At 47.5% G+C, this 68,610-nt stretch overlaps 4 protein-coding genes and 3 long non-coding RNA genes across 15 annotated transcripts in view; 4 read left to right on the forward strand and 3 right to left on the reverse strand.

Annotated features, from left to right (window-relative positions):
* Positions 1 to 3,005: 3,005 nt before the first annotated feature.
* Positions 3,006 to 27,348, forward strand: LOC132460184 (FH1/FH2 domain-containing protein 3-like). Of its 3 annotated transcripts, XM_060055244.1 has the most exons (22): positions 3,006 to 5,087; positions 5,879 to 5,990; positions 6,606 to 6,700; positions 7,172 to 7,315; positions 7,964 to 8,226; positions 9,439 to 9,570; positions 10,888 to 10,926; positions 11,487 to 11,606; positions 11,939 to 12,073; positions 12,840 to 12,890; positions 14,460 to 14,932; positions 15,229 to 15,999; positions 16,408 to 17,285; positions 17,739 to 17,897; positions 18,635 to 18,817; positions 19,160 to 19,279; positions 19,528 to 19,689; positions 20,070 to 20,260; positions 20,714 to 20,906; positions 22,252 to 22,432; positions 23,043 to 23,204; positions 23,703 to 27,348. In XM_060055244.1, exons 1-22 carry the CDS (start codon positions 5,007 to 5,009, stop codon positions 23,783 to 23,785), a joined length of 4,728 nt encoding a protein of 1,575 aa, XP_059911227.1. In that variant the 5' UTR covers positions 3,006 to 5,006; the 3' UTR covers positions 23,786 to 27,348. The 3 variants fall into 3 exon arrangements, with proteins under 3 accessions (XP_059911227.1, XP_059911229.1, XP_059911230.1); XM_060055246.1 differs by lacking the exon at positions 10,888 to 10,926; XM_060055247.1 differs by lacking the exons at positions 9,439 to 9,570; positions 10,888 to 10,926 and having other exon boundaries at positions 3,007 to 5,087.
* LOC132460188 (retinoic acid receptor RXR-beta-A-like) lies at positions 26,238 to 37,840 on the reverse strand. 7 transcript variants are annotated; one of them, XM_060055254.1, is made up of 13 exons: positions 37,567 to 37,787; positions 35,509 to 35,662; positions 34,537 to 34,736; positions 33,646 to 33,793; positions 32,671 to 32,850; positions 32,246 to 32,293; positions 31,483 to 31,643; positions 31,254 to 31,383; positions 30,857 to 30,986; positions 30,024 to 30,065; positions 29,824 to 29,915; positions 28,333 to 28,438; positions 26,238 to 28,038 (listed from the first exon to the last, which is right to left on the reverse strand). In XM_060055254.1, the coding sequence occupies exons 3-13, from the start codon at positions 34,675 to 34,677 to the stop codon at positions 27,891 to 27,893; spliced, it is 1,326 nt and encodes a 441-aa protein (XP_059911237.1). In that variant the 5' UTR covers positions 34,678 to 34,736; positions 35,509 to 35,662; positions 37,567 to 37,787; the 3' UTR covers positions 26,238 to 27,890. The 7 variants fall into 7 exon arrangements, with proteins under 7 accessions (XP_059911237.1, XP_059911238.1, XP_059911240.1 ...); XM_060055255.1 differs by having other exon boundaries at positions 35,504 to 35,662; XM_060055257.1 differs by lacking the exon at positions 35,509 to 35,662 and having other exon boundaries at positions 32,270 to 32,293; positions 37,567 to 37,840.
* On the reverse strand, positions 28,576 to 29,806 carry LOC132460194 (uncharacterized). The gene is made up of 3 exons (XR_009526362.1): positions 29,714 to 29,806; positions 29,263 to 29,602; positions 28,576 to 28,723 (listed from the first exon to the last, which is right to left on the reverse strand). It is a non-coding gene; the product is annotated as an uncharacterized LOC132460194 (long non-coding RNA).
* LOC132460196 (uncharacterized) lies at positions 31,665 to 32,289 on the forward strand. The gene is made up of 3 exons (XR_009526364.1): positions 31,665 to 31,745; positions 31,809 to 31,997; positions 32,061 to 32,289. It is a non-coding gene; the product is annotated as an uncharacterized LOC132460196 (long non-coding RNA).
* A 3,879-nt stretch (positions 37,841 to 41,719) lies between the features above and the next one.
* Positions 41,720 to 46,566, forward strand: LOC132460198 (uncharacterized). The gene is made up of 5 exons (XM_060055266.1): positions 41,720 to 42,065; positions 42,231 to 42,590; positions 42,684 to 43,016; positions 43,152 to 44,393; positions 44,692 to 46,566. The coding sequence occupies exons 1-5, from the start codon at positions 42,026 to 42,028 to the stop codon at positions 45,063 to 45,065; spliced, it is 2,349 nt and encodes a 782-aa protein (XP_059911249.1). The 5' UTR covers positions 41,720 to 42,025; the 3' UTR covers positions 45,066 to 46,566.
* Positions 46,567 to 49,964: 3,398 nt separating this feature from the next.
* c4b (complement 4B (Chido blood group)) overlaps positions 49,965 to 68,610 on the forward strand; it is a 21,168-nt gene continuing 2,522 nt past the window's right edge. The window contains exons 1-38 of the mRNA XM_060055267.1: positions 49,965 to 50,082; positions 50,246 to 50,417; positions 50,941 to 51,106; positions 51,226 to 51,296; positions 51,403 to 51,497; positions 51,595 to 51,677; positions 51,767 to 51,854; positions 51,944 to 52,064; positions 52,305 to 52,443; positions 52,541 to 52,653; positions 55,233 to 55,388; positions 55,478 to 55,648; positions 55,801 to 55,995; positions 56,088 to 56,231; positions 57,240 to 57,363; positions 57,603 to 57,689; positions 58,366 to 58,566; positions 58,663 to 58,777; positions 58,859 to 58,929; positions 59,018 to 59,157; positions 59,483 to 59,698; positions 59,899 to 59,950; positions 60,030 to 60,113; positions 60,203 to 60,409; positions 61,158 to 61,233; positions 61,331 to 61,529; positions 62,259 to 62,363; positions 63,353 to 63,515; positions 63,608 to 63,795; positions 64,315 to 64,473; positions 64,560 to 64,619; positions 64,709 to 64,799; positions 64,889 to 65,030; positions 67,043 to 67,127; positions 67,459 to 67,533; positions 67,627 to 67,729; positions 67,834 to 67,923; positions 68,015 to 68,107. Of these exons, the coding sequence (XP_059911250.1) occupies positions 50,015 to 50,082; positions 50,246 to 50,417; positions 50,941 to 51,106; positions 51,226 to 51,296; positions 51,403 to 51,497; positions 51,595 to 51,677; positions 51,767 to 51,854; positions 51,944 to 52,064; positions 52,305 to 52,443; positions 52,541 to 52,653; positions 55,233 to 55,388; positions 55,478 to 55,648; positions 55,801 to 55,995; positions 56,088 to 56,231; positions 57,240 to 57,363; positions 57,603 to 57,689; positions 58,366 to 58,566; positions 58,663 to 58,777; positions 58,859 to 58,929; positions 59,018 to 59,157; positions 59,483 to 59,698; positions 59,899 to 59,950; positions 60,030 to 60,113; positions 60,203 to 60,409; positions 61,158 to 61,233; positions 61,331 to 61,529; positions 62,259 to 62,363; positions 63,353 to 63,515; positions 63,608 to 63,795; positions 64,315 to 64,473; positions 64,560 to 64,619; positions 64,709 to 64,799; positions 64,889 to 65,030; positions 67,043 to 67,127; positions 67,459 to 67,533; positions 67,627 to 67,729; positions 67,834 to 67,923; positions 68,015 to 68,107 (4,708 nt within the window). The 5' untranslated portion in view covers positions 49,965 to 50,014. The remainder of the gene's footprint in view (positions 50,083 to 50,245; positions 50,418 to 50,940; positions 51,107 to 51,225; positions 51,297 to 51,402; positions 51,498 to 51,594; positions 51,678 to 51,766; positions 51,855 to 51,943; positions 52,065 to 52,304; positions 52,444 to 52,540; positions 52,654 to 55,232; positions 55,389 to 55,477; positions 55,649 to 55,800; positions 55,996 to 56,087; positions 56,232 to 57,239; positions 57,364 to 57,602; positions 57,690 to 58,365; positions 58,567 to 58,662; positions 58,778 to 58,858; positions 58,930 to 59,017; positions 59,158 to 59,482; positions 59,699 to 59,898; positions 59,951 to 60,029; positions 60,114 to 60,202; positions 60,410 to 61,157; positions 61,234 to 61,330; positions 61,530 to 62,258; positions 62,364 to 63,352; positions 63,516 to 63,607; positions 63,796 to 64,314; positions 64,474 to 64,559; positions 64,620 to 64,708; positions 64,800 to 64,888; positions 65,031 to 67,042; positions 67,128 to 67,458; positions 67,534 to 67,626; positions 67,730 to 67,833; positions 67,924 to 68,014; positions 68,108 to 68,610) is intronic.
* On the reverse strand, positions 58,789 to 59,502 carry LOC132460201 (uncharacterized). Its single transcript, XR_009526366.1, has 2 exons — positions 59,350 to 59,502; positions 58,789 to 59,274 (listed from the first exon to the last, which is right to left on the reverse strand). It is a non-coding gene; the product is annotated as an uncharacterized LOC132460201 (long non-coding RNA).

Raw genomic sequence — 68,610 nt, forward strand, 5'->3', positions numbered from 1 at the left:
CCCGTCTGAAGCGGACCCCGAGGAACCGGAGCATCTGGTTCCCCTCAGCCCGGCCGCTACCGCCGCGTCAAGGGCCACACGCGCACACAGGGAGGACCGCACGGAGAACCACCTAGAGGACCGCACGGAGAACCACACAGAGAGGACCGCACGGAGAACCACACAGAGAGGACCGCACGGAGAACCACACACAGAACAGAACCACACAGAGAACAGAACCGCACAGAGAACAGAACCACACAGAGAACAGAACCACACAGAGAACAGAACCACACAGAGTACAGAACCGCACAGAGTACAGAACCACACAGAGAACAGAACCACACAGAGAACAGAACCGCACAGAGTACAGAACCACACAGAGAACAGAACCACACAGAGAACAGAACCACACAGAGAACCACACAGAGAGAATCGCACACATAGAACCACACAGAACAGTAGAGAGAGCCGCGCAGAGCCACACAGAACCACACACATAGAACCACACAGAGAGAACCGCACACAGAACAGAACCCCACACAGAACCGCACACATAGAACCACACAGAGAGAACCGCACACAGAACAGAACCCCACACAGAACCGCAGAGAGAACCACACAGAAAACCACACACATAGATCCACACACCAGAACAGAACCACAAAGAGAACCACCCAGAGAACTAAACAGAGCCACACACACAGAACCACATAGAGAACCGTCATAGAACCAGGGAAGGGTCCAGTGAAGGGTCCAGTGTATCACCTGAGGCAGACACTGAGTCTGCGTGGAGCCGGTTCTCCAGAGGTCCACTCAGCTGTTAACCGCTCGGTGGAGCCGGTTCTCCAGAGGTCCGCTCTGCTGTTAACCGCTCGGTGGAGCCGGTTCTCCAGAGGTCCGCTCTGCTGTTAACCGCTCGGTGGAGCCGGTTCTCCAGAGGTCCGCTCTGCTGTTATCCGCTCGGTGGAGCCGGTTCTCCAGAGGTCCGCTCTGCTGTTAACCGCTCGCTGTCTGCGTGACGCGTCTGCTAGATGAGCACATGTTGTGTCAGTGGCTCAGCGGCCTGCGATGGGTCCGTACCGTCAGGGGGTCAGGACGGGTCCACTCCGTCAGGGAGTCAGGACGGGTCCGTACCGTCAGGGAGTCAGGACGGGTCCACTCCGTCAGGGAGTCAGGACGGGTCCGTACCGTCAGGGAGTCAGGACGGGTCCACTCCGTCAGGGAGTCAGGACGGGTCCGTACCGTCAGGGGGTCAGGACGGGTCCACTCCGTCAGGGAGTCAGGACGGGGGGAGTCATGACGGGGGGAGTCAGGACGGGGGGAGTCAGGCCGGGGGGAGTCAGGACGGGGGGAGTCAGGCCGGGGGGAGTCAGGCCGGGGGGAGTCAGGACGGGGGGAGTCAGGACGGGGGGAGTCAGGACGGGGGGAGTCAGCCCCCTGGCCTCCAGGCCTGAGCCTGGCGGAGAGGAGCCCAGAGCTCGGCGCTGGCAGGCCGCCCTGGAAACACTGCGTCTTGTGTTGTCTGGCTGTCTGTAGGAGGGGGGGGGGGGGGGGGGGGGGGCCTTAGTGCGGCCCGTCGTCTGGAGAAACATTTACATTGTGCCGGGGCCAGCTCCACCTGCGCTGGGAGGGGGGAGGGTCGGGTTCGATGCTGTTATCGCCGTCTGAATCGTCCGCGGAGCACAACAAGAGCCCGCTGATTGGTTCGGTTCGTTTGTGTGTCTTTAGATCCTGATTGGTTCGGTTCGTTTGTGTGTCTTTAGATCCTGATTGGTTCGGTTCGTTTGTGTGTCTTTAGATCCTGATTGGTTCGGTTAGTTTGTGTGTCTTTAGATCCTGTTCACAGAGCAAACATTGGGATTCAAAGCTCACCCAGACTCAGATTAAAGCCCTCGGCGAACAGACGGCCTGCTGCAGAGGCTGGGAGGTTACACAACAGACTATCTACAAACTATCTACAGCCTCCTATCTACAGCCTCCTATCTACAGCCTCCTGTCTACAGCCTCCTATCTACAGCCTCCTATCTACAGCCTCCTATCTACAGCCTCCTATCTACAGCCTCCTATCTGCAGCCTCCTATCTACAGCCTCCTATCTACAGCCTCCTATCTACAGCCTCCTATCTGCAGCCTCCTATCTACAGCCTCCTATCTCCAGCCTCCTATCTACAGCCTCCTATCTGCAGCCTCCTATCTACAGACTCCTATCTACAGCCTCCTATCTGCAGCCTCCTATCTGCAGCCTCCTATCTACAGCCTCCTATCTACAGCCTCCTATCTACAGCCTCCTATCTACAGCCTCCTATCTACAGCCTCCTATCTACAGCCTCCTATCTACAGCCTCCTATCTACAGCCTCCTATCTACAGCCTCCTATCTGCAGCCCCCTATCTGCAGCCTCCTATCTCCAGCCTCCTATCTGCAGCCTCCTATCTACAGCCTCCTATCTACAGACTCCTTCTTGTCGCTCTGACTTCTCCAGCTCTCTGTATGTTCATCTCTCTCTTCATCTGTCTATCAATTCATTCATAACACCGTTCAGTCCAAAGTCAGGGCTCATGTATCATTCTGATATTTACAACACAGGCAAACCTTTCACCCAAACTGGGATTAGGCCCTCATTGCATAATCTTCCTGATAAACTCAGTTTGATGATTATTTTTGGGATATAAATGTGATGCATAAAGCCATCCTCAATTAATTTTAAACCTACTGCCAAAAACCAAACATACCATGAATGTAGAACAAAATACCAGAACAACCCGAGCAGGAAAGGAACATAGAGTAGAACCGAATGAAAAGCAGTGGAACCAACATCCACGCGGTGGGGTCGGTCCTTTCTTTGTCTCGTTTCCTCAGACCCTCCCCCTCCTACGGACCCAATCACAGCCTCCCCCCGTACCCCCGTACCCCTCCTCCCCCCCCCCCCCCCCCTGCGCTAAACCTCCGCCAACCTCTGGAAGGACGTTGGGGTTCACTCCAGTTATGAGCTGCAGATGCTATGGGTCTATGTTCAGAACATCAGAGGATCTACTTACCCAGCAATAACAATATCATAATGATAATCATAGTCATTAGTATTTAACTCACTTTGTCAAGCTGCAATCGCATTTCCTCAGATCCTTCTGTCTCAGTTGAAAAACGATGTGATGGTATTTAACGGTATTGGTTAATGTTGCGGTATTGTACTTTACAAACATAGTTATGTAAATAACCAGCATACAGTAGGGTTTTACTGCTCTTGGTACCACTTCCTGCGTGGTGGTTAGCCCTCTGTTCATGGTGATTAGCCCTCTATTCATGGTGGTTAGCCCTCTGTTCATGGTGATTAGCCCTCTATTCATGGTGGTTAGCATTCTGTTCATGGTGATTAGCCCTCTGTTCATGGTGGTTAGCATTCTGTTCATGGTAGTTAGCCCTCTGTTCATGGTAGTTAGCCCTCTGTTCATGGCAGTTAGCCCTCTATTCATGGTGATTAGCATTCTGTTCATGGTAGTTAGCCCTCTGTTCATGGTAGTTAGCGCTCTGTTTATGGTAGTTAGCTCTCTGTTCATGGTAGTTAGCAGTCTGTTCATGGTAGTTAGCCCTCTGTTCATGGTAGTTAGCCCTCTGTTCATGGTAGTTAGCTCTCTGTTCATGGTAGTTAGCCCTCTGTTCCTGGTGGTTAGCCTCTGTTCATGGTAGTTAACCCTCTGTTCATGGTGGTTAGCCCTCTGTTCATGGTAGTTAGCCCTCTGTTCATGGTAGTTAGCGCTCTGTTTATGGTAGTTAGCTCTCTGTTCATGGTAGTTAGCAGTCTGTTCATGGTAGTTAGCCCTCTGTTCATGGTGGTTATTCCTCTGTTCATGATGTTCGGACCTCCATTCTCATAATCATCTTCTTTACTTTGGTTTAAGGGGTTGGGTAGAAGGTTTTAGGTATTGGGGTTTGGATAATAGGTCTAGGAAAGGGGTTAGGTAAGGGGTTAGGGTTAGGGTTAAGGGTTAACGGATCCACATCTTATCTTGAAGTTGTTTGGCTGGGACTCTATCTGTGGTTCTCTGCCATAAATGGCGCATTTTAATCTGAAGCGGGGTAATTGTTTGGCAGCAATCTCTTTATTAAATATGCAAGCAATGATACCAAGGGAGGTTTCCTTTGGAGTTTGCTTGGTTTGGGTTTACAGCTGTGTTTGAAGTTGTGGGTACCCTGTTTATAATCACACTAATCTAACAAACCTTTCTTCCCAGAAACTACTCGGCTATTTGTCAGCGAACAGTAACAAAAACACACAGACACACACAGACACACACACACACACACACACACACACACACACACACACACACACACACACACACACACACACACACACACACACACACACACACACACACACACACACACACACACACACACACACACACACACACACACACACACACACACACACACACACACACAATGCCCAGGTCAGTGTAAGGGTTAGTCAGATGTTCAATAACCGCCCGTGCAAACCGAGCCATGATTTAATGATTATGATCACTAATTCTGACCCTTTCATGTTCCAGTTTCATGGCTCATTTATTTCCCGGCAGTGTGGAAATAAGTTGCAGCTATTTTAAACAAAAGGTTTAAATAAAGGAAGTGATTCAATAGTTTAACATTTAAAGGACTCCCTCTATTTTAAACATTGAATCACTTACAATGTTGTTGGCACTTGTCTGATGCATCACCTAACCCCAGTATATGATGCATCAACAATCTCTCTCTCTCTCTCTCTCTCTCTCTCTCTCTCTCTCGCTCTCTCGCTCTCTCGCTCTCTCGCTCTCTCTCTCTCTCTCTCTCTCTCTCTCTCTCTCTCTCTCTCTCTCTCTCTCTCTCTCTCTCTCTCTCTCTCTCTCTCTCTCTCTCTCTCTCTCTCTCTCTCTCTCTCTCTCTCTCTCTCTCTCTCTCTCTCTCTCTCTCTCTCTCTCTCTCTCTCTCTCTCTCTCTCTCTCTCTCTCCCCCTCCCTCCCTCCCTCCCTCCCCAGCTCTGGGTCAGATCATGCTGTATGTGGATGGGATGAACGGTCTCATCACTCACAACGAGACGGTCCAGTGGCTCTACACCCTCAGCGGGTCAAAGGTAACCGTTACTCACGGAGGAGACATCCTATAGTAGTTTCAGCCGCTCCGTGCTCACGGCTCCCTCGCCCTCTGGTGGCCAGAGGAAGGATGTGCAGGAGGACCGCAAGGACATGAGCGCATGCTCCTCAGGTCAAACCCTCCTCCCTTCAGAACGCTGCAGAGACGGGTTGATTAGTCTGTTGAATCCCAGGTAATACAAGGCTGGCTCTGAAGCTGTCTCCTCTTAGCTCCATGGGGAGTCGGTCTAGAACTGTATCCGAACGAGACATGTTCTATTATTTTTAGTTGAACTTTCCTTCATATTTCTCCTTTTATTCAGGACTCTTATGTCCAGAGTAGTCCAGACAGGAACTCCTTCATAGGACAGGATCAAGTATAATTTGATGTCCCAGTGTATCAAGATGCTACCTCTTACCCACTTTGATATAATACATCATCTAACCCTAACTATCATATACTGTACATCACCTAACCAGTATATGTTAAACCTCCTAACCCAAACTCAGTATGATATTATGCATAACCTAACCCCTACTCAGTATATGATAAATCACCTAACCCAATATATAATAAATCACCCAGTATATGATACATCACCTTACCCTAACCCAGTATATGATAAATCACCTAACCTAACTCAGTATTTTATACATCACCTAACCCTAACTCGGTATGGTACTAATCCCTCCCCTTAATAGTTGTGTCGAATTGATCCCCTCCACGGTGGAGGATTAGCTGCTTGTTGTGTCTGGGTCGCAGTACGCTCACGCTCACCGTCCTCTGCCTCAGTTCCGCCTGGTGGTGAAGACGGCCCTGAAGCTGCTGCTGGTGTTCGTGGAGTACACGGAGACCAACGCCGCGCTGCTCATCAAGGCCGTGGCCGCCGTCGACTCCAAGAGAGGTAGGAGGCGGGACGCTGTCGGTACTAACGAGGTGATAACGGTTCATCAAACTCAAGACTACAATCCAACGCACAACAGAGTTTGGGACCCTCCCCCTAAAAGCCAAAGTGGGTGTTGAGTGTGAGGGGTCAGGGGTCACAGCTCCAATGCCTGCAGAAAGTCACACATGATGCCCAGACTCCCTAACCCCTACCTGCTATTGAGGGGTAACCCTCTGTACCCCTACACCCTGCCCTACCCTGGCATGCGATTTAAATAAACCAGTCAATCACACTCAGTCGCTTATGGAAAAATGAATTGACCAAACGGCTCAAAGGTAAATAAATGGTCCTTCCATTCGTATTGTTGATATCGGAGGGGGTGGAGGGAGTTCTGAGCGGTACGCCCGGGCCTCAGCCCCGTCCTGGGAGGCAGAGCAGTGTGTGTGAGCGAGCCAGTGGCTGTATCTCATCTATAATGCATCAGTGTCCACTCTGAAATGCGGATAGCTGCATCAGGTTCTATGAGGCAGCTCGCCTAGCGCAGGCCACCCAGCGCAGCTCACCTAGCGCAGCTCCCCTAGCGCGGCTCCCCTAGCGTAGCTCCCCTAGCCTACTGACGGTGTGCGTCCGCAGGCACCAAGCTGTGGAGGAACGCCACGGAGGTCCTCGAGGAGAAGGACGGCGTGGACACAGAGCTGCTGGTCTACACCATGACTCTCCTGAACAAGGTCCGCCCCCACACACGCCTCACCACTCGGCTTTTCATTCCCTTCCTTCCATTCTGGCCTTTTCCTTCATTCAAAGTACTTCATTCTACTGTCTATTCTGTGTTTTTGGACTCTTCAACTTTAACAGTGAATCTAAACTAGAACCAAGACGCTTCTATTAATCTAAGGATCTTCTTTCTTAACGCTGCCTCTGTGTGTGTGCGTGTGTGTGCGTTTCTGCCTGTGTGTGTGTGTGTTTGTTTCTGCCTGTGTGTGTGTGTTTCTGCGTGTGTGTGCGTGTGTTTCTGCCTGTGTGTGTGTGTTTTTGCCTGTGTGTGCGTGACTGCTTCGTTGCCTGTGTGTGCGTGACTGCTTCGTTGCCTGTGTGTGCGTGTCTGCCTGTGTGGGTGTGTGTGTGTGTGTGTGTTTCTGCCTGTGTGTGTGCTTCTGCCTGTGTGTGCGTGTGTGCCGTGGTCCCTGTGTGTGTCTCAGACTCTGGCCGGGCTGCCGGACCAGGACTCGTACTACGACATGGTGGACAGCCTGGAGGAGCAGGGCATGGAGGGCGTGGCCCAGAGACACCTGAGCAGGAGGGGCACCGACCTGGACCTCGTGGAGCAGTTCAACATCTACGAGGTCAGTGGTACATCACATGTTAACTAACCGGGACAGAACTTAACATGTAAACCAACCTGGACAGAACATAACCTGTTAACTAACCTGTACCGAACATAACATGTAAACCAACCTGGACAGAACATACCCTGTTAACTAACCTGTACAGAACATAACATGTATCAACCTGTACAGAACATAAGATGTGTACTAACCTGTACAGAACATAACATGTATCAACTCATACAGAACATAAGATGTATCAACTCGTACAGAACATAACATGTATCAACCCGTACAGAACATAACATGTATCAACTCGTACAGAACATAACATGTATCAACCTGTACTCAGAACATAACATGTATCAACCTCTACTTAGAACATAACATGTATCAACCTGTACAGAACATAAGATGTGTACCAACCCGTACAGAACATAACATGTATCAACTCGTACAGAACATAACATGTATCAACTCGTACAGAACATAACATGTATCAACTCGTACAGAACATAACATGTATCAACCCGTACAGAACATAACATGTATCAACCCGTACAGAACATAACATGTATCAACCCGTACAGAACATAACATGTATCAACCCGTACAGAACGTAACATGTATCGACCCGTTCACAACGTAACATGTATCACCCTGCAGACGACGCTGCGTGGCGAGGACGGTGATGAAGGCGGCCCAGCGGGGGGCAGCGGCCGTAAGCAGCGCCGCAGGGCCAGTGTGGGCGGAGCCGGCATGGGCATGGCCAGTGTGGGCGTGGCCAGCGACCCGCAGGGGGCGGAGCGGAGGCGCAGCCGGAGACACTCCCTGCAGAGTGGGCGGGGCCATTCCTCGGCCCCCGCCTCGCCCTGCAGCAGCGCCAGCTTCCTGTCCTTCGGGGGGCGTGTCCCGGACGTCTCTGAGAGGTGAGGGCGGAGCTTCCGTCAGCTTTGACCTTTGACCTCCATGGTTTTTATTGGTTACTTTTTGGGGGCTTCACATTAATGGGGTCAGCACTGAGCTGTTTCTGGTTTGATTTAGTTTTTCTCCACCAGCCTGTGCCAGGTATAATATATAATAATTTATTAGTATGATACATAATAATACTATAGCTGAGCACCTCGTTTAAAGTATAATGAGAATATAATGAGATCTGCCCCATTAGCTTTTATTGCTACCTTTTCTGTTTTGGCGTAGCGGTTTAACGAGCAGGTGCTTAACGAGCTCCGTATTGGAAACCCGTTGTGTTTCAATCCATTAAAGACCGAATACCCCTCTGCTAACCCTCCACCCTATTTCAAACCTCACTGAGGAGTCGAGCTGGAGTCGAACTGAGCCCTAATCCAGAACCCTCTGATCCTGCAGCTTAAGACCGGTGAACTGTGTTCTGTTGTCAGGGTTTGTTGTAGAAAACATTATCTTTATCCGATGAAGTGACCCCTAAAGCTGCCTCTGGTAGCGCCCGATCCTTGGCTCTTAATGACTGGAGAAAGATATTTTTGTCAGGGGGTAGGCCCAACAGACCTGCTCATTCCTGCAGGTGGAGTTGAACACATGCCAGGAGGGTATTGGATACCCCACCGTCGCTGGTTTGAGGGCCCTACTCTGTTCCATATGCTGCTAATGAGATCCAGACAGATCCTACTGGTTAACTGGCTCACACTAGACTTTCTTTGCCAGGGCCCTCCATCGCCCTCCACAACATAGTGGGTACACAGGGGGAAGGCCAGGGGCCTGTAGCTTAAGGTTAGGTTTGGGTTAGGTAATATAGATCACGGGTTAGGGATAGGTCAATAGGTCAGGGGTATGGGTAAGGTCAAATCGGTCAGGGTTATGTTTAAGGTAATGCATACAGGTTAGGGTTATTTCATAAAGGTCAGGGTCGGGTTTAGGGTTATGTCATATCGGTCACATAGGTCAGAGTGAGGGTTAGGTCACACAGGAATCAGGAGACACTTTCCGTAGTTCCTTCCGTAGTGTCTCATTCCATCCTCATTACGTGATGAGGAATCTCTGTGTTTTGTCATTTCCGGGTCATTTTCTCTCGTCTTTTCACACTGTTGTCCCTGTTGAACTTCTCTTGTCCTCCCTCCTCCTTCCCCTCCATCCATCCTCCACCACTCCTTTTTCCATCCCAGAGATGAGGAAGAGGAGGAGGAAGACGAAGAGGATGAGGAGGAAGAGGGGGAGGAGGAGGAGGATGATGATGATGAGGCAGACTGGGAGAGTTTCCCAGTCGCTGAACCCAGTAGACAGGGAGGAACACGCAGGTACTCTAGGTCGGAAGGTTCACTCCTCACCCGTCAGTATGTTCCCCCTTCCTCACTCGGTAGTCGTACCCCTGCCCTTGTCTTGTGTCCTCCTGGTGGAGCCCCTGATGTAGAGGTCACCTCGGTGGGGCTTTACTCTTGGATGCATGGTCCTCATCTCCCCCCCCGACACAACTCCCCTGTACGGGGTCAGGGAGGGTGCTTACCTCGGATCCAGAAGTTAGACCAGCCATAGCCAGACCTCCGGGGGCGGGACTGCACAGCGTCTGGGCCGGAAATAAGGAGGTCTGAGGGGAGGAGTAACATAGTGTTTCCTGTCTCGTTACCGATATATTCTTCATGAGATAAAATGAGGTTTAGTGCACCAGTGCTGACTGAGTCCGCGATCCCTATTGGCCTAGGCTTGATGGAGACAATGGGAAGATGTGGAACGTTCTTGTAATCTGTCCTCTTCTGGATCCGAGGTCAATAATCAGCCATATAGTGTCTGTTGTGGTTCCACTGGTCAGGTTTTTTCCAGTAGAGACCCATTCCATGTGACACACATCGACACAACACGTCTGAGAATGCACAGCACACTGATGTCTTGTGGCACTACGAGCATATTGACTGCTGCTAGTCTCAGGTTATCAGGATAGGCCTCAGCATAAGTCTCAGGGTATCAGGGTAGGCGTCAGGGTATCGGGGTCGGCGTCATAAGTTTAAGGGAATCAGGGAAGGCCTCGGGTATCAGCAAAAGTCTCAGGGTATCAGGGTAGGTCCCCTCATAGGTCTCAGGGTGGACCTGGGGATAGGTCTCATGATAGGCTTCAGGGTAGAGCTCAGGGTTTCAGGCTAGTCCTCAGAATGAACATCTAAGTGTTAGCCTCATTCCTAGAAGCTTGTTCAGAAGATCCACTCCTACTTGACGGTCAGATGTTGGGTTGGGTCTCAACTAGACGTCTCAGTTAATGTTCTACCTACTGAAAGGCAGGAATTTATACCTGCACAAGACAATGCATGTCTGACATACACTGCTTGTTGTTTTTTTTCAATTCAAACACATGAGAAGTCATGTGTTACTCCCCTAGAACGATTAGAACCTGGACGACAGTTCTTTGAAGTCTTTTCCTCTGTTTCCTCTCAGCTAATTTGTTCGTAGTTTCCGCCTTGCACCAATTAGGTTCAGTTGTCCTGCTACTATGCTGCCCTCCTCCTTTCCTTTCCTTAAACTCAACATGCTTTCCTTTCCTTATCCTTGTATCTGTGCTTAATGTTCCTTCAGCTCCTCAGACTATCCTCTGTCTTCTCTCTTTCCCCCATCATTATGCTCTGCAGTAAGACAAACAGACTGCACACGTCTTACACAGCTATAAGGTAAATACACCTCTCGGCATTCCTTGGGTGCAGGAGTATCTGAGACCTCCAGGTCTCATGTACCTCCTGGGGGCTCTGTTGGTCCGATGCTCTCGGTACCGTTAAGCTTGTGCTTGTGCATTTGGTTGGACTGACTAAAGCTGCAGGACTGCTGAGAAATCTTTTTTGCTACCTAGCGAGCAGTTTTAACCCCTGCTTGGCTTGAGTGATGTCGTTTCCTCACCGCCACACGCAAAAGCTTGAATGAGCATGCCAGTGTCAGACACCCTTCACCGAGGAACAACAGTATCCCCGCACAGGGTTTCACATTACGGATCTGTTGGAACAAAGTATGAATTCTAATGAACGCCATGTCAAGGTGATCCGCCAGGCTTAAAGAAACGCTTTGTTTTCAAGCCAGACCGCTCACTAAGATCCACACAGTATCTCCAAACACACAGTGGACACACCCCCTTACGCCGTGGCTGCAGTGTCCAGAGCGCAGGCAGAACCGGGCACCTGTCCGGGTATTCAGAGACCAGAAGGAATGCTTTAGTTTAATTATTGATCTTCCTTTCCAGGATAACCGGGAACGGTACGCCGTACCCGGGACGGCACCAGTGCCTGGCCAGCGCTCCGACCACGCCCCCCCGCCGCTTCAACGCCAGCGCCCCGCCCACGCCTGAGGCCACGCCCGACAGGTCTGATGTCTTTAACGTTCTACCGTTGTGGAGCAGTTCTTCCCTAATGTGGAGAAGAGCAGATCTGATAGATCGTATGTTACGTATAGCCCCAAGGATCAGGCTCTTTTACTGGATCGGGTATGAAGGTTCTCGGTTCAAGTCCCACTGAATCTGTGGACAGGCCCTTGATTCAAAAACAGCAAACCTATTCTTTAAGCACCGTCAGCCACTTCTGCCAAGTCTCTGACGTAATGAATTAATAAATACAGCAAAATGTGGAGTCAGATTAGCGGGTCTTGGTTTTAAGGTGTGACCACTGAAGTGGGACCTGTGTTGGTTGGGTGTTCCAGACCTTCTTTAGGAGATCTGCTCTCCTCCTCGTACCGCCAGCATCAGGAGACCCTGACCGCAGAGAGAGAGAAGAGGCGTCACGACCGAGAGGAACGCCTGCAGCGGATCGCGTGGGAAGAAAGGAACCGCCTGAAGTGAGTCCAGAGCCCATATTCACCCAGACACTAAAGACTGAGATCCACATCTGACATCGTAGACATCTCACACAGGAACTGATCAAGGGGTTCCACCGCAGTGCTCTTGTTTGATTGAGTTCTGCGTTGCATCTGTCAACTATTATCTTATTTCCCTGGGTCTGATCAGAGTCACGTTTCTGTCTTGGTTGTCAAACACATGCTGGATCCCAGCAGGAGTGTAGGAGTTAGGGTTCAGCTCTGAGAGCCGGGGAGTCAAACAGCTGCAGGTGATGGGTCTGTTGTCCCCAGGCTCATCCAGGGTTGCTGCACAGTGACTGGCCGGGCTGATTTAACTACTGGGATATAGCTTTACAAGTGGCTTTGACTCACAATGAGCAATATGATATGTAGAGGGAGTAGGGTTAGGGTTAGATATGAAGGGGTGAGGGGTTGATATGAAGGGTTAGGGTTAGATATGAATGGTTAGGGTTAGATATGAAGGGGTGAGGGTTAGATATGAAGGGTTAGGGTAAGATGAAGGGTGAGGGGTAGATAACAGGATGAGGGTTAGATATGAAGGGGTTAGGGTTTGATATCTAGGGTTACATGAAGGGGTGAGGGTTAAATGTGGAGGGTTAGATATGAAGGGGTGAGGTTGAGGGTAAGCTATGCAGTGTAGCCGAGGTTCAACGTACAGGAACACAGAATAAATCATGATCTTGAAATGCGTGAGAGGGATATCTCAAAATATATCTCAGATTTACTCTTTATCTGTTTCTCTCAGTCAAGACTTTATGGAGAAGAGGGGAGAGAGCCGTCCGACCGGGGACGAGAGGTGAGTCCCACGTCCTCGCAGCTCTGTGGTAGCAGAGGAATCCACCACGACACCTCTGCTGCTCCATGAATGCTTTGAAGTCGATGGTTCCTCATTGGAAACAGATGTAAACTAACTTCCACCCCCGGGCCCCGACGCAGGTAGAAGTATAGGTGTCAGGACCGCTCTGGGCCTGTTTGGCATCAACCCATTGAGACAACCTCAAAGCCAAAAGTTTGGCTTTCACACATTAAGAAGTTTAATAGCCAACAGTTCAGCTTTGAGACATTAAGACGTCTCAAATCTAACAGGACAAGGTGTGAGATTGCATTCTGGCGTAAATGTGTTCCATGTGTGTTTGTGTGTATGTGTGGCTGCATGTGTGTGTGTGTGTATGGATAGATATGAGTGTGTCTATGTGTGTCTAAATGTGCTTCTGTATGTCTGTGTGTGTGTGTGTGTGTGTGTGCTTGTGAGTGTGTGAGCGGTGACCATCGACGCGAGCCATGCTTATACCAAACCGGACATTGTATCTAGAACAAAACAAGCGCTGTAATGTAATACGTGGTGCTTCGTTACGGGGTTGCCGTGGGTACTGGCGCGTGAAACAGTCCTATCCGAGGCACTGTGGGTGCTGAGTCACTAGGGGGCGCTGTAGCGCTGTGTCACTAGGGGGCGCTGTGGGTGCTGAGTCACTAGGGGGCGCTGTAGCGCTGTGTCACTAGGGGGCGCTGTGGGTGCTGAGTCACTAGGGGGCGCTGTAGCGCTGTGTCACTAGGGGGCGCTGTGGGTGCTGAGTCACTAGGGGGCGCTGTAGCGCTGTGTCACTAGGGGGCGCTGTGGGTGCTGAGTCACTAGGGGGCGCTGTAGCGTTGTGTCACTAGGGGGCGCTGTGGGTGCTGAGTCACTAGGGGGCGCTGTAGCGCTGTGTCACTAGGGGGCGCTGTGGGTGCTGAGTCACTAGGGGGCGCTGTGGGTGCTGAGTCACTAGGGGGCGCTGTAGCGCTGTGTCACTAGGGGGCGCTGTGGGTGCTGAGTCACTAGGGGGCGCTGTAGCGCTGTGTCACTAGGGGGCGCTGTGGGTGCTGAGTCACTAGGGGGCGCTGTAGCGCTGTGTCACTAGGGGGCACTGTGGGTGCTGAGTCACTAGGGGGCGCTGTAGCGCTGTGTCACTAGGGGGCGCTGTGGGTGCTGAGTCACTAGGGGGCGCTGTAGCGCTGTGTCACTAGGGGGCGCTGTGGGTGCTGAGTCACTAGGGGGCGCTGTAGCGCTGTGTCACTAGGGGGCGCTGTGGGTGCTGAGTCACTAGGGGGCGCTGTAGCGCTGTGTCACTAGGGGGCGCTGTGGGTGCTGAGTCACTAGGGGGCGCTGTAGCGCTGTGTCACAGGATTAAAAAGTTGAGGTGAGGTTAGCTCTCCTGAAATGTGTGTGTGTGCAACATTCTTGATACATCCTGATATTCAGTAAATGCTTTGTGCCGTTTTCCCTTCATCTTTATTCATATTTCGAATGTGTTGGTGTCCGTGCGTGTGCCTGTGTGTGTGTGCATGCGTGTATGTGTGTGTGTGCTTGTGTGTGTCCGTCCTCCAGGGTCAAGGCAGCGGAGCGGGTGGAGGGTCTTCCCAGACCACCAATCAGAGGGCGGACAGAGATCACGCTGTGTCTGAGCTCCAACCCCAGCAGTCGCTGTGTGTCTCGATGCACGACACCGTCCCCTGTCGCCTCCCCTTCACGTGTCTCATCCTCACCCGTCTCCCCCTCACCTGTCGTCTCCCCCTCACATGTCTCACCCACACCTGTCGTCTCCCCCTCACGTGTCGCCCGCCCATCAACTGTCGTCTCCCCCTCACATGCCTCCCCTTCCTCTGTCGCCTCCCCCTCACGTGTCGCCCGCCCATCACCTGTCGTCTCCCCCTCACCTGTCTCCCCTTCCCCTGTCGCCTCCCCCTCACCTTTTTCCCCCTCACCCGTCTCCCCCTCACCTGTCGTCTTCTCTTCACGGGTCTTCCCCTCACCCGTGGTCTCAGCGGTATCCAGAGTCACCAGCTCCTGCTGCCCATCAGGTACGGTGTGGGTTCAGTGACCTCAGAACCCCCCCCCCCCCCCCCAGCTATCCAGGCCCCTGATTGGTCCATGGGTTAGCTGACGTCACGAGTCAACGAAACAAGAAGCTTTTTTATTTGGAATAGGTTGAATTCTTGGGACTTGTTCAAAGGCATTTTATTCGGCTATGAATAGGTTTCGTCTTGGGATGACTAGGTCTCATAAACTGGTGATTAGTCACTGAGAGAAGTTTGTTCTTTAAATCTTCTGTCTGAGAAGTAACTGATGAAGCTTGATGTGTCTCTTTTGCTTCTAGCTCTGGTAGCGGAGTGTGTCTCTCAAGTGGCCCTGGAGTCTTCTCCAATAGGTCCGCAAGCACCAGCACCAGCCTCAGAACCTCCTCCTCCTTCAGAACCAGCAGACGGGCAGCAGACGGACCCCCGGGCGCCGCCTGCTGAGGCTGAGGACGGGACGGAGGTCCAGACGGACGTCCAGACGGAGGTCCAGACGGACGTCCAGACGGAGGTCCAGACGGAGGAGAGCGGAGCTGCACTCCCAGGGCCTGACGATGAGCTGTCAGGACCTCTGGAGGAGGACGAGGAGGAGGAGGAGGAGGCACTAGAGGAGCAGCAACCAAATGTGAAAGAGGCAGTGGTAGCAAAGGAGGAGGTCCAGGACAACGAGGTTCTGGGAGAAGCGAAGGAGGAGGTTGGCGGCTCGGATCCAATGGGAGCACAGCAGCAGCAGCATGAGGAGGAGGAGGAGGTTGGGTTAGAGGAGGAGCAGGAGAAGGTGGAGGAGGAGAAGGAGAAGGTGGAGGAGGAGAAGGAGAAGGTGGAGGAGGAGAAGGAGAAGAAGGAGGAAGAAGAGGAGAAGGAAGAGAAGGAGGAGAAGGTGGAGCAGGAGAAGGAGAAGGAGCATGCGGTGGAAAGGGACGTAGAGGAGAGCATTCTGCTGAGCGAGAAGGAGCGACAGAACGAGGAGGTGAACGAGAAGGACAACTGCTCCGCCTCCAGCATCTCGTCGGCCAGCAGCACCCTGGAGCGGGAGGAGCGGGAGGAGCGGGTCACCAGGGACATCGAAGCAGGTACGACTGCCCCATCAGAAGACCCCTGACCCTGACACCAGTACGGCCCGGTAGGGGATAGGTTTGGGCTAGCTAACCCTAACTGATGAAGGTCACATGTTCAGGAATCCCCGGTCTCACAGTCTACACTCGTTATCCTAGCTATCTCTGTTGTATAGGGGAATGGGTTAGCCAAGTGATCGTCAGTGCTTGCCACTTGGTTCTATGAACGTCCTTACTGCACCGACGGCGACATATTGTTGTTTCTCCTTCGGCTGACAAATGTACTTAATGCAAGTCGCTTTGGATAAAAGCGTCTGCTAAACGCCCTAAATGTAAACCGTCGTTAGTTTTTCTCTGGTGCTAACAGGCTAACACGTGCCACGCCCTCTTCCTCCTCTTCCTCCTCCCCCCTCCGTCCGACCCCAGGCCCCTGGTCGGCATGTCTGACGGACTCCAACGTCAACGAGCAGAGCAGCGGGATCCTGAACAAGAAGCGCTTCATGCTGGACATGCTGTTCTCCCAGAGCGCCGGCACCGGCGGCGAGGGCGGAGCCGCCGTAGGCCCCGCCCAGACAGAGGAGGGGCGGGGCGACCAGGCCCCGCCCTCCACCAGCCTGGCCTCCCGGATCTCCACCCTGGAGGCGCATCGGCAGGCCCGGGAGGAGGGCCTGAGGAGGGTGGAGGTCGGGCCCCTGGAGAACCAGGGCAGCGTGCGGGCGACTGCCGAGCGCTTCGGGGACCTGGTGAAGGGCCTGATGTCCCCCCCGGAGGCCGACGCCCCCTCCAGGGAGCAGGCCCCGCCCCCCGCGGCCGGGGCCCCGCCCCCACCCCCTAAGAAGGAGTCGGACTACATCTGGGACCAGCTGATGGCGGTCCCCCGGGAGCTGCGCATCAAGGAGATGGACTTCACCGACCTGGGGGAGGAAGACGACCAGGACATCCTGGACCTGGACGGCGTGATGGGGTCCGGCAGCCTCTCGGCCCCGCCCCCTCCGCCACCGCCACCCCAATACCCCTGTAACTCCGCCCCTCCCGCCCCGCCGCTGCCGCACGCCTGCCCCCCTCCACCCCCTCTCCAGACCCCGGCGTCCGGGCCGGGCCGGGCGGGGGAGGCCCCGCTGTTCCAGAAGAAGAAGAAGACCATCCGGCTGTTCTGGAACGAGGTGCGGCCGGCCGACCGGCAGTTCCAGAGCCACTCCTGCTGCCGGGAGTCGCTGTGGTCCAAGCTGGACCCGGTGAAGCTGGACACCTCCAAGCTGGAGCAGCTGTTTGAGTCCAAGTCCAAGGACCTCCCCGTCACCAAGGTCCACACTCACACCGCGCATGGGTCTTTGTTTATCGCGCTGATGGTTGATCGATGTTCATGAAGACGTTAGACTGTTAGTCAGTTTGTTATCCCTCTTGTCTCCTGTTATGTTTCCTGTCAGGGTTGACCATCTGTACCATGTTCACTAGAGGTGTTAGAGCATCAAGACTGGACTGATTGATGAGATCTCAGTCTCTGTCGAGCTGCTCTCTGAGCTCCCCACATCACAGACCTCCCTAGAACACCCAGACTGTCCCAAGACTGTCCAAGACCTCTCAGACCTCCCCAGACCGCCCCAGACCCATGCCCTCCCATGCAGTATTGTAGCTAGACAGGGTCTTGACCCTTGAAGACCCAGAACATGCTGTATTGGTTGAGATTACGAGAGCGATGTGTGTGTGTTTGTGATGTAATTAACATTTCACCTCATGTTATGTACTGACATTTGTAGAAAGCTGCCGTTGACGGCAAACGACAAGAAATCATCGTTCTGGACTCCAAGCGAAGCAACGCCATCAACATTGGCCTGACCGTGCTGCCGCCACCCCGCACCATCAAGACCGCCATCCTCAACTTCGACGAGTACGCCCTAAACAAGGAGGGCATCGAGGTGAGGGAGCGGGCGGTTTGGGATGTGGAGTCCAGGGATCCTGAACGTACCTCACATAGCGCCGTGCGGTTTGCGTCACTAAATGATGCTCCACGAAGTCCAAACCAATCTCACTTAACTCATTTAGATTTCCTTCTACTCCTTCACGCTGATTAATTGGGATGACGATGGATCAGGTTAAAGCCTGAGGAAGGAATCATGAGAGAGAGAGAGAGCGAGCAGAAAACGGGGTAGAGCCCTGATTGGTCAGAAATACTCCAGCAGCCGTCTGGAAATCGAAATGACCTCATGGAGAGGCATCTAGTCAACTAGCAGCAGATATTCAAACAGAGCATTTCACTCAATCACAGCCGTTGGTTGGCTCAGCCGTTTCCAGCAAAACCAACTGAAATGATGGCTCCTAAATCATACCTACAGCACCTTTAATCCTCCACAGTAAGTGGAGGCTGCATCCCTTTTTGCCATTTCTTAGTTCTATCGTTTTTCCCAGACTAAATGATAAATGGAAGACAATTTTACAATATTGCCTAACAATCACTCGCACAATCACACCGACGGCGGTTTCAACCATGCATGCAACAGCCAGATCATCAGGAGCAGTTAGGGTGAGGTGCCTTGGTCAGGGCCACCTCGACACTCCGTGGATCAAACTAGCAACCTTCCGGTTACCAGCCAACCCGCTCTACCTCCTGAGCTGAAGTCTCCTTAACGCCTCCTGTGCTCCTCCTTTCCCCCAGAAAATCCTGACCATGACCCCCAGCGAGGAGGAGAAGCAGCGAATCCAGGAGGCCCAGCTGGGGAACCCCGAGGTGCCCCTGGGCAGCGCAGAGCAGTTCCTCCTCACGCTGTCCTCCATCACCGAGCTGTCGGCCCGCCTGCAGCTCTGGGCCTTCAAGATGGACTACGAGGTCATCGAGAAGGTCCGACGCCTTACCTGACACGTACATTAGGATTCCCCTAGGATAACCCTCACCCTAAACCTCGTCATAACTCTCACCCTCACCCTAAACCTCACCCACATCCTCACCCTCATCCTAAACCTCACCCTCACCCTGATCCTAACTCTCACACTCACCCTAGGCAGGCTGCAGGGAGGATGTATCAGGTTAGAGGTGACTCCTGTGTCTCCTGATGAACACTCAAGTCGCTTTAGTCATGGTTCCTGACTCCAGGAGCAGACCGGACCTGCAGCCAGCTCTGCAGACGGAAGCAGGTGACATGTTGTTCACCTCGGTAACGGTTGGCTCTTCCTGCTCTTACAGGAAGTGGCCGAGCCTCTTCAGGACCTGAAGGAAGGGATGGACCAATTAGAGAAGAACAAGACGCTGCGCTGCATTCTGGGAACGCTGCTGTCCATCGGCAACTTCCTGAACGGCACCAATGTGAGGAAACGCCCTTCCTTCCTCTCTCTCTCTCGCTCTCTCTCTCTCAAAATATAATATCAATATAATGTCATGTAAGCATAGTATAATATAGTTAACATCAGCTAGCTACAAATGCTACTTAGTATTTATTTTGAGTATGTACGTACGTACTGTACGTACGTATGAATGTATTGTGTGTAAGTATGTATTGTGTATATGAATTGTGCGTGTGTATTGTGAGTAAGTTCTCTGTGGTCCCTCTGCAGGCAAAGGGCTTCGAGCTGAGCTACCTGGAGAAGGTTCCGGAGGTGAAGGACACGGTCCACAAGCAGTCGCTCCTCCACCACGTCTGCTCCATCGTGGTCGACAAGTTTCCAGAGAGTTCCGACCTGTATTCTGAGATTGGCGCCATAACTCGCTCGGCAAAGGTCAGCCAACAAAAAAGCGTTTTGTTTGTTTAACTTTTACTAAACATCGATCTGTCCGTAATATATGCATCTTACCCTAAACCCTAAACCTACACAGAGATATTTACATTCAGTTTTGGGCATTAAGACGATGCTTTCATCCAAAGCGACTTGCAATAACTTGCAATACATTTGTCAGAAGAAGAGATACAATAATGTATCTCTGTCGGTACAGTAAGGATGTTCAAGAAACCAAGTGCCAAGCACTAACCATCACTAGGTTAACCCATTCCCTGTATACTACCGACAGCTAGGAGAAGACGCTACACAATGCTAAGTACTATTTCTAAGTACCAGGACGTACAACGTACAATAATTATTATTTGCATGGCTCCTCCCAGGTGGATTTTGACCAGCTCCAGGATAATCTGGCCCAGATGGAGCGACGGTGCAAAGCATCCTGGGACCACCTGAAGGTCATCGCCAAACACGAGATGAAGCCAGCGCTGAAGCAGAAGATGTCGGACTTCCTGAAAGACTGCGCCGAGAGAATAATCATCCTGATGATCGTACATCGGAGAATAGTCAATAGGTGAGTGAATACGTACATACACCCACCCTAGGGCTGAACGATAAATTGTTGCGTGTCGAAATTCTGATACACGCAAGTGCGATATTCATATCGATGGACGTGTAAATACCACATTGTCATATTTGATGACGGAAAAATCTAATATCATGAGCAGCCCTAACACACACGCACAATACTTGCACCCGTCAACATTGTACACATCCCAGAATAGTCAGTAGGTCCATTTGTACTTTGAAGTCGCATTTGATTTACTGCAATTTGTTCTGCATATGCAAATTGAAAAAACCTATTTTGTATGCGTCACCAACTCAAACCTCGTCCATGTCTGTGTTTCCAGTGGATCTCCACCAGAGGATATTACATCAGTTTATAAGTATATCAGTTTATAAGTATATTAGTATGTTATATACGTTATATATGGAGTGGTGGTGCTCACGGTGTGCCCGCCCGCAGGTTCCACGCCTTCCTGCTGTTCCTGGGCCACCCCACCTACGCCATCCGCAAGGTCAGCATCCACCGCTTCAGCAAGATCCTGAGCGAGTTCGCCCTGGAGTACCGCACCACGCGGGAGAGGGTGCTACAGCAGAGGCAGAAGAGGGCCAACCACCGCGAGAGGAACAAGACCCGCGGGAAGATGATCACCGACGTAAGTCGCGCCCGTCCCACCCCCGCAGTGTGCCTCTCGGAGCTGCCCCTCCGAACCGAGAGTCGGAGCCCGTCCGCGTGTCCGTGGGTCTGTACCCTGGACCGGACAGGGACAGGGGGTCTGGAACCGTCACGTTCTGGGGCCGGACCCCACCCCGGCATGACCCCTCAGACACACAGATGAGCTGTGCTGTACTCGAAGGATTCCTGCACTTTTTGGGGTTAGAACTTACTGTATGTCACTTTGGCCAAAGGTTTAATAGTTTCAATCACTTTAATAAATGTGATGTAACATAGAGGCAGCCGTTAGCGGTGACTGCCCAGCAGGGGTAAAGATGCTCGTTAGGGAGGCGCAATGTATAGAAACCAGATGTTAGCCGTGACCTTTGACACGAGACCTTCTGGTGAGGAAGAGAGAACCGGCCCGTCCACACGGGTAGGACTACTCACAGAGGTAGGCCCACTGCCTAGTCAGAGGTAGACCTACTGCCTACTCTCACGGGAGGGCCTACTCACAGAGGTAGACCTACTGCCTACTCACAGAGGTAGGCCTACTGCCTACTCACACGGGCAGGCCTCTCAGCACTGCGAGGGGGAACAGGCAGGAGAGCGAATGGGACAAAGTGGAGCTCATAACACGTCATCTCCAAATATGAAGAACCAATGATTTGTTTTATTTCTCCCTGAATGTGTTCTGTGTAGAGTGAGGACGAAGGCGATGGAGAGGTAGGGAGCCTGTGTTTGTGAACAAGAGCATGGAACTGTCTACTGCCATGATGAAACTTAATCCTCTAACAATGCGTGGCGCTTTTATTGTGAAATGAGCCCAAGTGGTTTCGTAAGCGGAGATTGACAAGAACAACCTGTGTGTGTGTGTATGTGTGTATGCGTTTTTTGTGTGTGCCCCCGTGGGCCTACGTGTGTGTCTATGCCTGTGTGTGCCTTTGTGTGTGTGTGTGTGTGTCTGTGTGTGCGCCTCTTGACAATGAGGAACCAACCCGTCGCTGTGGGAGCGGTGGTTTTGTGCGGCGTGCGCTGCGTGTGCAGACGGCTTTCTGTCATGAATCACAACACACAGGGTGCGGGCGGCCACGCCCCGACCACAGCAGGAACCACCGGGGTGTAGCAAGCACACACAACCACACCACATATTAGTGTACAGCACGCGTGCATCACACACACACACACACCGCGTATTGTGCATCACACACACTGGTGTGTGTTCCGGTGTTGTCCATCCTCACTAACCAGCCTGTAGCGTCTCGTGTCTCCGTCTGAGTGTCCTGCTGTCCGTCCCGCTCTGCTCATGTCTAACCCCCCCCCCCCCCCCCCCCCCCCCCCTCCAGAGCGGCAAGTTCAGCGGGGCGGGGTCCGAGGGCCCGCTGGAGGGCCTCCGCAGTGCCCAGGACGAGGCCGAGCACGAGCACATGAAGGCGGTCCTGAGGAGCGGCGGGGGGGGCGGCGGCGAGGGCGGGGGCTCGGCCGTCCCGGGGCTGAGAGGACGAACCCGGGCCTGCAGCACCAGAGGTCAGCGACCTTTAGACACGACCCTATGACCCCACGACCCTTTGACCCCACGTTAGGACACTACAGCACCAGAGGTCAGCAGCATTGACCTTGACACCCGACCCTACGGCCCCACGTTAGGACCCTACAGCACCACGGCCTACAGCACCAGAGGTCAGTGACCTTTACACACGACCCTACGACCCTACGATAGGACACTACAGCACCAGAGGTCAGTGACCTTTACACACGACCCTATGACCCTACGATAGGACACTACAGCACCAGAGGTCAGTGACCTTTACACACGACCCTATGACCCTACGATAGGACACTACAGCACCAGAGGTCAGTGACCTTTACACACAACCCCATGACCCTACGACCCCACGTAAGGACACTACAGCACCAGAGGTCAGCAGCATTGACCTTGACACCCGGCCCTACTGGACCCCATCGGTCCGGGTCCAGGTGTCGTGGTTGAGATGTGGCCCTGGAGCCGGAGGGCTCTGGGTCTGATCCCCGATGCTCGGTCCGTGTGGGTAATCCCTGGGCAACATGCTGAGCTCTCCTCCATGAATGACACTGAACAGTAAGATGAGAGGACGTACTGATGGGTTCTGACCCCCAGGGCGCGTTCCTCGGTGGGGTTCGGCCAGCGAAGACCCGGTCAACGGCACCGACGACACGGCCGACGAGATCATGGACCGGATCGTGCGCTCGGTCACCCAGGTGCCCGGCCCGCGCACGGCCCCCCGCGAGAGGAGGCGGAGCCGGCCCAACCGCAAGTCACGTGAGTGTAGGCCAAAATCAGGGGGGTTAAGGCCAAAATTAGGGGAGTTTAAGGCAGAATCATTGGAGTTTATGGCAGAATCAGGGGAGTTTAGGCCAAAATCAGGGGAGTTAAGGCACAATCAGGGGAGTTGATGCCACAATCAGGGGGTTTAGGCCAAAATCAGGGAGTTTCAGGCAGAATCATTGGAGTTTATGGCAGAATCAGGGGAGTTTAGGCCAAGATCAGGGGAGTTTAAGGCACAATCAGGGGAGTTGACGTCGAAATCAGGGGGTTTAAGGCAAAATCAGGGGAGATTAATCACACACATTTTATGAGTGTGAGTTAATGGATACATTTTGAATAATGGCAAAGTTTGAGCTTAGACGTTTTAATAATTCTAGTTCGCAATAATTCTGAATCTAAAATCCTATTTGGAAGACTTGCCACGGTCCATTCTGCTGCCCTGACGGTCTCCCTCCCACCCCCCCGTCTCTCCCCCCTCTCCTGGGGTCTCAGTGAGGAGGACCCTGAAGAACGGGCTGACGGCTGAGGAGGCCAACGCCCTCGGCCTATCAGCTGGGGAGGAGATGCAGGTGTGAGGAGAACAGCTTCCTATTGGACACCGAGGCACGCAGACGCTCCGATTGGCCCTTACTTGCACTCATCCAACCCCCTTCAGTCCACTAGGCACTAAAAGCCCATCTCCAATGATTTGATCTCCAATGATTTGATCTTTGATGATCTGACCTTTAATGATTTGATATCTAATGATCAGATCTTTAATGATGTCCCCTGTCTGCTGACTGGACAGTGCTCCACATCACCCTGGTTCTGTTCGTGTCATGGGAGGCAGACTGATTCTCCTCTCAGGTCCTGATAGAGAAGGTACTCCGGGGAGGATGAGTTGCACTGGAGGAAGTCGCTGGATCGAGGGAGTGTTGGGGATCTGTTCAGATGTCCAAATATGGGCATCCAGTATGAAACCAAATTTGGGCATCCAGTATGAAACCAAATTTGAGCATCCAATATGAACCAACTGGGCATCCAGTATGAACCAACTGGGCATCCAGTATGAGGCAGCGATAGGACAGGAGTTCCCTCCGAAGGCATTCCAGGTGTGGTCAACATGTGTCCATGATGTCGCAGCGGGAACACCCAGACATGTGGAAGTCTAGCAAGGTTAAAAAATAACTGACTTACTAGAAGTTATAGTAATAAATATAAACAGAAAGCAGTAACAATTCCACAAGTTTATAGATAGAAAAAAAACTATTGTCCCTAATTGAAGCTGTTTTGCTACATCAGTTTATCAAGTCCCGCTTTAAAAATAATTAACTTATCAATTACAGACACAATCTAACATTTTCCAGTAAAGATTTCCAGTGTGTTAGACTGTTATTTAAGACGAGCTACAGATTTAACAGTGCCTTTCAACCACTTATTTATCTAAACATTTTCAGGGATACGGAAGCAAGAAAATGTTAGTAAAGCAAACAGGTGGATGGTGAGTGTTGACCTCACAAGCTGGAGTCGTCCAATCAAGAGCCCAAATCTATTTACCCCAACTACCTGGACTTCATTTGTCACAGATGAACCAGTTCACTATAGGTCAATAGCTTTAAACTCTCTGCTGATGTAGGGGTTAGCAGATCAGCAGATCAGCTCTTTTCAGTTGCCTTACTTACTGTATGGATCATTCTCGTTTCTCTCCACAGTAGATTCATATTTTGTCTCCATATTATACTTTATAAATTACTTTTATGAAACGGATCAACTGTTCTTTCAAAAATCATTGTTATAAAAAGCACACAACCAAGAGCCAAAATATTTTTAGAAACATGAAACAGGGAGGCAAAAATGCTTACAAATAATCAAATAAACCTGGAAACGCCAAGATTGTGCTGTAAATGTAGACAGCCCTTGGCGATGCTGTTTTTACTGTTGCGTGAAGTTCTCATATTGTTCAAACAGGTCACTAATCGATAGGCATACAGAATGATCCATTATATTGACTAAGCCGCACATCTTCATTTCATAGTTCTTCAGAAATGACTGGAAGATTTCGAGCACCTTAAAGAGATTTTTGTAGCATGGGACCTCTGTCAGAAGTGTACAACCTTTTCTCCCATTTTACTAGTTGGGTCAAATGGCAGACGACAGGAAGACAACCATGTAAAGGATTGCTGTAAAATGATGTAAACGTTCCTGTTCATCTTCCATGTGTGGCTCCTTGTGTAGAATAGTGTATTATAGTCAAAAGCAGTATTATTCTAAGAAATGCGTTATTTAAGCTAAACCAAGCCCTGCATGGTTTCTATAAGATGTGGGACCTCCTGCTACGCAAGGGGAGGTCTGAATCTCAGAGGTTTTGTTTTGTCCGTCTTGTTTCTTCGTGTTTAAACTGTGCAAACTTGAAAGTTGACGAATGCAGTGGTCAGACAGTTCCTCCTGTGGTATTCTCCGGAAGCCTTTGATTTGCACTCGATGCGGCCCTAGCGGTCCTGCGTGTGTATTAGCCCTACCGTCACGGAGCCCATACACCACCGGGGACACGAGGGCAACTCAACGCTCGCATCCAAAACACCATTGTAACGATTACAATAAAGAGGCTGACCTAAAGACGTGTTTCCATTGCCTTTCTGCCTACCTGCCGTTCTCACAAGACCTTTTTAAATGTCTCATAGCACTCTCCTTACGGCGCCACTGTTGGCCATACAGCAGACCGGTCCCTTTCCCTACCCCAACCATGTGTATGGGCTACAGGAACCTTGTGTGTGACCGGTGAATTAGCAGACGTCTCAATGCAAGAATTGTGCCGCTCTGGCTGACCTGTACAGGAAATACATCAGTCCTTCCTTTTGACATGAATCGCCTCAGAGATGCATTTGGAAAGCCACAGACCCCAGTCATCCGGCTTTTTATTTGCTAGTGGATTGGAAAGATTCGTTTTTTTAGGGCAGAGAGAAAAATGTACAAGAAAAAACAAACAAGCATTCAATAACACATTAATTCAATTAAAAACAGGAAAGAAAAAGAGTCCGGGAACAGAGAGATCTGCCTTTTGTTTTTATTTTGGAACCCAAACAACCCCATGCTGCAAGAAACCGATCTAATGCTTCTGATCGATCCGGCCTAACGTCTGCCGATCAAGACGGTCTGACGTCTGCCGATCGATCCGATCAAACATCTGCCGATCGAGGAGATCAAACGCCAATCGAGCATGTACAGAAGCCAATGACAATAATCCACTTGATCTGAGCTTCACAGACAGTCAATCGTACAGAAGTATGGTGGTGGTGGAGATCTATGGATCTGTAGTTGTGATTTGGGTTTTTGCCTTTTAATAAACAATGCACAAGACAGCAAGATGAAGAAGACATTAACTAATAACTCTGAGGGGAGGGAAATAGAACTAAAGAGCACCAAAATAAAAAAGGAAAAAGCCAAACAGAAATTGCAATGCTGAACGAGTCTTAGAAAATCCAGTGCAACCTAAGACACATTCTGCGTAATAATAGTTGGAAACTAAACCAGGGAAAATATCAATGATAACAATTTGTATCTCCTGCCCACATTATCCAAATCTATTCATATAGAGCATTTTTTCCCTGAACAATCTTTGCACAGTACCATATAATTGTATATAAATTACAAATTGAATTTTCCCTTTCCACCAGACGATGATTTACTTAGTAAAACCCCTGAAGGCGGACTGGAGGTATGCGTGATGCAGGGTTCGGGTTCAACTGCTCAATTAGAAATTTGAGGGAATTTAATTTCTTGCATAATTTATGTTTGTCGTTGAGTGAATGGCCTCACCGAATGAGTGAATCTGGAATAGCACCAAGTACAAAACCTGACCATTTTTTGGCCAATCATTCGAAAATAGTATGTTTTAAAAATAGCATATAGCAAGTGTGCAGTGCAGTCTATGCATTAACTGCAAAGTGATTAGATTTACAAAAAAAGCGCAAAAAACAACAAAAAAGGAACCCTAGTGAACAAAGCTAGCTCCACACTAGCCTGGCCTCCTTCCGTGTGGACTCAAGGTTTACTGCCACGATGTTACGCGTTTCTTATCTCAGAATCAAATCCACGAGGCGCTATGTTTAGACACAGTACACAGAGTGTTTGGTACAGTAAGGTCCGTACTTTACTGAGATTAGACCGGAAAAATTACCCCCCCCCCCCTCCCCCCTCCCACTCAAGTTCTGATTTGAATTACAAATTGTGAAAAAGGGGGAAAACTACATCTTTATTGCATACCCATGATCTCAACCTTACTTTTAAAAACAGGTTTTGAAGACCATGGAATTAAAAACTGAAGCTTATCATTTGGGGATTCTAAAAAGCATAGTTATAAAAATGGATACCAACATTTTAGCTCCGGTAAAGGAACAAATCTTTTCAATTTAAAAAAAAGACATTTTACATCAATTACTTCCGAAATCTTTTTTTTTTTTTCAATATATAGCACCAGTACTGACGATGTCCTAATATGAGCAGTACTTTAATGTACGGTACGCTGGTGTTCCCCACACCAGCTCATAGATCGTTTGGTCTAGAAAGCTCGTCTGCGAGGCGCTAAAATAGGCCGACACAGACGGCAGTGAGACAAATTGTTAAATCCACAAAACAAAAAAAAGAATAAAAGTGCAGTCCCACTCCAGCTCCACCCAAAAGCCCGTCTGAACCTCCTCCCTCCTAAGATAACTGGTGGGGCGCTTCAAGCATCTCCATGAGGAACGTGTCGATGGGTGTGTCACCTATCAGCTTGAAGAAGAACAGGTGCTCCAAGCACTTCAGGCCAATCGAACGCAGCGCGGGCAGGCGCAGCAGGAGCTTGGCAAACCTGGAGGGAGGAAGGCCCGTCGTTTAGTCGGACCGCCGTCTTTAAATGTCGTGTGTGGCCGGTCTGTGTGTCCGTTTCTGAGTGTACGTGCACATGTGTGTGTGCGTGCGTCTGTTTCTGAGTGTACGTGCACGCTTGTCTGTGTGTACGTCTGTGTGTCTGTTTCTGAGTGTACGTGCACGCTCGTCTGTGTGTACGTGCGTGCGTGCGTGCGTGCGTGCGTGCTGCAGCGTATGCATCCGTTCCATCTGCAGGGCGCTGCGTGGTTGCGCTAGGCCGTGTCTGGTCTCTCACCTTCCCTGCTGTTCGGGGTACTTCTGTTTGCAATAGGCTTCCAGTGATGCATAGACCTTCTCCCTGAGGAGCTCCACCTCAGCCGTGTTGGACAACCCTTTAGCATCTAGGACACACAGGGGGAGAGAAGGTTAACCTCTACTGCAGCCCTCAGAGACTACTGCCACAAGGGTTAACCTCTACTGCAGCCCTCAGAGAGACTCGTGGACTGAAGGGTTAACCTCTACTGCAGCACTCAGAGACTACTGACACAAGGGTTAACCTCTACTGCAGCCCTCAGAGACTACTGCCACAAGGGTTAACCTCTACTGCAGCCCTCAGAGAGACTCGTGGACTGAAGGGTTAACCTCTACTGCAGCCCTCAGAGAGACTAGTGGACTGAAGGGTTAACCTCTACTGCAGCACTCAGAGACTACTGACACAAGGGTTAACCTCTACTGCAGCACTCAGAGAGACTACTGACACAAGGGTTAACCTCTACTGCAGCACTCAGAGAGACTACTGACACAAGGGTTAACCTCTACTGCAGCACTCAGAGACTACTGACACAAGGGTTAACCTCTACTGCAGCCCTCAGAGACTACTGACACAAGGGTTAACCTCTACTGCAGCACTCAGAGACTACTGACACAAGGGTTAACCTCTACTGCAGCACTCAGAGACTACTGACACAAGGGTTAACCTCTACTGCAGCACTCAGAGACTACTGACACAAGGGTTAACCTCTACTGCAGCACTCAGAGAGACTACTGACACAAGGGTTAACCTCTACTGCAGCACTCAGAGACTACTGACACAAGGGTTAACCTCTACTGCAGCCCTCAGAGACTACTGACACAAGGGTTAACCTCTACTGCAGCACTCAGAGACTACTGACACAAGGGTTAACCTCTACTGCAGCACTCAGAGACTACTGACACAAGGGTTAACCTCTACTGCAGCCCTCAGAGAGACTAGTGGACTGAAGGGTTAACCTCTACTGCAGCACTCAGAGACTACTGACACAAGGGTTAACCTCTACTGCAGCACTCAGAGACTACTGACACAAGGGTTAACCTCTACTGCAGCCCTCAGAGACTACTGACACAAGGGTTAACCTCTACTGCAGCACTCAGAGACTACTGCACTGGAAGCAAAAAAGTGGGCGAGATTAGCACGTATACAATTATATAGTTACATATTATACCTAGAGCTTCATCTGATCTGGTTTAAGAGCTTCATCTGACCTGGGTAAAAGACCACATCTTACCTGGGTTAAAGAGCTTCATACCTGGGTTAAAGAGCTTCAACTGACCTGAGTTAAAGAGCTTCATACCTGGGTTAAAGAGCTTCAACTGACCTGAGTTAAAGAGCTTCATACCTGGGTTAAAGAGCCTCATACATTGGTTAAGAGCTTCATCTGACCTGGGTTAAAGAGCCTCATACATTGGTTAAGAGCTTCATCTGACCTGGGTTAAAGTGCCTCAGACCTGGGTAAAGACCACATCTTACCTGGGTTAAAGAGGACGATGGCTCGGAGACAGCCTAGCTCCGTCTTGTCCATTTGCATATCTCTCATTTTGCTGACGAGTTCGGTGAGCACCCTGCAGAGTGGAACAGAGCGGTGAGAACAGGGGAGGACGGAGGCCATGTACCTGAACGAGCCCACACACACACAGGACACACACTGGGGTCCCTTCACAGGGCCTTACCGGTCAAATATTGCCCCCACTTCTGCACTCTGAATGCTCTCCCTGCAGGAAATTAAAGAGGTCGTTATACAGTCAGTACATGAGATCCAGAGATCGTTATACAGTCAGTACATGAGATCCAGCCGTCGTTATACAGTCAGTACATGAGATCCAGTGGTCATTATACAGTCAGTACATGAGATCCAGTGGTCGTTATACAGTCAGTACATGAGATCCAGTGGTCGTTATACAGTCAGTACATGAGATCCAGTGGTCGTTATACAGTCAGTACATGAGATCCAGTGGTCATTATACAGTCAGTACATGAGATCCAGCCGTCGTTATACAGTCAGTACATGAGATCCAGTGGTCGTTATACAGTCAGTACATGAGATCCAGTGGTCATTATACAGTCAGTACATGAGATCCAGCCGTCGTTATACAGTCAGTACATGAGATCCAATGGTCATTATACAGTCAGTACATGAGATCCAGAGATCATTATACAGTCAGTACATGAGATCCAGCCGTCGTTATACAGTCAGTACATGAGATCCAGTGGTCATTATACAGTCAGTACATGAGATCCAGCCGTCGTTATACAGTCAGTACATGAGATCCAGTGGTCGTTATACAGTCAGTACATGAGATCCAGTGGTCATTATACAGTCAGTACATGAGATCCAGTGGTCGTTATACAGTCAGTACATGAGATCCAGTGGTCATTATACAGTCAGTACATGAGATCCAGCCGTCGTTATACGGTATCAATGAGATCCAGCGGTCGTTATACAGTATCAATGAGACCCAGTGGTCATCAACAGTCAGCCAATGAGAGGACAGTTATCCTGTACCTGTCAAAGATGGCTGCCACTCCTGCGCTGTGCATGGCGTTGTCCCTGTGCAGCTCAGAGGCCAGCAGGACTCCGTCCTTCAGGGCGATGGAGCGATGGGAGAAGGAGGCGATGAGGAGCTCGTTCCATCCTAGCAGGACAAGACAGCGCCTTGGAGGTTAGAGGGGCCGATAACACAATCCTACCTGCTGTGGGGGTGTCAGGGGGGGGTTGGGGTTCAGGGTGGGGCCGTCAGGGTGGGGTTGGGGTTCAGGGTGGGGCCGTCAGGGTGGGGTTGGGGTTCAGGGTGGGGCCGTCAGGGTGGGGTTGGGGTTCAGGGTGGGGCCGTCAGGGTGGGGTTGGGGGTTAGGGTGGGGGTGTCAGGGTGGTGTTTTGGGCGTCAGGGTGGGGTTGTTACCTGCTCTCAGCAGGATGACCTGGTCGTCCAGGGGCAGCTCGCTGAAGTGGGGGATCCTCTTGGCCCACTCCACCAGGGCGAACAGCTGCTTGTCCGCCGTCTGGCAGATGTTGGACACGGCGTCGTGGGGCTGCAACGACACGGGGCACAACAGTAAAGACCGAGGGGGGGGGTCCCGGGGGAAGGGGGGGGGGGGGGGGCTCCCGGGGGGGGGGGCGGCGGGACTCACAGAGCTGGTGGCGGAGCCTCCGTCCGAGTGCAGCTCCGTCCGCTGCTCCACCGCCGCCTCCGCCTCCAGGATCTTCTCCACGGGCATCTCCTCGTTCACCGCCATGCTGCACTCCAGCTCGCCCTCACGCTCACGGTTCCTCTGGCGCTCCTCCTGCACCGCTGGGGAGGGGAGGGGGGGGGAGAGGTCAGCACCCAGCACCCAGAGGTCAGAGGTCAGCATCCAGAGGGGAGAGGTCAGAGGTCAGCACCCAGAGGGCAGAGGTCAGCACCCAGAGGGCAGCACCCAGAGGGGAGAGGTCAACACCCAGAGGGGAGAGGTCAGAGGTCAGCACCAAGAGGTCAGAGGTCAACACCAGGACAGTAGAGGTCAACACTGGGACAGTAGAGGTCAACACTGGGACAGTAGAGGTCAACACCGGGACAGTAGAGGTCAACACCGGGACAGTAGAGGTCAACACCAGGACAGTAGAGGTCAACAATAAGACAGTAGAGGTCAACACTAAGACAGTAGAGGTCAAAACTCAGAGAGCAGAGGTCAACACTAAGACAGTAGAGGTCAAAACTCAGAGAGCAGAGGTCAACACTAAGACAGTAGAGGTCAAAACTCAGAGAGCAGAGGTCAACACTAGGACCGGAGAGGGAAATTTGAAATACAGTCCAATACTTTGGAAAATTGGCAAATTCATACAGGCTACGTCTACACAACAACAACAACAGGTAAATTGGTAATATAACATTTGTAGTATAACCTTCAGCCATACCAAGAGCCTTTCTCAATTCCTTACATTTCTGACGTTCATCTTGGACCACTGCAGGAGGAGTAGAAGAGGAGAAACAGAAGAGAGGGTTAGCTGTGTAGTTAGCAACACTAAGCTCTCCTCAGCCCGCCACCATCTCAGACACCGTGTAGTATGTATACAATACCAAATAATATACCTTACAGTCGCACTGTGTGCAATCAATCAAATTTGTTCTGCACTGCTATGCAGTTTTCTTTTGTGTAAAAAATACTGCAGACTGCTCTCTCTCTCTGTGTGTGTGTGTGTGTGTGAGTGAGTGTGAGTGTGTGTGTGTGTCTCTGTGAGTGTGTGTGTGTGTGTGTGTGTGTGTGTGTGTGTGTGTGTGTGTGTGTGTGTGTGTGTGTGTGTGTGTGTGTGTGTGTGTGTGTGTGTGTGTGTGTCCCTACCCTCTCTCTTCATGCCCATGGCCAGGCACTTCTGGTAGCGGCAGTACTGGCAGCGGTTCCTCTGCCTCTTGTCCACCAGACACTCCTTGTTGTCCCTGCAGGTGTAGCTCAGGTCCTTCCTCACCGTGCGCTTGAAGAAGCCCTTGCAGCCCTCGCAGCTGTACACGCCGTAGTGCTTCCCTGGGGGGGGGGGGGGTGACAGGATGTAACGGCCGAATCCGTGTTCCCTGTTCTGTAGCGCTCTCACGTGTCTGCGTCGGCTCCCATTAGAGCCGGTGATGGAGCTAGTGAACAGGGGACCCGGGCGAGACTGCGGGCAGCGTGTGAGAGCCCAGCCTCTGGGTGACAGGTCCGACCCCCCGACCTGTACTCAGTGTACCTCTGCATGGACACCATCCCTCCCTCTTACACACCTATTGTATGTTGTATATCCTGGCAGTTAACGTACACACCGATTGTACATTGTTTATCCTTGCACATATTGTATGTTGTACGACCTGCCACTTAATGTACGCACTTATTGTATGTTGTACGACCTGCCACTTAATGTACGCACTTATTGTATGTGTTGTACGGCCTGCCACTTAATGTAAACTCATTGTATGTTGTACGGCCTGCCACTTAATGTAAACTCATTGTATGTTGTACGGCCTGCCACTTAATGTAAACTCATTGTATGTTGTACGGCCTGCCACTTAATGTAAACTCATTGTATGTTGTACGGCCTGCCACTTAATGTACGCACTTATTGTACGCCCTGGCACTTACTGTTCACGCTATTATTGGATGTCGTTATCATCCTAGCTATCTTTGTTGTGTAGAGGGAATGAGTTTACCCAGCGATTGTTGGTTCTATGAACATCCTTCCTGTCCCCGGGGACCTATTGTTGTGCCTCTTTCTTCTGACCAATGTACTTATTGAAAGTCTCTGGTGATGAATGTGAACGGGGAGGTGGTGCGCGGGCCGCGGCTCACCGGAGGAGCGGTCTCCACAGATGGCACACAGGCGCTTCTGGGACAGCATGATCCCGGGGCTGTGGGCGGACATCGGCCGCAGGCCGAACGGGGGCTTGACGTCGTCAGAGCTGCTGATGGCGTGCATCCCGGACACCGGCGAGTTGATCTGAGCGGACGGAGGGAGGAAGAGGAAGAGGCGGTACAGATGACTGGAGCAGGGCCTGAGGCCCACACCGGGGTGTTAACGGTCTGGGTCGGTTGTCTGGACATGAAACCAGACGACATGTTGAACACTGCGGAGCTGCTGTGTTACTTAGCAACTCACACACGGAGCGCCTGCAAAGACATACTGACCCTTTGGGCCGCCGTCAGCGTTTAGGTCACCGTGGACGGCTGAGATGGATGCTTTAGGTGATGGCGTAGTCCGTGGACATTTCAAATATGCAGAAAACTTTGGGCGTCATAAATATTTGGCTTGTTAAGCCCTTTGAGACTGTAGTGTTGATTAAGGGCATTACAAATTAAATTGAATTTAGAGCGCTGAAATGGGTAATTATGGACACATCGTGTCCATCAGATGAATAAGAATGTTCTTTATTCAAGGTTTTGGCCTGGTTTTCACCAAGCCGCTAGAAAAACGAAGGCAGTTGAACCAGAAATCTATTGCGTTCATATAAATAATCGTTGAGGAGAGTAAAATAGTATTTTAAAAAAAGCCTTCTCCTGCATTACTTTTGATTTGTATTACATAGCGCAGAACAAAACGGTGTCTGAAAGCTCTTCATCCCTAGATCCAGAGGCGGGGGCACCCAAACATTAGCCTGGCAATTCTTCCCTGCTTCCCCAAACACCCCCAGAGTGTGAGGAAGAGGTTGTGTGGGGGGTCAACGATTAGTCAGTGGAACATACCTGGCTGCTGTTGATGGGTCCAAAGCCCAGGGAGGACGTGACGGACTGAGAGCCCAGAGAGGGGCTGATGACGGAGAAGGGGGAGCCCAGGATGGAGGTGGGACTGTTGGAGGCGGAGCTGTTGGGCTGCTGTGAGGACATGGCTGTCAGGCTGCCTAGTGCAGAGAAGAGCGACTAGGACCTGTCTGAGATCTCAAGGTCTGGGGAGACAAGAGGAGGAGAGAGGAGAGGAGGAGAGACAAGGAGGAAGAGAGACAAGGAGGAGGAGAGACACGGAGGAGAGGCAAGAGGAGGAGAGACAAGGAGGAGAGGCAAGAGGAGGAGAGACACGGAGCAAGAGGAGAGAGGAGAGACCAGGAGGAAGAGAGACAAGGAGGAGAGACAAGAGGAGGAGAGACAAGGAGCAAGAGAGACAAGGAGGAGAGACAAGGAGCAAGAGGAGAGAGGAGAGACCAGGAGGAGAGGCAAGAAGAGGAGAGACCAAGTGGAGAGACAAGAGGAGGGGGAGAGAGGAGAGACCAGGACAAGGCGAGACAAGGAGGAGAGACCAGGTGGAGAGGCAAGAGGGGGGGTAGACGAGGAGAGACAAGAGGAGGAGAGAGCATTAGCTTAGCATGTCAAGAGTGTCAACACCACTATGTTTACAAATGTAACATACACCAATATGACATGATTATATACGCTAATTACATGGCATATATATATACATTGTTGATGCCAAATATGCATCAACAGGATTTGATGTAGTAACTATTAGGTTTATCAAAGCAACAAAAACACGCACGAGTCTCATCTCTTTTCCATACACTCCCTTGAAGAAGACACCAACAATTTAGGTTGCGAATTAAAATATTCATAATTTAGACCCTGTAAATAAAATTGTTGAAAGACCTAGGGAGGAGCACAAGCATTAAAGTACTTTGGATGTTAACATACACCACGCGGCGATTAAGACGGCTGAGCTAACCTGACCTCCCAGGTAACGATGTAATCCCGTTACTCTACGGAGCCTAAGGCTACGCCCAGTCATCGACTGGCCTCCAATCCTATCACAGCTCGTCCAAAAGGCCGGGAGCAGTTCCCCCGCTCTGTTGTGCCTTGCTTTGGTTAGAGGCGCGTTGGTTGGCTATAAAACATGTGGATGTCTTCATGAGCACTACCGTAGGCCTGTGTACTGCTGGGAACAGTAAATGGCACCAAGTTGAGATCTATTATTACTTTAGGGGGAAAAAGCAATGGACTCAAAATGCCATTTCAGTATAGCTGCTGTATATTTAGTATTTACGTATTAATAATAGGATGCAAGTAATCCCAGACTTGTTTTGTTAGTGGTAGTATACTCAAATATGTAGGCATTTCGTAAACATTGTTTGTATTATTTGGCTTTGAACTTTTAGCTGTATCTTTATTAACCTATAATGTAGCTCATCTATTTATAACTATCAATTATATATTATTTGGTAATTTAGAAAAGGCACCATTAAAGTAGTTATGACCAATGTATAATGTTGTTACGGTACGCCTATGATTGGATTCATTAATTGGACTGGTGTTTACAATCTGCAGATACCTACATTTACTGTGTAGGGGTGCAACCCTAGTTTAAAATGAACACACTGGGTTCCATTTTCCGTGTGCGTAAACGTCAATCCAAATTGTGACGCCATGGGCTGTAATAGATCATATTGAACATATTTTTCAATTTCAATTTGGATGCGTTGGGTAGATCATAGAGTGATTACATTAGACACTTTTGTGAAGGTAAAGGCTCGACCTGCAAGGGGAAGAGGGAGGACACATCATTTCCTAGATTTAAAGATGCCAAAACAGATGGCACCCGAACAGATGACATTACAAACATCCTGCAAATCATTAGCTTAACGTTACAAGTCCGTCCAGTTGGCCTGGTGGATAGATCGCAGCTCTATGTTAAAGCCGTAACCAGAATGTGTGCGTAATAATTGCTTCAATGCATAATATTATAATTTAACATTCAAACGGGATGTGCAGCCAACATAATTCACACTGTTAAGAGGGAAATTTCAGTATGAACGTTGTGGTTTAGCCCAGTGCCCCCCCTTTAGCAGACGGTACTTTCAATCGGATGAACCCCTAGATTACCACTTTGATCACCAACTCCTCCTCTACACCACCTTTTCCTCCTCTACACCACCTCCCCCCTTTACACCACCTTCTTCTTCTTTACACAACAACACACAGGAACCATCCAGATAAACTGTGATCTATTGAACGCAATGAGCTCCCATGGAGGCTCTGGTGCGAACTGCTTCTGGTTTAATGCGAGCTGGCAGATCTGAGGACGGAGGAATCTGATCTGGCGTTGAGGCCAAACTTCCTCCTGCGGTCCGATATCTATAATCCTCCGTGGTCCCAGACAGCTGGCACGACGGAATGGAGGAGTTTGTGAACGACCATGTTTGATATCTGTTCATATTGTCCAAATGTCGACGTGCGACACGGTTGGCATATGGTCGCGGTCTGCGAACATGAATACATCCTGTGATACATTCATGTGTTCATATCACACACACACATGAGCATCACCACTTCACAGTAGCCCGCCGGTGCACCCCATCTATACCCCTCTAACATGCAATCAACACTTACTCACGGAGTGTTCGCTGGTTTAGCTGATAACGCTATAAGCAATAAGCTAATGCTATTAGCAATATGCTAATGCTATTGCAGCGAGCTACCGCTCACCAGAGGAGATCTGCGGGATTAGCATCCCGGGCTGAGCGTTACTCGATGTCGCCGTAGAAGTGGACCGGTTCGGAACACAAATCCGGTTCTTATTGCTTTTTAGACGAACTTGCCTTTTAGAAATCCCGAACACCGGGGATCGACGGTCTCAACTTCGGGGAATTCCGAACATTATCTCAAAAGCTAACCCGCTAGCTAACGCACTGCTAGCTGAACGAGTGCCCCTCCGACTCGGTCCGTCCTGCTAACAGTTAGCTTAGCATTAGCTGGAGGATAGCGCGATCGTTTAAAATGCGTGCAGCTTACCCGGTTAACGTTCAACACATCGCGGGAACCCTACTGCGAATCATTTTATTTTCTGGTGGTCCGGAGACTGTGGCCGCGGAGACAGAGCCAAAGGCCGATATTCAATCCCAGCTCACTTCAACTTGACGCTGTTGTTGTTGACACACTGAAAGGCGGCCATGTTGGCTCTCCGCCAGTGTCCTTAGAGCCAACATGTCTCCCGGGACTGTGCTGTCACTGCTCCGTCCGGCTCCGGTCCAGAGTGCGCATGCGCATGCTATGCAATCGGATGCATCTCGAGCTTGCATCTTTATGGAAGCATATATGTAGCAAAATTCAAATGGCAATGCAATTTGGAATTACATTATGCATTTGACAATTCATTATGCAATTTTATAATGTAATTTGTAAAAACGTTATTCAAAGTGTATTTTAACATGCGAAGTTAGACAAGACAATGCAATCCTCAATTAAATTTGCAAAAGTTATAACAATACAAATAGAATAACATTTTGTCAAATTCTTTGAGTTCCTTTATACAAATTGAAAAGCTATAGCGTCCCCGTGATTGCAATCCACTTCGCCACGCTCCGTGTGTTGCGATATTCAAATGACATTTCAATCCGCAAAACGAACGCTTTGCAAAAGATTTGGCAAAACGGAATCCAAAGAGGAATCCAAAGAGGAATCCAAAGAGGAATCCAAAGAGGAATCCAAATAGGAATCCAAAGAGGAATCCAAATAGGAATCCAAAAAGTCAATATGCAAAGTGGCAAACGTATCAGCCAATCAGCGTCTGGGCGGCAACTCCGTCACTTGCTCGTAATTTCCTAGTTCCCTTCTAGTTCGTAGCCTGTGGTCCATGGTCACCAATGGAGATTATTGATACGCTCCGAAGTTTGGCCGATGATGTGGAGAACAATCGTGTTGAAGACACAGATGCAGTAGATAGAGTGCGTGTTCTGGGAGATAGGATACGACTTATCCTCACTGGTACGTTTTGACGCCAGTGTGGTATACACAAAGATTTCCCAAGTGCTACAGGCACTGGGTGCAAAACATAGGGTCGGGAGACCCACCGTCTCCACCCACTCCTCACCTACAAAGCTCTCCACAACCTAGCCCCCAGTTACCTCTGGGACCTCCTCCAAGAATACACTCCCTCCCGCTCCCTCCGCTCAACCTCTGCTGGACTACTATGTATCCCCACATCACGACTCATTACGAATGGGTGCCCGGTCATTCAGCTGTTCAGCACCCAGGGTCTGGAACTCCCTCCCCCCACACATAAAACATCATAACGTCATACACCATTACAACCTTCAAGTCACAACTCACCTGTTCAAACTCGCACAATACGTCTAACTGATCACTGTCTTGATTGTTTGTTTGTTTTGTCTTGTTTTTGTTTTATTTATTTATTTATTATTATTATTTTTCCACAATGTGTTGTTTTAAACTATTTATGATAACTTTATGCTCTGTAAGGTGACCTTGGGTGTCTTGAAAGGCGCCCTTTAAATTAAATGTATTATTATTATTATTACCGTGGAGATATTTGGAGACAATAGAAAGTGACGTCCAGACGCTGATTGGCTGATACGTTTGCCACTTTGCATATTGACTTTTTGGATTCCTATTTGTATTCCTCTTTGGATTCCTATTTGGATTCCTCTTTGGATTCCGTTTTGGATTCCTATTTGTATTCCTCTTTGGATTCCGTTTTGGATTCCGTTTTGCGGATTGAAATGTCATTTGAATATCGCAACACACGGAGCGTGGCGAAGTGGATTGCAATCACGGGGACGCTATAGCTTTTCAATTTGAATAAAGGAACTCAAAATAATTTGACAAAATGTTATTGTATTTTTATTGTTATAACTTTTGCAAATGTAATTGAGGATTGCATTGTCACTTTGCATATTAAAATACACTTTGAATAACGTATTTACAAATTACATTATGAAATTGCATAATGCATTGTCAATTGCATAACGTAATTACTTATTGAATTGCAAATTGCATTGCCATTTGAATTTTGCTACATATATGCTTCCATACATCTTGATGCAAGCTCGTTTATGTAATAATATTTTATTATGATTCAATTAATTTTGAATTTTTTATTAAATCAAATATTGCTCGTAGTCTACCATTTCCTTGGTCACCAGAACCATATTGTCAAACAATATTCGGAGTAGATCCACTACTTTTATGCATATAGCCCCCAATTATTATTACGTTTGAGTTGCTTTCGACAAAGTAAACCGATGTTCAGCTGGTAGTGGCAGCCGGTTGGGCTTCAACGTATCATTTTAAAAAGGCATTAATTCTGCTCGGGGTTACATGAACAAGAAAGGAGATGTGGAAACTTCTGTGCCAACGATGTCTCTCCACCGCCCCCTAGTAGCGTGGGGGTGGGGGGGCGGGAGTTGCGGAGGTCTTTGGTCACAGAGTTCTGCTTGCAGTGTTCCATACCGTTAGTTAACTTAACATGTTACAATAAATAAAAATACAGGCAATATTTAGCTTTTGACCGTTAACCATTAGTTTGATGGGGCAATGTAGCCTACCTTGCTTCCTTTTTTTTTTTTGAGGAAGTAAGTAAATGACAGAGAGAAGTAAAGCACTTATTGCACAATAGTTTCCATTTAAACAATGCCAGCAATAAACGAATGGCCCATTGCCATACTTATTTTTTTGATAATTCTAATAATCATAAGAAGCCTATATAATGTAATATAATTATGAATATGAGATGTATTTTATTCTATACCATTTTATTATGAATGTGCATGGTATTAAATATCTTGACATCCCTGATTTTTTCATCATCATTTTGTTAATCTTTGTGATCCGTGGTCCCAGAAATGGCTGACGATGCTGTGCTATGCTATGTGTTGATCAGGGAACACTGGGACAACCAGCTCATCGTCTGAAAAGCAAAGTCAACGTTTCATTCAATTTCAGAATGCCAATACTTAGCAGATATCCTAAAGTGTCTTTAAAGAAGGTTTCTTAAAACACAGCAGAGCAACCCGTGACCCCCAAGACCGGTGGGCATGGTCGTTCACATGCTGAACTAAACACGGATATCTGTCGGTGTATTGCAATGGAAACATACATGGACCTTTGTCAAATTCATCTGCAAGCAAGGATGAAGGTATTAAAGGAAATAATAATTCACTCAATAAACACTTTTCAAGACACAACAGCGCATGTGGTGTTCCCTCAGCCCGCTGGGGTTAGTGTGCAGCGCCCTCCGCACTGCTCACCCCAATTGGGTTAGAGGATAGTAAGGACGGAAACTATTCAAATACCAAGGGTTATGCAATTACAAATAGTTGCACACATACAGGTATTCACCATTCAACTAAATAAACACATGCAGCACTCACTGCATAACAAGCCCAAATGAATGTGGTTATACAGTAGTTTCTCAGAGTGACACTAGCTACTAGCTACTCTAACATTGGACCCAAAGCTTGTATGTTTTTTTAAATGTGTTTGTATTATAATTGGTAATGCCTCATTTGCAACCTTCTCAAATGTTTTGCATTGTTTTATATTCTTCTTTTTTTTTTAGATGTATGTACTGTGCTGTCTTTATGGACCTTCCTGTGTCTTGAATAAAGTTCTAATATAAATATATATATCAATATATCCCTTTCACTGAATGAAGGGGGCCCCCCCCCCCCCCCCACACACACACACCCAGCAGGCTGGTGTGGGTCACATGGTCGGTCACATGGTCGGTCCCCATGCCAGATGGTGAGCCTTCTGACTGTGTTTTGTTGGTTTCTCACATCAGTCTGCTGCAGTTTCAGATTATGCACCGATACAAAATGAGATGCGTGTGACACACCGCCGGGGTTAGGGCGGGCCGGGTTAAGGCGGGGACTTTTGCCATCTAGAGGCGATACCTTTCGGATTTCCTTGACCTCTCTGCTCAGTGTACGGCTCTCAATCTTTCCTTCTTTATGGAGGAAAGTTATAGAGAAAAAAACGCATTCAAAAGCAGCTGTGTGTGGGCAACAATAGGCATTGTAGCAGACCTGTTTGCAAAACTATGTGGGCTGTCACACTTCCTGAATACCTTCGACTGTTACAAACCACGTTCCTCATCGCCCTAACCATTTAGTTCCTAGCATAATCAATAGGGACACATTGCCCAGTGAAGAACTATTATCTTTCAGATGGCACACTGGATTTCAAACCGTTGTGTAATTAGTGTGCAAGGGTGCGGTGTTGAGTAAAAGGATCTTGCAAAACTCATGGCCACTGAAGTCGGCCTTCATTGGTGCAAACAGGTTAGGTGACTTTCTCAGACCTGTCTCTAACCTCTGCGTTTGTTCCCTTGCTCTCACACAGGATCTCACACCACAGAACAACACATGAGGTAGTCCAGGGTGTTGCTGGTTTAATTATTGTCTGTTTTGTTCTTTAATGGAATTACCATAAAGGGCTGAGATTCATCAGGATGAAAGGAATTATAACGGCGGCCTTTTTGTTAATTTCTGGTTCGTATATGTCTATTCTATGTTTCTACTCTCACTTTCTGTAAAAAGCCATTTTCATTACTTCTCATTTGAACATATCTATTGTAATTTAATGTCCTGTGTAATAACTGTGATTCGTTAAATGTGCTTCATGTAATTTATAGATTTTTTATTGTGCATTCACAGGTTTTTGTTCCTTCAAAATCAGCTCTGCAGAATTTCACTTTGTGAATGTTTTAATGAACTATACGAGTGCACAGAATTTTTGTCGAGAGGAGTTCAGTGATTTGGCGACCGTCGGTAACTCTTCAGATGAGCTGAGCTTGGCGGCCGTAGTTCCAGACGGTATCGTCAGGACCTGGATAGGACTGCGGCTGGCAGACACTGCCACATGGTACTGGGCCAGGCCTGACCACAAGCTGGTCTATCTGAACTGGGAGGAAGGAGAGCCCAATGCTACGACCCCAGAGAGCTGTGGAGCGATGAACTCCGACGGGCGGTGGTTTGAGAGTGGATGTGACACCAGAAGAGGCTTTGTTTGTGGAGGTTAGTCACATTCTACTTAGCCAAAATGACCCTGTACGTAAACAGGCAGTGTAGCACCTGCATATCAATTCACCGTAACATTTATATTTGCAGGTGACGACACGCACGGCCCCGTGTTTGTGGCCGATAAGAAGTCGTGGCGCAGGTCCCAGGACCACTGCAGGGGGCTGTCCAGGGACCTGGTCAGCGTCCGGTCCGCAGCGGAGAACAGCGCCGTGCAGGGGGGCCTCACAGAGGCCTCTGTGTGGATCGGCCTCTTCAAAGACCGCTGGAGGTGGTCCGACGAAGACGGCTCCTCGTTCCGCCTCTGGAAGACCAACCAACCCAGCAGCAACCATCAGAACTGTGTGGTGGCTGTTTGGAGGGATGGCGGAAGATGGAATGACGTGAAATGTCAAAACAATCGCAGGTTCATTTGTCAGGGGGGTGAGTCCACGTGGATGGAAGTAGAATCATGAACTCACTACTCATTTATGGAGATCGTTTAAGATTCAGACGTTTAAAGGATCAGTTACAACCAACATCGTCTTCTTAATGTCTTGTATCTTCATCCTCCCACAGCAAGGAAGATAAACCCCAGGCCTTCCCCAGTCACCCAACAGACTGCTGTTACACCTGGAGATAACCTCTCATCAACAGTCATCCAACAGACTGCAGTTACACCTGGGGATAACCTCTCATCAGCAGTCACCCAACAGACTGCTGTTACACCTGGAGATAACCTCTCATCAGCAGTCACCCAACAGACTGCCGTTACACCTGGGGATAACCTCTCATCAGCAGCCATCCAACAGACTGCTGTTACACCTGGAGATAACCTCTCATCAGCAGTCACCCAACAGACTGCTATTACAATCCTCTCATCACCAGTCAGCCAACAGACTGCTGTTTCAATCCTCTCATCACCAGTCACCCAACTGACTGCTGTTACAATCCCCTCATCACCAGTCACCCAACAGACTGCTGTTACAACCCTCTCATCACCAGTCACCCAACAGACTGCTGTTACAATCCCCTCATCACCAATCACCCAACAGACTGCTGTTACAACCCTCTCATCACCAGTCAGCCAACAGACTGCTGTTACAACCCTCTCATCACCAGTCAGCCAACAGAATGCTGTTACAATCCTCTCATCACCAGTCAGCCAGGTGACCCTCTCATCACCAGTCAGCCAACATAACCTCTCAACACCAGTCAGCCAACAGAACCTCTCATCACCAGTCACCCAACATAACCTCTCAACACCAGTCAGCCAACAGAACCTCTCATCACCAGTCACCCAACAGAACCTCTCATCACCAGTCAGCCAGGTGACCCTCTCATCACCAGTCAGCCAGGTGACCCTCTCATCACCAGTCAGCCAACAGAACCTCTCAACACCAGGCAGCCAACAGACTGCTGTTAAACCTGGAGACATCCTCTCATCAACAGTCACCCAACAGACTGTTACAGCCGGGCACATCTTCTCATCCCCAGTCACCCAACAGAACCTCTCATCACCAGTCAGCCAGGTGACCCTCTCATCACCAGTCACCCAACAGAACCTCTCATCACCAGTCACCCAACAGAACCTCTCATCACCAGTCAGCCAACAGAACCTCTCATTACCAGTCAGCCAACAGCACCTCTCATCACCAGTCACCCAACAGACTGTTACAGCCGGGCACATCTTCTCATCACCAGTCACCCAAAGCATAACTACCCAGACAGTTTTCCCGGTCCCACAAGCGGACCCAACAACCGTTCCACCCAGCCCTGTGTCGGCCTCTACTGCCACGACACACACCGCAGCACCAGCCAGTAAGCAGTCCACCGCCTTTATCAAATCTTACCTCAAGTCAGCCACCTTTTACCCTGAAACGCAAGAGCAACCTCTCTGACCCTACTGCTAGGCACCACTACTACTTAGTAATAGTACTAAGTAATATTACTATTAGCAGTAATAACACTATTACTGCTAATAGTCTAGGTTTATCAGGTGGGCCTCTTGCTCAGCCTATCTTTATTCATACAAAACATTTCACAATCCACATCAGCAATTATTCATGAACAATTAAAACATAAACTAATTCATCTGTTCTGTTTTCCCCCCCTCAAGGAAATTTGATTTTAATTCAGAAGAACATGTCGTGGATGGAGGCGTGGAGCTACTGCAGGACCCACCACACTGCCCTGGTCTCCGTCCACAGCGAGGAGCTTCAGGCCCGCGTGGGACGGGCCGCCGAGAACGCCACGTCGCCCCACGTCTGGCTCGGGCTTCGCCACGCCTTCAACTTCTGGTACTGGATCAAGTGGGGCGATGGCTGTTATCAGAACTGGGCCCCGGGCCACGGGGCGGAGAGGACGTATGACTGTGGCATGGCAGGTGCCCTAGAGGCCACTAGGGGGCAGCAGTGGGTGGCCTTACCCGACACGGAAGAACTCAACTTCATCTGTTTTACGTGTGCTGGGGCCGCAGCGGGCCTGAGCTGATCTTCGTTTACTTGTGTATGTCGTATCTATGTGTAAATAAAAATAAAAAAAGTATCTTCCCAAAAGTTTTCACTCAATTTATCAGGTCTTCACAAGACCTCCACATAGGGCTAGGTTTTGGTCGTTTGGATTTGAAATTAATGCATTCAAGTGTTCGGCAGCATCTCATGTGGTTCCTCTCCTCCTCATATTGAGGTGCTACACATGCGGCTGTGGGCCAGGCTTCTTTTGTTTCCTTGGATTCCATTGAATATGAAACCGTTTTGGAGTGGAGGCGTTCCCCCACAGTCACGGGCAGCAGGAGTGATGTGAGAACATTGATCCGCTCTTTGCCTTTCACTTGGGGGTGAACATTTGCATATTGACCCCCTAAGTTGGACCCTGAGAATCTTTTTGAGACCACCAGGATATGCCCCGTGACTTGACCTTCAGAGGCAGCATGTGGCCTCACCCGGCCCGCTCTCCTCCCGCGGCGCCACATCAGAGGGGAACCAGCGTTGCGCTGAGAACCTTTCAGCCAATTGTTCGGTTTGTTGGGGATTTCGTCTACTAATACTGTTTATTTAATTCTATTACAGTTTTTTGGGCAAACTCATCCATGAAAATGTGCTAAATATTGTCCTGTGAAAGGATGAACGGATCAGTGTAAGGTCTTAATAATGGATGCATTTTAAAATATTCCATCGTTCCATTCCACTAAACCAATAATTTCAATTGACAGCAGTTTCAATGCTCTTCCATTTTGACTCAAATATTGGAATATCTTTAATGAAGGTTTTTGGTAAAAAAAAATGTGTACGATAATAGAAGTCTCTAAATCCATGCAAGACCAACGCATCGGCGAGCCTGGCGTTCCCGAGGTGCAGTGTGAGGCGTGTCCATCTGCATGGACCATTAGACATGTTTCATAGCTTAGTGATCGCTTCCCCTGAAAGCATCGGTCAGTTCAATGTTAATGTCCCCTTTCTGGCCCCTCCCCCTTTTCTCACCATCCTCTCCTCTTGTGTGCTGTCCAGCTGCCTCTGACCTCTGACCTCTGCCCCCTTACTCCTGACCCCGGGTACATTCCCACGCCACACCCTTTTGTGGCCTGCTCGCCATGGCAACACGTCGGTCACTCCCTTGCATATCCCCTGAGATTAGGATTCAGCTCCACTGGGATGGGTGTAATGTGCTCTAATTTGGCCTAATCCCAAATCAGATGTTGTTCTCTTTACAGTATGGAGCTCAGATTAGCAGCCTGATAAGGATATAGTCCGATGAATAACTGTCAGGTTTTTAACATGATTAAATATTTATAAAAACCAAAAAACTAAAGCTATAAACAGCAGAGATGATAAACAGCGTGAAGTGTTAGCTGCATGCGTGTTCATGTCTGGCCTGAGAAACATCCTTTAGAACTTCTACATGATGCACTCACGCCTAAAGTAAAATTCTTCATACTTTTTTTCAGCCTGCAAATGTTTCCTTTTTTCATCCAAGCGATTCAAACAAATTGATTAAACACAACACAAGTAGACCCATTATTAAGTTGTATTTTCTTCCTTAAATCCTTAATACCACATGATGGAATCCCGTCCCTGTTCACCTGCCATGCCCCTCTGCGTGTGAGGCCCCGCCCACGCCGTCACCCCCCCCCCCCCCCCCCCCCCCCCTCCTTCACTCTCACACTTAATTGCAGCCAAAGCAGATTTTCTCCATTGAGCCTCTGTCTCTTAGGTTACCCCAGTCCTGCATGAAATGAGATGGACAGAGGGAAGAAGGGACACACACGCAGAGACGGCACTCAGCAGCCAGCCGCCGACCCGGACGGACGTCCAGCACTGGATCTAAACAACTCAAGTCTCTTAGCCTTTCTTAACCTAGGGTTTGGTAATGCATGATTTAAAGATAGTTCAACACTTTTTGGTAAATGAAAACCCCTTTGGGATTATCAACCTTTCTGCGGTAAGAACCTTTTAATTTAAACTATGTTTTTGGTGTGCATGGTTTTAGTCTGGTGATGAGAAATTTTACAAATAATTTTGAAAAGGATAATTTTTGCAAACCAAATGTTTAAGGTTTTTCATGTGCATTTATTTCTCAAAATAATATTCAACAGTTCACTAGTATAACAACAACTAAGATCATTTTCTTACAAAACAAATGTAATCTTATTGTGCATTTTGTGTATTGTACTGCTTTTGTACTGCTTTAACATAACTTATTATTTAATTGATTTTCATTCATCTAGAATTGTGCAATGATACAAATGTATATATCTGCTGTGCCAAAAGGTAGATAGATACATACCATATGTAATAGTGTTAAATATGGTGCATAGCTTGATGTGTCTTTGTGGTTTCCTCTCCAGGACCTCTGTCCAGCAGTCTCCTCACATGGGTGGAACTCAGAGTCTAGGGTTGATTGTCCAAACGCAATTCTTGTATCTCTGAAACCAGGAGTTGTGCATGGACATCTAACACTCGGCTGCTGCTAAACAGATCCAGATGAGTCAGCTTCAACGGATGGATTTCATGGAAAAACATAAAGTGATGGGACTTATGATAGACTAAACTAAAGACATCTAGTTTCCATAACACTAGGTTAATCAACCCAGTGTCTCCATAGGTATTCATCACTAGGTTACATTTGAAATACAAGAAGATACATTTGTGTCAATGGTTTAATTAAGTAAATAACCCAAATGTATGCATCATATTGGGCCATATAATTGATTTACTTAAAAACTTTAAATCTGAGATTTTGATATTGAGTTTATAACCTATTTGATTAAATGCATTTATTACATTATGTGATTTTTCTTTTATAACTTTCAATGTGTTTCCACACGGTTAATTATTTACAGTGGATTTCTCTCTGAAAACAGGTATGAGCAGCCACCCATCAGAGATCACGTTCTACCCTGAGGCTTTCTTATATTCTATATCTTTCATAATGTTTTTTGCATTAAAGGTTGTTTAACTTGGCGGCTACTCATCATAATGTATCATTTTTCATAATTGATGTACTTGTTAAACCACTTTTCAATATGAACTTTTGTATGTTTGAGTAAACAGCAGTAATAACAGTCTCATGCCTTTCCCAAAAAAATATCCAAATATTACTAAATTACTCAATATTATGAGCGGAACGTGGAATGTCAAACCAAGAGGAGCAGCAGACGGAGGAAAGCAACAGATTGCAGCCGCAGGGGGGTTCAAATCGGTTCTAAAGGAGTTATGTCGCCCTCCAGCGATAGTTAGCATTCAAAGCCCAGGGGGTAAAAAGCAAGGACCTATAAAGAAAAAGGCTCGTCGAAGTAGACCCATCATGAGTAGACCTCTGAAGAATAATTCCCGCCTCCGAGGCTCCCGGTTCCCTCGGGCAAATGTCTATGGAAAATAACGTAGCGTTTTGAATGACCGTACATAACAAACTCTGTAGGTGTTGAAGAAGTTAAAGCTGCGTCACTTTATGAACTACACACTTTTTCCATTTCAAACTATAAAATGCATCAATATATTAAAAGTAGTGTATAATCCAACGGAAATACGGATCAATGTGTAATGTTACATTAGCCCTGCATATCCACACGTAGGCCTACATCGACGGCATATTGGACTTTTGGTCAGTGGCGTAACATCATGGTGATATGCCCCGGTGCAAATATTTATTTTGTAATCCTGGACAGGACTTCCGAGCGTGGGGGGGGGGGGGGGGGGGGGGGGGAGGGGAGCAGCGGTGATATAGGGTGTGATATAGGGAGGTGCGGTTTTTATGGTTACAGAACAATTACGTTTACATTTCTCAACTGATTTAATCATTATATATAGATTAATATTAACGTTAATATAATATATATTGTATATATACTTTCGATCTTATTGTTTTTCCTCCATAGGACATTTGAATCAAAACAACTCATTGAATTTGGTTGGGAAATGTAAATGTAACAGTTATATTTATCCAGAAGAAGGCAGCACACCCGTTTACTAGAACTTGTTGACTGATGAGGTTGACTTATGATTCGAAGTTGACTCATGATCAAAAGGCCAATGCGGCTTCATGATAAAATGTATGTCTGTCTTCCAGAAGAAACGAGGGCTGCGAGGCTACGTAGGCTATGGCGCAATATAACACCACCTTGAGGATGGTTTGAGAATAACATGTAGTCATGATGTTGGTGCCATCATGCAAAATATGATGTTAAGATAAACTTGTGTGAAAGTATGTGCTAAAAATAAAAATAAATAGAAAAATGACAGCAAAATAAAAAATGAGTCAGAAAATGATTTGAATAATACAAAACTAAAATAGATTTAAAATAGCTCTATAATGTAGGGAAGACATAGGTTACAACAAACATTGTTTAAACATAGCTCAATAATGTAGGGAAGACATATGTTACACTAAACCACAATATGTTGTTTAAAAATAGCTCAATGATGAAACTTAAATATCTGAAACTTCCAGTAAATCACATGATTTAGAAGAAACAGGGCAGAGTTGAAGAGACCAATGAGAGAGCAGATGACAACAAAACCCTCACATATTTGGCAGATCCCCAGAGTGAACCCAGGCTGCTGCAACCTAACGTTTACTGTCATCTAATATCTAATAAACTAGGAAAGTATTTTGTTATACTTCTTTCTCTTTTTTACAAACAAGTTCAAAACACACATACTGAGAGTACACACGTACTCTCATTAGCTCTCAAATTGTGAGCTCAATATTATGAATACAACTGCAGCCATTACAATTGTGAAAGTGAGTAGAGAAGGGGCAGGTCTATAAGACCAGACAACTGGAGACCATTGGCTCAGACCAGGACTATAAGACTAGACAACTGGAGACCATTGGCTCAGACGAGTGGCTCAGACCAGGTCTATAAGACTAGACAACTGGAGACCAGTATACCTCAGACCAGTGGCTCAGACCAGGACAATCAGACCAGTTGGGGCTCCAGAATGGACAGGTCTACTTGTTCGCTGCTTTTACTAATTTTGGCTCTGGAGTCTGTGTGTGCCAGTAAAAGGTAGGCCTGAATATAAAAAAATAATATTGCTCCACCACTGGGAAGGATCATGAAATTGAAATATCTATCGACATTTTTTCATTTATTTATTATTTTCTTATTTATGTATGGTTAATATTTCCTGATTTAAATAGCATTTTAATTCACATTTGTGAACATACAGATTCTTCATCTCGGCTCCAAAAGTGTTCCACGTCAACGTTAAGGAGAAGGTCTTTGTTCAGACCTCCTCGGCCACCACGCTCTATCTGGAGGATGAGAGGTCAGGCCAGGTCGTGTCCGATAAAAAGACCACTTCATCTAATGGTGGAGCCATCCAAACCGTGGAGCTCATGGTAAGATAACGTGCATACGTTACACTAAACCACTGTGGTTAGACATAGCTCAATAATGTAGAGAAGATATAGGTTACACTAAACCACTGTGGTTAGACATAGCTCAATAATGTAGAGAAGATATAGGTTACACTAAACCACTGTGGTTAGACATAGCTCAATAATGTAGAGAAGATATAGGGTACACTCAACCACTGTGGTTTGATATAGCTCAATAATGTAGAGAAGATAAAGGTTACACTAAACCACTGTGGTTGGACATAGCTCAATAATGTAGAGAAGATATAGGTTACACTAAACCACTGTGGTTAGATATAGCTCAATAATGTAGAGAAGATATAGAATACAATAAACGTTTAGAAATAGCTCAAAAATATAGACGGGACATAGAATACACTACGTCGTTGAATCATGGCTCAATAATCTAGACTAAAACTGTTGCTTTTCATTTACATATTTCACATTTGAAGTTTGACCCTAAAAGTGTATATTTTAACATCTATTTCATTTATGATTGGTACAGATAGACAGGGAGAGGATGGCCGATCTGCCAGAGTTTAAGTCTGATCCGTACCTTCTGCTGGTGGCCGAGACACCAGTGAGGAAGATGACCCGCGTGCTGGTGTCCATGCACAGGGGCTACCTCTTCATCCAGACCAACCAACCCCTGTACAAACCATCAGATCAAGGTCCGACCGCACAACACCAGCCCCTTCTTCAACTCAATCTGAACTATATCCTTCTTGTACGTGATATATTACTCGTCCCACGTTATTCATTCATGCGTTTTATATGATCTAACTTCCAGTCCAGTACAGGATCTTCGCACTCGACCACACCATGCGACCCTCAGAGGAACAAATTGAAATATCCGTCATTGTGAGTATTTTGTGGGATGTGATGCGTCTCAAATCTGATCTTCTAAGGAGACTTTCCAAAGACTGTTGCACTTTTCATGGTTTGAATGGATTCTCATCTTTCACAGAACCCATCTGGGATCCGTCTGAAGATGGACTCATCGCTCCGGGTTCCGTTCGGTGGTATGTTCAGCGGTGTTCAACACCTACCTGACGTCGCTGGGTACGGAGGCACATCATAAATCCTGCATGACGGCATTTAACCTGTTCCTCACCTCCTTATTCCCCTTTCCATTGATTTATTTATTTTTGCTTTTCAGATTGGGTACATGGAAAATTGTTGCACATTATGAAGGAGATAAGAAACATGCTGCTACTCTGGAGTTTCAGGTCCAGAAATTTGGTGAGCATTTACATTTGATCTTAATCTTGTCAGCGTTTCAGCTTTATGCATTTCATTAGCAAAAGTGACCTGTGGTTTTTTAACGGCAGTTTTACCAAGTTTCGAGGTGATCATAAACTCCAAAGAACGCTACGTTCTGTTGGAGCGCGAGACGTTTACCTTCACGGTGACGGCCAAGTGAGTTCTGATGAATCAAGCTATGAGCACATGAATGACCTTAGCTTCCCCTTAAGGGTGTAGTCTGACAAGAGCGACCTTTCACGCAGGTACTCGTACGGGGAGACGGTGGCTGGGAGCTTCCACTCCTGGTTCAGGGTGGCCGGCCTGCAGGGCTCTGAGTGCCTCAAAGTCTCCCGGATGATCCGGGGACTGGAGAAGACTGGCTCGGTGAGCACCAAGCTAAGTTGTTAACTGGGGAAACTTACAATAAGAACATTTGTCAGAGGAAAGAGAAAGAACAATATATCGCTGTCGGTGGATGTCCATAGAAGTGGCGGGGGGTTAGGGGGGAGGCTATGCAGAGTCTAGGTGAACTCTGAACAAGTGAGTCTGGAGGCTTTTGCGGAAGCGAAGGAAAAAGCGACTACAACCAAAATAAAGTAAAAACCCAAACCTCTTTCTTGACAGATTGAAGATGGTGTCGGCACAGTGACTCTCAGGGCTGAAGAGCTAAAGACACAGCTACAAACCCAAGGGTGTAACGTCACCTACTTGGAGCAGGAGGGTGCAGAACTGGTGATGAGCGTGTCGGTCACAGAACAACAGAGTACGTTTGCTGTTTACACTGTAATGAAGCGATGTACGGCCATGTACGCGGTGGTTGTGGGCTGGGGGCGGGGCTAATCCTGGTCATGTGCTTCCAGGCAGTGAGATGCAGGAGGCGGAGATTTCTCTTCCAATCGTTTCTCGACTTTATGAAATCGACCTATCTCGAATTCGATCGTATTTCATTCCTGGAGCTCCATTAGACATTATGGTAAGTAGGTATATATTTATATAAATATGTATAAATAATATAAATAGCAATAATAATTAATAATGAATTATCATTAATTATTATCAATTATAATAATAAGAAAAGTAATTGTATATATAATATTATAATTATAAAATATGTAATTATAAAAAATATTGGTAACACTTTATAATAAGGTGCCATAATAAAGAGCAAACTAGTTATTACCTAAACCTTTGATAATATTTGTTAGATGTTACTGAAATATATATTTGGCACAAGTTAATAGTTTATTTTCACTGACCACCGAGTGTCACTGGTTAGGGTTAGGGTCATGTGTTAGGGTTAGGGTTAGGGCCTTGTGTTAGGGTTAGGGTTAGGGCCTTGTGTTAGGGTTAGGTTTGTGTGTTAGGGTTAGGGTTAGGGCCGTGTGTTAGGGTTAGGGTCGTGTGATAGGGTTAGGTTTGTGTGTTAGGGTCAGGGTTAGGGTTAGGGTCGTGTGATAGGGTCAGGGGCGCAGATGGGATTTTTGAACTGGGGGGGGACAAAGCTGTCAGCAAATGATTTCAACTCAATAAGTTATTTTTGTGTAATCTGGGCTTTAACTAGCGCTCCAGTAGTTACTTTCGTAATAGCCTATGGGGCAATGGTTTGCACTAAAATGCCATTGGAGAATTCTTATTTGAAATCATGGATAAACAACAGTGAACATTGTTAATCAATGGCCTAATTTATAAACACTAGACATATATAATGAAACTATTATTTGTCTGGAATGCCAATCACCCACAGAAACTTCATGCCTCATGCAAAATATGTTTTATATAAACATTTGTGCAGACACTCAGAAGTTTAAACAACAACATATTTACATGAATGAACAAAAGCCAAAGAAATTTACTGTCTAAGCAGACTCACTGAAGGACCCAAAGACATCTCTCCTCCTTTCATTACCCTGAACATACTGCTGGGCAATTTTTTGTCTGTCTTGTCTGTCTAGCCATTCTTGGTGAATATGGCACACAGCAATGCCATTGAGTCATTTTTGTGTCATGGTTGATCGCAACCATGTCTTCAATCTGCGTAACCCACTAAAACTGCGCTCTGCCTCGGCAGATGATATGGGCACCACCATCAACAATCTCACTAGTGTCTCTACCTGATCAAACAGGCCACGGACTTCAGGGGGCATTTCTTTCAAAGCATGCACTGCATCTGCAGTTGTGTTGACCTTGTACTTGTTTTTAAACATGGCCAGTTGGACTCTCAACTCTCTCTCCTCTTTCAGTTCAGGATATTTGCGCACAGCTGCATCATTTGTAATGGGAGTAAGGAGTGAATTTTCCATTTATTTTAATGTTGGAATTAGGGATGCACCGATTGTGAAATTCTGGGCCGATACGATGATTAAAATAACACTTTGGCCGACACAATGTTATTTATTCCCCCTTTCGTGCCAGGAAAACAAACCCTAACCCCCCACGCACGCACGCACTCAGACATGCACCCACGCACCTCGTATACACGCACACACAATGTCACAGGGAGAGGCTTTTATGATTTGTATGTAATCAATCTGTTTATTTCAACAACTGCGCCATCAACATTCAACATCAAAATTATTTCAACGTGGGTTTAGGCAGATAGGCCTAAATGCGCCGAAAACAGATCGCTATTTATTTTACTAAACACAGCCTGCATGACGGTGAACTAGACAAGTCTTTAGCATATGGAAACTATGGCCAAAAAAATAACTTCACACGGTGTGTCTTTTCACAATTTATTTGTTACCAGCATTCGTAGTTTTGATCAACTGAGAAATAGTCGCCAAAGACATTGACGTCGCTCAGCAACCGAAGATGCTTGCGGAGTGATACGACAGAAAAAAAATAAGCCGCCAGCGTGCACCAACCACTGGTTGGTTTACAAATAAAATTGAAAGAAAAAGTCGGTCGTGTAGGAGTATTTCACTGTCTCGGAGAAAGACCGGAGTATGCAGTTTGTAAGACAGGTTCCAGTGATATTTCAAGAGGAGGGCCGTGTGTTAGGGTTAGGGCCGTGTGTTAGGGTTAGGGTTAGGGCCGTGTGTAAGGGTTAGGGCCGTGTGTAAGGGTTAGGGTTAGGGCCGTGTGTAAGGGTTAGGGTTAGGGCCGTGTGTTAGGGTTAGGGCCATGTGTTAGGGTTAGGGCCGTGTGTTAGGGTTAGGGTTAGTGTCGTAATCCAAAATATTATATTTTACCTTTATTTTTTTATTTACATAAAATAAAAAAGAACAAAAATAAGAACAAAAAATATAATTATTTTATTTATTTTTAAAGATACATATACATATTTATATTAATTCAAAGATTAATATATATTAATTTAAATATTGTTTATTATTATTAATATGATTTGTATTAGTATGATCACATTATATCCACTATTATCATTATTATCAGTATGAGTAATAGGCTAGTGTTTATTTGGATTTTTTCGTTTATTAGACAGGGACAATGCACAATATATAATTGAGCCAGATTCTAGCCACAAGGCTAATTTACATCTGTTGTCCCTGTATGAGCATGATAGATAGATAACCTTTGACCTCCCGTTGTCAGGTGCTCCTGCGTCTTCCGGATGGTTCTCCAGCCTCTGAGGTCCCGGTAGAGCTCAGTCTCCGGGGGGAAACCGTACCGCTGGTCACCGACCAAGAGGGGGCAGCGGTGCACATCTTCAATCTCCCAGCTTCTCCTCCTGCACAAATCACTGTTAACGTAAGAGTGCCAAGATATCGTTTTCATCAATATCTTCACATTAACCACATCCGGCCATGGCAGTTTGGTATCTTCTTCATTTGCAACAGGTCCGAGCCGGCACCGTGACGCAGGAGAAGGTTTTGAAGCCCATGTCCTCGCCCAGTCAGCACTACCTGTACATCAGCGTTCCCACCGGGAAGTTCAAAGTCAACCAACAGCTCGCCGTCACGTTCAACACCATCAACGGTCTTCCCAAAGATGGTTTGGTGTACTACCTGGTGAGCTATCGTCATCGTCATCATCGTCTTCATCGTCATCTTCATCTTCAACATTCTCATCATCATCATCTTCATCTTCATCATACACAACGTCGTCCATGTTTCAGCCGAGCGAGGGTTGAGATGACCGTCGGGTGAATCGTGTGTTCCAGGTCTTGAGTCACGGGGCTCTGGTGCATCAGGGCTCCGTGGTTACGATGTCCCGACTGGGCGGCGCCGGGATCAGGATCACCGCCCAGATGGTGCCCTCCTTGCGTCTGATTGGCTACTACTACGACCAGCAGGACGTCCTGGTGTCTGACTCCGTGTGGGTGGACGTGGTCGATGAGTGTGAGATGGCGGTCAAAGTGAGCACCTTTGTGTCTTGAACCTCAGAAACGATGTTGTATAAGCTTCACCACAACGGACGACTGAGTGCTGATTGGTTGTTGAGACGCAGGTCAGTCCCTCCATGAACCCCTCCCCGCCCGGGGGGACCATCGGGCTGGAGGTGGAGGTGAAGGGGAGGGCCAGGGTGGCTCTGCTGGTGGTGGACAAGGCCATGTACGCTCTGGACCGACGGAACAGACTGACAGCCAAGCAGGTTACATCCAGACTCACAGACGCACGCACAGATACACACATGCACGCAGCCACGCACGCTCCGCCACAAACACACACACCCTCTCTCCAACACACACACACACACGCACACACCCTCTCTCCTACTACACACACACCCTCTCTCTCCTACACACACACACCCTCTATCTTCTTTGTCGTCCTGGTCATTGTCCTGGTCTTTAGTATGAAGCTCTTCACCACTGGATCCCAGCACTGCCAACAAAGTGCTGTGATGTAGACCGGGCGTGGCCAAAACGTGCATCTGAGAGACCGAACTAGAAGAGCCTATACATTATTGATCAGCAACACTAAACCGTCCAACATGAATCCCTTCATTGACCCCTGAACGGTCCCTCTGCTCAGACAGTGCCTCAGTCCCCCAGAGGGAGCCAGATCTGAACCCCAAACGCTTGGCATGCATGGTGTATAGATCAGTCCCTCCAAAAAAATGCGGCGTTTTTTATGATTATTGCGGCCAAAAATCCTTGATTATGCGACACATTTTCTTAAAAAATGCAATGAAATATGCGGCAGATTTATGCAATTTTATGCAATGAAATTGCGGGAACTTGCAAAAATTGCGGGAACTTGCGAAAAATGCAGCTTTTCGATGACGTTCACGTCGTGTAATTACGTCACTTCATAACGTTCCCATGGCAACAGGGGGAAATGGCTGCTCTTGTGTGAAGTAAACGCAACATTTTTCAACTTTCTGCTACGATATATGTGACTTTTTTGCAATGAAAATGCACATGTTTCGCGCGGGAATCTGCTATTTATGGGGTGAAAGTGCGGCATATTTGAAAAAATGCGGCCCCCGCATGAATATGCGGACTTTGGCTGATTATGCAACCACAGTGCAACCCACACCAATAAACAGCTTGTCATGGCATCACTGCTCATACTACGTGTGAAAACCCCTCACCGAATGGTTTAGTCTGTTTTGTGTGAGAAGAGCTTCATCAATAAAGTTGGGTTGACCCCCCAGGTGTTCTCTGCCATGGAGTCCTACGACCTGGGCTGCTCATACCGAGGGGGGCCCGACCAGGACTCCATCTTCACCGAGGCCGGCTTGTCTTTTGTGTCTTCAGGTTCAACACCCAAAGCAAATGGTATTGAAAGCAAGACGCGCTCCTAATAAAATATAATATAATTAATAATATAATAATAGCATTCGATATTTAAAAAATGTTTATTCCATGAGAAACACATGTAATACTGTCTAGTATGTGTCTCATCTCTCTTGGACCGAGAGAGTACAAAGTGATCCTTCTGAATCTCTCTTTATTCTTCCCTCAAAGTGTGTGTACGGTATAAGCTCCAATGACCTAATAAGGGCGTCATTCCTCAGCACTTCCTCTAGGGTCCAGGTGTAAACCCCATGCTGCACGGCGCTCCAGACGGGCCTTGGACCTCCGACATGAGCTCCTGGAGATGAGTAAGGCAACAACTACATTCACAAGGCAAAATATATAGTATGATATCATATTAGTTCAGCTAGACTCTGCATTGCCTTCATGCATTCCTTTTATTTATCATATTACACCATGTATTACACACACAAACCTGATATGCAGGCAACTATTTGTCTCTTTTTTTTTTAAAACATATATATTAATTTTTTTTTGGTTTGCAGGCAACCTCTTGCGGGCCAGAAAATAATTAAGAAGGGCCGTATTCGGGCAACGGGCCGCTAGTTGAATAGGCCTATTATACGTACTGGCACTCAATGCACTTATGTATGTTACACGTCCTTGCACTTAAGAATAGTACTTAGCATTGTGTAGCACCTTATCCTAGCTATCTTTGTTGTATACAGGGAATGGGTAAACCTTGTTATTGTTAGTGCTTGGCACTTGGTTCTATGAACACCCTTACTGTACCGACAGCTCTATATTCTTACGACAAATCATAGATAGATAGATAGATAGATAGATAGATAGATAGATAGTATATACTTTATTGATCCAAGGGGGAAATACATACTTATTGCTAGTCGCTTTGGATTAAGGCATCTGCCAAACGCCCTAATTGTAAATGTAAATCTAAATGTGTCATTAGTCAGTGAATCAGGAAACTGCCCCATGCTGTGAGTGGAGCTCGTCTGTCCTCAGAGGGGAACCTGAGCTCAGAGCTCCAGCAGTGCTGTGACCAGGGCTTCTCCTCCATCCCCATGAGACGCTCCTGTGAGGAGAGGAGGAGGAGGGTGACCGAGATGAACGCAGAGCCTCAGTGTGCCGACATCTTCTTTAAGTGTTGTATTCGGGGGGAGGCTCTGAGGAAGAGCGCCGCGGAAGACAACGGATTTGGCAGAAGTAAGCACATTAGAAAGAAGTCGTGTCAACCAAAGGACCATTCAACCTATGTGATTGATTAATTGATTGATGTAATATTGTTCCCTCTGTCTCCAGCTTCCAGTCTACTGGATATTGAGGAACATTTCATTGGCAGCATGGCCGAAAAGATCCGTCGAAATTTTGCTCCAAGTTTTGCATTTACATATTTCGATGCCACTGACCAACACAAGTAATGCAATATTTTATATTTTTTTTAAAAAAAATATAGGAATATTACAAAAGGAATATTAACAAATGCAAACCTTTTTAGACACACTTTATCTCTACCGGATTCTATTACCACTTGGGAAATTCAGGCAGTCACTCTATCTCCAACTCACGGTAACACTGACCTTCTTACCTTCCAGTTACCATTTCTAATATAAGCCAGTGTGTCGAGAATGAGCTTTTGTCTTGGTGTCCCATGCAGGATTCTGTGTGGTTGAGCCAATCGAGCTGAAGACCTTTAAGAACATCTTCGTGTCTCTGAGACTGCCCTATTCGGTCAGGAGATATGAACAAATGAGCATTGTGGCAGTCATCTACAACTATGGGCCTGATGCTGTACAGGTAAAGATCTGGATGACTGTTGGGCTCCTGAACATCTCAGGGGTTCCATCCACTATTTAGTCCTTCAGGTGCCTTTATGCAAAGACTCATTAATGTAGGGCTGGTGTACGTCTGAATCTGTAGGTCTGGTGTAGGTCTGAATCTGTAGGTCTGGTGTAGGTCTGAACCTGTAGGTCTGGTGTACGTCTGAACCTGTAGGTCTCTGTCCGTAGGTCTCAGCCTGTAGGTCTCAGCCTGTAGGTCTGAACCTGTAGGTCTCAGCCTGTAGGTCTTGTGTAGGTCTCAGCCTGTAGGTCTCACCCCGTCCCCTGGTCTGTGGTTCCAGCTCGCCGTTCACATGGAGCAGACACCCGGGCTTTGCTCCCCGGGCTCCTCCACGTTCACAGCCTTCGTGAACGTCAGCGTGGAGAGCGGGTCCTCTACGCTGGTGACCTTCACTGCCGTCCCCATGAAGAGCGGCACTATACCCATCAAAATACGCCTTTATGATATAATCAATCAGTGGGAACCCGACGCCATTGAAAAGAGCCTGAACGTTTGGGTAAGTCAACGGATTGAATGTGCGTGTTTCTCATGGGGGGCAGATGGGTATGGAACTGGTAGTCTGGGTGAAAGCGCACAAGAAAGGTTTTCTGGCTATCATTACTTCATGGGAATTAACCAATGAAGTTTACTTTGCAGTTTCAACTCTTAATGTCAAAGGTTAAATGAGTGTCTCTCTTTTTTTTACGTTGTTTGTAGACAGAAGGAGAAGAAAAGACGAAAGAGATTACTTATAATTATGATTTGAAAGGTGAGACTTCAAATTCAAACGTTTAATCATTGACTCTTTCATTTCTGATCGACCAATGGGTGCGCTGTTGTCTGCTCAGGGGGGGCTTCTTTCAGCATCGATGGAAACCTACCCCATGAGACGGTTCCCGGATCCTCCTCCAATCTATTCATTAAGATGGAAGGTGTGTGTTGAGCCCACTTGTGTCGTAGTAATGAACTATATTACGATAGTTATTTCTTTCAGTAAGTCACAGCTGAGTCCTATTCCCAGGTGCGGGGTTCGGCGAGTCCAGTGCCAGGGTCCTCCTGTCGGCCGAAGGGGTCTCCGGTCTTCTGAGGCTGCCTGGCGGCTGTGCAGAGCAGACCATGAAGCTGATGGCCCCGACAGTCCTGGCTCTGCGCTACCTGGACCTCAGCCAGCTGTGGTTCCAGCTGCCCGCCGGCTCCAGGGACCTGGCTCTGCAGAGGACTGACGAGGGTCAGTATGTCTGAACCACATCACTCCTCCCACGTCGGCTTACTGTTGATTATTTATGCCGCCTTCAAAACAGCTCGGAGGTTCGGAAGCTCTTACGTGTCTTTACGTAAACCTTCCCGATGCCCGCAGGGACCTCTTTGCGCATCTTAGCTGAATCAGATGAAACAGTTATTAGAACTGCTTGCGATGGTTGAACATGAGCGAGACTTTATCAGGTGATGTTTATAATTGTCAGCTATAATAAATTGTAATGCAAATGTTAGAATGGGTGTTAAGTTCGCCTCTTTGTGCTTGCTGCAAGTTCACTTCAGTCTATCAATGAAATGGGCAGCCATTGTTGTGACGTGATCTGGGGGGACTCGGGTTGCTTTATTTCCGCGGGAAACTCTGAGCGATAACTCAGACCCAACAAAGTGTCCAAAGCACTTTCCTCTGAGCTTAAGGTCTGAAACTCAAAAAACTCACGGAAACTGAGCGTTTTGAAGGCGGCATCAGCGTGGTAGACATGAGGATGTCATGAGGATGATTTCATAATGATGATGTCATCAAGACATCAGAAAGATGTCGTGGTGATGTCATGAGGAAGTCGTGAGGATGTCATGATGATGATGTCGTGTTGCTGTCATGATGATGTCACGATGATGTCATGATGATGTCATGAGGTTGAACAGTTGTCAACAATGAGAAGAAAGTCGAGCATGAGCAAGCCCAGCACGCAAATATTTAAACAATTATGTTTTCTCTCCAGGTTTGACGAGAATTCTGACTTTCAAAAAAGCTGATGGATCTTATGGAGCATGGATTACAACTCCATCAAGTTATTGGTAGGCATTCTATCTACATATTGTTGTAAATATCTTCCCAGGTTGGCTCCTGCTAAACAGCAGCACTGGCTGTAACCGTGTTCTGTTTTGACCACAGGCTCACCGCTCTTGTTGTGAAAGTGCTGTCTCTGTTGGCGGATCGCCAGATGGCCGGAAGGGGAGGCGGCCCGCAGGGTCACATTGGCAGGGACGTGTCCAATCAGGACATCAGCACTTCAGTCCGTTTCCTGATGTCCGTTCAGAAACAGGATGGGTCCTTCTCAGACCCACACCCTGTGTACCACAGGGAGATGGATGTAGGCTGGTTTCAGGAGCCCACTCACACATGGCTGGTTAAAGGAGACATATTATACCACCAGGTGTGAGTGTGATTAGCCGTTACAAGCCGTTTTGAAAATGTGCCTCTTCTGACATCACAAGTGGGCGTGTCCACCTAGATGTGTGCTGGATAGATCAGTCTACCAGCCTACTCCGATATATCGGCCGATATATATTAAAAAAATAAATTCCAGAAACGCGTAACAAAACATAAACAGATTTCCCTAACATTGGTTATTTGTAGTTATTATGAGTCCTCACTAAAATAATAAGGTGATGCAAATAAACTTTTTTTTTTTTGTTTAATCGTCACAACAGAAAAGTCAAAATCAAAATTTATTAAACTTCTGATAATTAAAATGTAAAAAATACAAACTTAAGATATGAAACTTAAAGTTCTTTGAACTAAAACACAATAACCGAAACCAATTTTTTTTTATTATTAATTAATCGCCCGATACCGATAGTTTGGAAAATGCCTAATAACGGCCGCTAATGTCGGCCCGCCGATATATCGGTCGGGCTCTAGACTAGCAAACGTTGCTCATCTACCCGTCATACATCTAGGTGGACACGCCGACTTGTGATGTCAGAAGAGGCCGATTTTCCAAACGGCTTGTACCGGCTAATCCCACCCTCACCTGGGGGTTCAATATGTCCCCTTAGAGGCGTGCTTCTCCTGACCCCCCCCCTTCCCTCCACTGCAGGGGGGGATCAGAGGCGCTGGGAAGGACATGTCCATGACGGCGTTCATCGCCATGGCGCTGCAGCACGCCATCCCATTCGTCGAACGGAGCATGAAGAACGATGTGGTGAGCCACAGCTATCCATATAGCTACATATGCATATAGAGATATAGCCCAGTGTTCACGTTAGCCGGCTATAGCCGGACATTGGCCGATTGCATGCACGCATGGCCGGTAAAATAAAATGTAAACGGCCCACATGCCCGAGAAAAAAAAGAAAGAAGTTCGCATTTATGTATGAATTAATCAGTAGCATATGAAAACCAGTAGCGGTTCCTGGCCAAGTCACCAGGGAGGCAAACACGAACATGCATTCATGAACGCGCACAATGCACCCGCACATGCATACACATGTCACTCAGTGGCCAAGCTGTTGAACGCTGATTGGCGAATTTGTCGCGGCACAAATCCCCGTGAACGAGCTCGCCGAAAAATCTTTCCCGACTGGGCAAAGCTGGCCAAAATCGCCAGTACAATCCCCGTGTCCAGTGTTCCTGCGGAACAAGCCTTTTCTCTTCAAAACAGGATTAAAACATCTATCAGAAACCGCCCAGCTGAGGAAAAGGTGACGAGGCTGATACGCATATCGAGCCTTGGGCCGGGATTGAAAGACTTCAACTTTTCGCGAGCAGCGGAGCACTTCCATGCCATGAAGTTGCGCCAAAAGTGGCCTGCAAGAATTGCAATTATCAAATTAATTATTTTTTACCCGTATACCATTTTTTGCGTAGAATGTCTGTTATGTTTTTTTTGCCGAGGCTAATATAATAAATGGCATTTATTGAAGCAACTTAGTTTGGGTCGTTTGTCGTTTAAATGTGGACTTTTGGTGATTATTTAATTATTAGTGAATAACATCCGGAAGATATTCCAAGTGTCCGATATTCTGGAATAGTGTCGGACATTTGTCCGCCCAAGATATGTGCATGCAGTTACCCAAGTGACCCCTAGGGGTGCCGCTAGCACTGGTTCAGAAACCATGCATGCTTTCTGGGTTGAGGTCTTTTCACTGTACTTCTACGTCCATAAACTTCTGAATTTATTTTGGTCCTTAGGTGGCTAGTATCGCCAGCTCGACGTCGTACCTCCTCTCCCACGTGGGGGAGCTGGAGAGGCCTTATGCTGTGGCCATCACCGCCTACTGCCTGGCCGTCTGTCTGCCTGACATAGACGGAGCCAAACCAGCCTGGAAGCAGCTCCAAGCTCTGGCTGCAGAAGGTCGGTCAGACACACAATGTCGGTCCAACAACACAATGCTCACACTGAAACAGTTGAATCTGCGTGTTTGTTGACTTCTTTACACTCCACAGATGACAACGGCTGCCGGGTGTGGAAAGACGATCCAGAAAGTTCCTCTCAGCAGGATGCTATCACCGTGGAAACAACGGCCTACGCCCTGCTGACAGCTGTGGCGCACCAGGACTTCCCGTGGGCCGACAGCGCCTCCTGCTGGCTGGTCGCGCAGGAGAACTACGGCGGGGGGTTCATGTCAACGCAGGTGACCTGGTTCCTTCATGTGAAATGAACAGAGCTGCAGTTCAACTATGAGCTATATTCAAGTTCAACTACGAGCTTTATTCAAGTACAACTACGAGCATTATTCAAGTACAACTAAGAGCTATATTCAAGTTCAACTACGAGCTATATTCAATCACAACTACAAGCTATATTCAAGTACAACTACAAGCTTTATTCAAGTACAACTACAAGCTAAATTCAAGTACAACCACAAGCTATGTTCAAGTACAACTAAGAGCTATATTAAAGTTAAACTACGAGCTATATTCAAATACAATTACAAGCTATATTCAAGTTCAACTGCGAGCTATATTCAAGAACAACTATGAGCTAGGTTTACATACAACTATGAGCTATATTCAAGTACAACTATGAGGTATATTCAAGTAAAACTTCGATCTACATCGAAGTACAACTAGGAGCTATATTCAAGTCCAGCTACTACGAGCTATATTTAAGTACAACTACGAGCTATATTGAAGTACTTTCTTGTGTCCAGGATACCATCGTGGCTCTGGAGGCCCTGGCAGAGTACGACGTAAAGAAGCCCGCTAAGCCTTTCAGTACGGTGGAGGCAGAGTTCTTCGTATCGGGAAAATCAGACAAGGGGGAGTTGTTGTTAAAAGAGCCGACGGACAAAGTGATAGTTGAGCTGAAGGTACAGTACAGCATCATGGACGCCGAGCCCGTAGAACCACTTACCCTACTCCCAACTCATCTCTTTAATCCTGTCTGTCTTCTCAGTCCATGATAGGAAACGAGATCAAGGTGGAACTGAAAGGAACGGGAAACATCAAAATGAAAGTAAGATGGTTTGATTTATTTCTGCTCAATGTTTGTCAAAAGCAAATAAAAAAATTAATGAATAGAAACTCAACGGTCCATTTGTACAGGTCATGAAGCACTTCTATATGATGGAGCCCAAGGAAAGCTGCACATTACTGAACATCAACGTGACGCTGGAGGGGAAGGCTCAGTACACCTGTGAGTTGGTCTAGTTGTTAACACCAGTTCTAAAGGTACTTCAAACAGTGTAAAGAAATAGAAAACACTGCCAACCGTTATTTCAACAGCTAAGATTCTGGAGAACTACGAGTACTTCGATGAAAACTACGATTACAACGCAGGAATCGACCAGCACAGAACCCGACGCAGAAGAGAAATCGAAAAAAACTCTGCCAAAGAAAACTCTCTCTTTTACAATGTCTGTGTAAGGTGAGTCCTTAAGTCCTTTCAACCTTGATGGCGTTCAGAAGGTTCAGTTCAATTTACACACATTCAGTTCAGTTCACTTTACACACATTCAGTTCAGTTCACTTTGCACACATTCAGTAGCGGTTCCTGGCCGAGCTTACCAAGGAGGCATTCATGAACGCGCATTCATGAACGCGTGCATGCACACATGCATGTCTTCTCTAAAGCGAAGGCCAACACAACTTTTAAAAAAAAAGATACTCACGTGACGCGTCGTGTGGAGGCGCATTAGAGAGGATCATAGCTAACTAAGAACCAGACACTTAACAGTGTATTAGCAGAGTGCAATGCTTCGAAACTTTCAATCAAACGTGCAGACAAAGTTCAACTTCATAAAGTAAAGTTCATTCATGGTGCGTGCTGCTTAAATGTAATGCAAATTAGCCTTCTAGTCAGTTGCCGCGAAAGGCGGCAACCGAAGGCTAATTTGCTTACACTGTAAACCCCAACAGGTTCAATGAACTCGAAATATTTGATGAAAGTTATTACCTCAAAATATTTAGCTAGGTTAAAGAATATTTTAAGTAATTTCTACTTAAAATGTGACTTTTTTAATGCTCAAAATCTTGCTCAGACAAGGATAAATTTAAAACAAATAACGTGAGAAGTAGATGTTTTAACTAATCACACAAGTTTTTTAGACTCAAAATCTTTTAGAAATTTTAGAAATACTTAAAACATTTTAAGTATTTACTACTTTAAACGAGACAAGTCATTTTCTTTGAGGAAGTTGATGAACTGAAACATAATAATTTGACAAACAAATATTTGAAGCAATCATTGCTTAAATTTTGGATAAGTTCAATGAACCTGATCATTTTGAATCCATCGTTAAAACTAACAAAATCTACAAAAATAGAGTTGATTTTCTTAAGTTATCACTCCTAATAATATATTCATGTCATCAACATGACTCACTAAATTTGTCATACCTAATCATTGTCAATTCAGCCTCTTATAATTTTTTAGTTGACTTAACTCTATTGAAACACATTTTATTGACTGTTTATGTTTACTATTTTCCTCAAAATCAAATATATTTTATTTTGTGTTTCAAAAAAGAAAAACTATTCAGAAGATCATTTCACTGCAGATTCCATTTATTTAAGAATTCCATTTGAATTCTAACAGAACAACCTCCCTAGAAATGGGGTTCATGAAAATCAAAGAAATAAAGACAGGCTCTCCAACAAATGTAATAATACTCAAATAACAAAAATAATAGGCCAACATAAATAAAAAGCAAAAACAAATATAAGATGGTACTCTCCCCCCCCCCCTGCTTGCTTGAGTATGCTGGCAGTACCAACAGGAGATTTGGAAAACAGACTTATTACTTATTCCTCATCGGCTATTCCTTTTTTTAACGTTCTATAGAACGTTAAAAAAAGGAATAGCTGATTTGTGATTGATTGCAAGGAACAGATGCGGCTGGCCGCCCTTCCTATGTTTTCTCATGGTATGAATGATTTTCCCTGCAATAGTAAAACTGTATTGTGATTTGTTATTTTTTATTCTCAAAGGCGGCAAAAGTGAGTTTTGGCCTCTTTGCTTCCCTTCAGCGGCTAGCCCCGGACGTAACATACTCAGAGTAACATCGGCCAGCCTCCTGCCTTGCAAAGGCACTTGGCAATTTTTTTCCAACATTTTCATGGAATTATTCAGTAATAAACACCCATTGCCCAAAGATAATTTCAAAAAATTAAATATATAATAATATTTTCATAGTCACGTGAATCTTTTTTTTTTTTAAATCTCAAGGAGGCGTTGCCTCCGTTGCCCCTTCTGAGGAACCGCCCCCTGCACAGATTCAGTTCAGTTCAGTTCACACAGATTCAGTTCAGTTCACTTTGCACACATTTATTAGGTTATAAAACCAATGGGAAGGGCGTGGATCCTCCTCTCTATCTCCATATGTTCCCACCGCCATAGCCTGGGTCGAGCGTTGATATCCATCTGTTTGTGTGTTCCAGCCTGAACAGCAATCTCACTGGCATGGCTATTGCAGACATCACCCTCCTCAGTGGCTTTGAGGCTAATACAGAGCATCTGGACGGAGTAAGTAACCCTCCTTCACATCAGATTATCACGATAGCTTTGTTATGCGACGGTAAATGTGCTTGCCTGTGTGTCAATTATTGCACCCATTGTACTCCTGATCATCCCTGGAAGGAGGGATCCCCAATCAGCGTTTCTTCTCCAGATTTATTCCTTGCTCATTAGTTTTTTTTTTCTGGCCCTCTGGGGGGCTAGAGTCAAGGGGGGTGGGGGTCATATTTATAAATACATGGCCTGTAAAGCCCTTTGAGACTGTACCCGTGATAAAGGGCTATACTAATGAAATTTAATTGAAATTACTTAATCTGCTCTTACCCTGTTTCTTCAACAGCTTAAAAGTCCCCCTGAGCTCTACATCTCACATTATGAGATCTCCTCTGGAAGAGTCATACTGTACTTCAACGAGGTACTGCCTTCTCACAACAGACCCCATCTGATGACATTCGATGCAACATGCTAGTGCTGCTCCTGATCCTGTATTCACATCCTTTCCCTGCAGCTCAAGGCTGAGAGCCAGTGCATAACGTTTGAGGCTAAACAAACCGTCCCCATCAGCCTCCTGCAGCCCGCTCAAGCCTCCTTCTACGATTATTATGAACCAAGTAACAACCATCCTTTCCATAACCCTTTCATCCACTCATGTCTTCATTCGTTCCCTCGGATCGGGCTTGGTGAGTCTAATTTATGCTCTTTGCTTTCGTTGCAGTGAAGAAGTGCACTATATTCTACTCTGCCCCCAAGAGGAGCACAGAGGTGTCCAAACTGTGCTCTGATGACGTGTGCCAATGTGCAGAGAGTACGGCTTCATTCCCAACCGCTGGCAGCCAGCCTCCCACAATGTCGCTAAGCTTTGTTGCTACTCTGCTAACGTTGTGTTATTCTATCAGGACCCTGCCATGAAGTGAAGAACCTCTTGAAGACCAAGATTAAGAAGGGCAGCCGGATACAGCACGCCTGCTACCACCCTATGGTGGATTACAGTGAGGACATAACCCTCTCACACTCACCCTGTCTCACTCATCCTTTCAAACTAACCCTGTCACACCAACCCTCTCACAGTAACCCTGTCACACCAACCCTCTCACAGTAACCCTGTCACACCAACCCTCTCACAGTAACCCTGTCACACCAACCCTCTCACAGTAACCCTGTCACACCAACCCTCTCACAGTAACCCTGTCACATTAACCCTCTCACAGTAACCCTGTCACACCAACCCTCTCACAGTAACCCTGTCACATTAACCCTCTCACAGTAACCCTGTCACACCAACCCTCTCACAGTAACCCTGTCACACCAACCCTCTCACAGTAACCCTGTCACACCAACCCTCTCACAGTAACCCTGTCACACCAACCCTCTCACAGTAACCCTGTCACATTAACCCTCTCACAGTAACCCTGTCACACCAACCCTCTCACAGTAACCCTGTCACACCAACCCTCTCACAGTAACCCTGTCACACCAACCCTCTCACAGTAAC

Source organism: Gadus macrocephalus, chromosome 6 (genome assembly GCF_031168955.1).
Source record: "Gadus macrocephalus chromosome 6, ASM3116895v1".
Lineage (NCBI taxonomy): Eukaryota > Metazoa > Chordata > Actinopteri > Gadiformes > Gadidae > Gadus > Gadus macrocephalus.

What these genes read in the sequence shown, in the direction of transcription:
- LOC132460184 (XM_060055244.1), top strand. Translation starts at nt 5,007, where the DNA reads ATGCTGTATGTGGATGGGATGAACGGTCTCATCACTCACAACGAGACG. An exon ending in ACGTCTTACACAGCTATAAG is followed by an intron (nt 10,927 to 11,486) that starts GTAAATACACCT and finishes CTTCCTTTCCAG; the next exon opens with GATAACCGGGAACGGTACGC. An exon ending in GCGGGAAGATGATCACCGAC is followed by an intron (nt 20,907 to 22,251) that starts GTAAGTCGCGCC and finishes CCCCCCCTCCAG; the next exon opens with AGCGGCAAGTTCAGCGGGGC.
- LOC132460198 (XM_060055266.1), top strand. Translation starts at nt 42,026, where the DNA reads ATGAAAGGAATTATAACGGCGGCCTTTTTGTTAATTTCTG. An exon ending in GGCCTTTTTGTTAATTTCTG is followed by an intron (nt 42,066 to 42,230) that starts GTTCGTATATGT and finishes GTGCATTCACAG; the next exon opens with GTTTTTGTTCCTTCAAAATC. An exon ending in CAGGTTCATTTGTCAGGGGG is followed by an intron (nt 43,017 to 43,151) that starts GTGAGTCCACGT and finishes ATCCTCCCACAG; the next exon opens with CAAGGAAGATAAACCCCAGG.
- LOC132460188 (XM_060055254.1), bottom strand. Translation starts at nt 34,677, where the DNA reads ATGTCCTCACAGCAGCCCAACAGCTCCGCCTCCAACAGTCCCACCTCC. An exon ending in GACCCATCAACAGCAGCCAG is followed by an intron (nt 33,794 to 34,536) that starts GTATGTTCCACT and finishes CCGTCCGCTCAG; the next exon opens with ATCAACTCGCCGGTGTCCGG. An exon ending in CATGGGCATGAAGAGAGAGG is followed by an intron (nt 32,294 to 32,670) that starts GTAGGGACACAC and finishes CTCCTCCTGCAG; the next exon opens with TGGTCCAAGATGAACGTCAG.